Below are 71,691 nucleotides of genomic sequence, written 5' to 3'. Positions count from 1 at the left end.
ATGCAAGTGATTCCCCAATTGATAATGATCAAAGTGTATGAACACAGGCAGTTTTCCAATGAAGAAATAAAAAAATTTAGTCATATGAAAAAATGCTCTAAATCATTATTGATCAGAGAAATACAAATTAAAACAACCTTGAGATATCAGATTGGCTAAAATGATAGAAGGGGAAAGTGACAAATGTTGGAAGGAATGAGGAAAAACTGGGACCTTAATTCATTGTTGGTGGATGTGTTAATTGATTCAACCATTTTTAAAAGAAATTGGGAATTATGCCCAAAAACTAATTAAACTGCCTATACCTTTTGACCCAGCAATACAAATATTAGATCTGTTTCCCAAGATGATTAGGGGAAATGGAAAAGAACCTACATGTACTAAAATATTTATAGCAGCTCTCTTTGTGATGGCAAAGAACTGGAAATTGCAGGAATGCTCATCAATTGGGGAATGGCTAAACAAATTGTGGTATATGTTCATGATGGAATATTATTCTGCTATAAGAAATGATGAGCTCAATGATTTTAGAAAAGCATGGAGAGACCTCCATGAAACAATGAAGAATGAAATGAGCAGAACCAAGAGAATATTGTATACAGTAACAACACTATTGTCTTAAGACCAATTTTGATCAACCAAGTCATTCTATTAGAAATACCCAAATTAATTGCAAATCCTATGAAGATGCTGCTTGTATACAGAAAAAGAACAGACATATATATACATACACATGTATATGTGTATGCATGTACATATATGTATGTGTATATCACACACAAAAGATTTGTTTCTAATGGCAGCCATCTCAAAGTTTGGGGTAGAGGAGAAAGGGAAAAAGAAAATCACAGGATAACATATATTTGCGAAGAATAGCAAGTTGTACATAACAGATCTACAATTTCAGGTACAATCCTCAGTTTTTCTATCCCACTTTGTTATGCAAATGCTTACTTTATTTCTTAAGTCCAGAATAAAATAAATACATTAAAAAAAAAAGGAAAGTGGAATCATAATTTACTTCCTAGAGATTCAAATAGGACACCACTTTGTTCTAGGCATTCTGGAAAAAAATTTAGTATTCCCCAAAAGTCATTAAATGGTCTTTGCCATTAAAAGGTTTATACCCCCAAAATGATCAGAGAAAGAGGAAAGAGATCCATATGTACAAAAATATTTATAACAATTCTTTTTGTAGTGGTAAAAATCTAGAAACTAAGGGGAGTCCATCAACTAGGGAATGGATAAAGAAATACTGGTATATGAATGCCACAGTACTACTGTGCTGTAAAAAATGCTAAAGGGAAGATTGCAGAGAAACCTGTGAAGATTTGTATGAATTGATGCAGAATGAGATGAACAGAATCAGAATGATTTATATAATATCAACAATACTGCAAAGACAACTTTGAAAGACTTAAAAATTCTAATCAACTCAATGACAAACCATGATTTCAGGTGACTGATGAGGGAAAGTGCTACTTACCTCTTAATATGGAGGTGATGGACTCAACATGCAGATTGAGATATAAATTTTCTGGACGTGACCAATGTGGAATTTTGTTTTGCTTGGTCATGCATATTTATTACAAAGATTTGGCTTTTGTCCTTGTTTTCTTTTTAATGGGGCAGGAGATATCAGTGCAGCTAGGTGGAGAAGTGTATAGAGCACCAGGAGTCAGGAAGACCTGAAGTCAAATCTCGTCTCAGACATAGTAGCTGTATGACCCTGGGCAAGTCACTTAACCTGATTTGCCTCAGTTTCTTCTTCTGTAAAATGAATTGGAGGAGGAAATGGCAAACCACTCCAATATCTTTGCAAGACAACCCCCAATTAGGGTCACAAAGAGTCAGACATGACTGAAATAACTGAACAGTACTAACAGGAGAAGTTAAGAGAGAGAAAAAAAATGCTTGTTCATTGGGAAAAAAAAAGTAAGCTCCTTGAGGACAGGAACTGTTCGCACTTCATCTCCTCAGTGTTTAGCACAGTGCCTAGAACATCATAGATGCTTAATAAATGCTTATTGATTAAATAACTGGTTGTCATTTACAAATTTAGCATTAAGCTCCTCGATCAAATTGTTTATAAAATGCACAGACTTAGAGAATCCAGCCCAAATGTTCACATGGACTATTTGTGCCCTACCTGGGGTAAAACATTCCAAGTTCATACTGGTCTGATCAGCCACAGTCAGACACAATGAAACTTGACTCTAAGCTAGCATAGTGATGTCATTTTGGTCCTATTCTAAAATGAAGGACAATAGCCAACCAAAAAATATTACACAGACCTGGGATGAGGTCAGAGCCCTGTGACCACTACTAGAACTTAATATCAAATGAGGAAAATGGAAACCAATGATTGGGCCCCCAATTGGGTACGACACATTTCCTGACATCCTAACCCCAGGCCTACATCATCATCCCCAGGTATTTTGGAAAGCCGAGGGAGAGCCAGAACAATTTACACTACATTCACAATAATTTTCAAATCTTCAAAGACTTCAGATCTATGATCAAAAGGGGACCAGATGTGACTTCAGAGGACTGACATTAAAGGGTGTCACCTGCCTCTCAGCAGAGAGGTGACAGACTTCGGATACATAATGAGGCACATTTTCAGACAACAGTCAATGTGTTGATTGTTTTTTTTTTATTACTCTTTGTTACATGGGGGGACAATAGTGGTGTGAGAAGGGGAGGAGAGAGGAGTCATTGGAAAGTGACAGAAATATAAAATAAGCATCAATATGTTTTTTTTTTTAATTCAAGGGAACATTTCTGAAGGAGGCTGCCAATGTTCCCATTCCCTCTCCTTTCCGGGTGGATGGATAAGTGAGGGTAATCTCTGGAAAGGTCTCCTATAAGCAGAAGCATGTAGTACAATAAAGTTAACTTTGGAAAAAGAGGACATGGGTTCAAATTCTGCCTCTGCTACTAAATACCTGTGTGACCACCTTGGGCAAGTGATTTACCCTCTCTGGGTTTCAGTTTCCTTCTCTGTAAAATGTAGGGTTAGACTAGATGTTTTGGGGGTTTCTTCCAGGCTATAATTCTTCCTGTCTATAATCCCATAACTGGTCCTCCTAAAGGCACGAATGCCTAGATCTCACCAGAGCATGGTTCTCAGCAGAAATAACTCCCAGTGAGTGGTGAGATTCCCCAAGCTCTGCCCTGGCCAGCCCTCTCTCTTCCTACCTTGTTTCCAAGGACTGGGACATAGCTGTCAGCAATGGCCCACTTCTTCAGGTTGGGTGTCCGGTGGAAGCGGCCTCGAAGAGAACTGTAGGGGAAGACGTCATTGACGCTGTTGGAGCTGTAGAGGATGAGGAGGGTGATGAGTGCAAACAGGGCCCCTAGCACCACTGATCGCTGGCCCTACAGGAGAAGGGAAGAAGCCTGGATGAAAAGCAGTCAGAGGATAAGAAATCAAAGTTACACCCTCTCCAGCTCTTAAGCCACAGTAGACAAAAACAGCTAAGTCATACCTCTTAGCCATGGAGAGCATCAGAGCACATAAGGTGAATGAATGAATGAATGAATGAATGAATGAATGAAAAGGCACTTACTAGACAGTGCATTAAGCACTGGGGATATAAATACAAAAACAAAGACAATGGCTATCCTCAAGGCGCTTACATTCTAAGGGGGGGTAAGACAAAACATATAGGGAAATGGTAGCAGAGTGGTAGCCAGAGTAAGACAAATGATTGACATTGTCCTTTTTAGGAATGAAGGAATGAGAGTACCAATTTGATTACTTTTCCCATAGTACTAGCCTCACCATCCCCCCTTCCTCCCCACTCCCCACTGCAATCAAGGAGATGGCTGGAGCACCTCCCAGTGGGTCTTCAAGCTGACTGGTGACCTTCACTCCACCTCCCAAGTCTGTCTTCTCACTGACTGTCCTCCAGCCTCACCTCCCTCTCCTGGCTTCTTTCACGACTGCTCAGATCTCACCCTCTATAGGGGGCTCTTTCTAGTTCTCTGCCCCCTCCCCCGCTGCTATTGCTTTCCCTCTAAGATTCAGCTTTATTTACACCGTACATGGTGGTTTGCACGTAGCTTCTCCCTTTAGAGAGTGTACTTCTGGAGGCAGAGGTTGGTCTTACCTTTCTTGTAACCCTAGGGCTTAGCACAGAGCCTGGCACATAATAAGCATTTAATCTTTGTTGACTGATTGTGGAATGAAGGACCTCAGGGCAAGAGTTGGTGTGCCAGGTCCTGGGAAGACAACCTTCCTGCTACACCTGACGGCACCTCACAACAAGACACTTCTTAAATACCTAGAGATTACTCGACTATGGCAATCAGGTACCCCTCCGTCAAATGCCAACAATATCTGCTGAGCACCTGCTCTGTGCCAAGCCCTGTCTTGGACTGCATTGTGAATGATGGCCAAAGGAGGAAGGCCCATTGGGAGGCACACATGAGTATGATTTCCACTTATAGGAAGATTCCAAGGGCCTCAGATGAGGGGAAGGGCTAGGGGTAGCATGGACAAAGGGGTTTGCCTTTAGCTGTCTCTTGAAGGATAAAGAGGATTTGGATAGAGAAGAAAGAGGGAATTTCAGGTAGAGGTGATGGTGTGAATGAAGGCATGGAATGGTGTGTTCAGGGCAATAGTGAAGGACTAGTCTGGCTGGAGTAGAGGGTTCAAGAAGGAAATAAGGCTGGATTAGTAAATTGGAGCTAAACAGTGGAGAGACTTTAATATCAAACAGAAAAACATTAGCTTTAGTTTGTAGGTCCCTGTGAGTCACAGAAGGTATTTGAGCAAACGAATAACATAGAAGAAACATGATGTTTAAAACAGATAAACCTGGAGGAGAAAATGGTACTGGGGAGACCACTTAGGAATCTGTTAAATGAATCCAGGTAATGAGTCCTAGACTAGGGTGGTAGGCAGAAAATGAAAGGGAGAGGGGAATGATAGTTTTAAATCACAGTTTGATGGAGGACTGAGGAATAAGTCCAAGGTTTCAAGGCCTGGATTTGTCCTCAGACAAATGTAGCCCAAAGGAAGGAGTCAGGAGAGATCTGAGTTCCAATTCAGCTTTGAACTTCAGACTTTAGTTATAGGATGAGGCAAATCTCTTAACCTCTCTGGACCTCAGTTTCCACATCTGTAAAATGGAATCTCGTGTTACTTAACTCAATAGCAGAAGTGTCAAACTCTCCAGGCCAGCAATGTTCAAGTTTATAGACAAACTGATATAAATAGGATTGGGAAATGTTTAACAAAATCAATTAAAATTCAAGGCAATCTAGATAAGGCTAATTTGTGGTTTTCAGGAATCCCTTTCTATTTGAATTTGACACCACTGCTTTATAGGATTGTTGTAATGAAAGTGCTTTGTAAACATCAGGGCACAACAGAAATTGGGACCCCAAAGTCCTAACTCCTAGTCCAGTAAGGCTACATACTGGTCAGGGCTGGCTGTAGCGTAGTCAGAGCGTGGGAGTGAGCAGCAGGCTTTGTAATTCCCATGTTATTCTTGGTGCTGAGAGGCTTAGCTAACATGAGCACCACTTAGGTTACACTAGTAGTCACTATCTATCCGGATCCTGCTTTTAGTCCATTGTATCTTATTCATATACAGTGAGCTAGGTGTCCCAGTGGAAAGAGCACCAGGCCTGGAGTCAGGAAGACCTGAGTTCAAATCTGACCTCATCACTTACTGGCTGTGTGACCCTGGGCAAGTCACTTAACCCTGTTTGCCTCAGTTTCCTTATCCATAATATGAACTGGAGAAGGAAATGACAAATCACTCCAGTATCTTTGCCAAGAAAACCCCAAATGGCATCAGGAAGAGTCACACATGACTAAACAACAATAATCTTATTCATATAGTGGGGACTTTTCTGATGGCATGGGACAGATCTTTTCCTTCCTTGTTCTACCTAATGAGGGCCCCCAAAACCAGTGAGAGTTCAGTCTAAGCATCTCATCAACTTTTTAGAGCACTTTTACACCCATTTCCTAATTTGAACCTCCTCCAAATCCTGTAAGTTAAGTTAAGCAAGGCAGGAATCCTTATCTCCATTTTATAGAAATAAACTCAGAAAACTAAGCTCCAGGTGGATTAAGGCCCCCCAGCCCCAGCACCAGGCCCCTTGAACAACTGAACCTCGTACAAGAAGTACTGTTGTTGAACAGAAAGGATAGTTACAAAGGGCCACTGTGCCCCCAGGCTGCAGGGCCCCCCAGGGACAGGCTAGAATTCAGGAAGTGCTGGTATAGAGCAGGTCAAGAGCCCAGCAAGATACCCAGGCAGAGGAGAGAGAGGGATAAGGCACTTACCTTATTTTTATTCATGTCTCTTCAGCAGTCTTGGGATGGGAACAGTCTTCCGGTCACCCGGGGGAGGGGGAAAAAGGGTCACACCTGTAGGCCAACAGCAAAGGGTTCAGGGGTGGCTAGGTGGCACAGTGAATAGAGCACCAGCCTTGGAGTCAGAAGGACCCGAGTTCAAATCTAACCTCAGACACTTAACACTTACTGGCTATATGACTTTGGTCAAGTCACTTAACCCCAATTGCCCTGCCTCGCCCCCTCCAAAAAAAAAAAAAGCAAAGGGTTCAACTCCTCCTGATAGCCAGGGCTTGGTTCACCAGAGGTTGCCCCAGGCAGAGGATTCATGACTTTAAAATACAGTAAGTGACCACTGTGAGAGCTAGGATTTCCACTGACTGGCCCCATGATGAAAAATCAGTCAACCTTACACAATCCATTCAAGGGCAATTCACATCATGATATAGAGTTAACATTGGACATCACTTTCCCCTTCTCCAGCTTCCATCCTTTCTCCTTTTCCTTGACCAAGAATTATTCCCCTGACCCCCTAGCAAAGGGGATAGTCCCAAATTAGGACTGGTAAGCCCTGGGAACCCCTTAGAAGAGACAGAAGGCAGAGAGAACCAGTTATACTAGTCAGGACAAACACATGCTTTAGCCATATGCCCTTCTTTCTCCAAGGCTTGAAACGGCCCTCATCCCTGCATCTTCTTCCTCGGTCACTCCCTTCTCCCTTCCTTCCTTCTTTATTTCCATGCTTAATACCCACTAAGTCTAAATCAGAGCCTGAGGATATTCTTACAGGTACATTTTCCAGAAGAATTTCCCAACCACCATCCTATCCACCTCTCTTGATTGACCAGGTTCTTTCTGGCCAAACCCAAGTCCCCCCCACCCCCAGGGGATTCCACCCAACTTTCTAGGATTGGTCCTTAAGCTTTGACAATTAATCAATGTTGCCAATGTCTACATAGAATCAGAGAATGTCTAATCTGGAAAAGACCTTCAAAATCATCTAGCCCAACCTCCTGATTTAATAGATGAGGGAACTGAGGACCCAGAGATGGGAAGTGTCTTTTCTAAGTCATACAGTGAGTAAGAATAAGAGCCAGGGTCTTGTTCCCTGCCTTCCCACCCAGAGCAGATCACTGGGGATCCTCTCAAACATCAGCAGGGTATGCATTGCCTACATAAGGGTATCTTCTTATCCAAGCAAACCACCAGGGGGATTACACAGGGAAATTTAATTAGAAATTGAAGGAAGGAGAGGTAGGTATTAGGGGTTTAAGGGAGAGAAATACCAAGTCCATAGGAGAAAGAGCAAAGAACACTCAGCACAAGTAGAATTCAGTCGAATAGAATACCTGGAGAGAGGCTAAAGCAATTCAGGACTCCTAGAACATTAGAGCTGGTTAAGGGCCCTTAAAACAGAATGTCAGATCCAGAAGGGATCTGAGACAGCTTAATGATCCAACCAGATCATTTGACATAGAAACCCATAAAAACAAAGTGGTCTGTTTAGAATCTTTCAGGTAGTTGCTGAATGCCTAATAGTGTTTGCTGAATTGGACTGTATGTGGTCAAGCTATTATGATCCTATGCAATTAAGGTATTAATAACACCTAATTGTACTAGGTTAGTGTCAGAACTGGAAGTAAAACCTAGGTCAGGTGACAGCTATCTCAGTGCTGAGCTCCCCTGCCAACTGAAAGCAGATCACATGTACCATGCCTGGAAAGTAGGGCCCCCTGGCCCTCCCTTGTGGGGGTGGGAGAAAGGCCAGGATTCTCATGGTTCCCACGCATTTCTCAAATGGAGGGACTCCTCTCTCCTGCAAGCGTCTCTCTCCAGGGTTTACCGACCAAGGCAGCTCCCCAGTACAGCCCCTCAATCTTCCCACACACCCCGACTTATCCGGGGTTCCATTTGTACTAACAAGCAGGTAGGTCAAGGTTCCAAAGAAGGGAGAAGTAAAACAGAGGACAAGACAAGAAAACCAAATAAGAGATCCAAAAAGGAGAACTGATAAGTCCGCCTGTGTCAGACGGTAGGATTAGTTACGAGATCCCAGCCCCCACTCCACTAACAGAGCCCACCCTTCCCATCTTCTCTCCCCTCCTCCTCTCCCTCTGTGCCTTGGGTGTGTGGGAGGTTGGGAGTGTAGACTCAGAACATTCCGTCCCATTACAGACCCAAGCTCCAGCTCCCCCAACACCCTCCCCTTCCTGTTCTCTCCTCTCTTCCTCGCCCCCCAAAAGTGGAGGAGCACAAGGTCCTAGAGTGGGAGGACCCAGAAAAAAAATATATCAAAGAATGGCAGGAGACAGGAGGCAGTTGGGGAGGGGGATAGGATTTGAGAATAGCATCTGGGAGGAGAATGGGGGATGGCGAGCCACCAAAACCATCCCCTCCATTGAAAGTAGCATCTGGGTCAAGAGACTCTACTCTTTCCCAAGCATGGGCCGCTGGGAACCCCGACTCTGCGTCAGGAACTCTCCCTCTTTCTCAGTGGCCCCTGTAAGAGTGGGGGGGGACGGAGGCAGGGGCCGGGGGGGGGGGGGGGGCTAGAGCAATGCATTCTGGGTTGTCACTGCTCTCACACCCTTCCAATTCCCCCACCCCCCAGCACTCTGGCCCCAGGACACTGTCCCTCTACTCTCGTTAGAGCCCCCCCCCCCCCCGCCCCCCCCACCCTTCCCCCCCCCCCCGGAAGCGGCCCCCACCCCCCCCCCCCCCCGCCCCCCCCCCCGCAACTCCCCCCTAAAGCTCCTCCCAGGGATTACCCGCTTCCAGCAAGTTTTTGGACAGCCTGAGGGCCCATCCAGAATGGAGAAACGTCAGAACCCCAATGTGGGGGCAAAGATCACGGCCCAGGAACCCAGCGGAGCAAGCAGACTCGGAGGATCAGCCCCCACATCCCCGGGGCGGAGGATTAGATAAAGCAGCTTAGTCTGACCCAGGATGGGGAGACTAGGTGGAGAAGAGGAAAAGAAGGGGGAGGGAGACGAGCTCCCAACCACCCCTTCATCCCCTCTGAGCCCTAGAATCCCCCCACTCTGCCTGCCTTCTTCCTGCCATCAGGAGCCGTGCCCTCTCCCTTCACCCCCTTCTCCACTCGTATGGGGGCAGGGTCCACCACCCAGTCCTAGCAGCTGTCAAACTGGGATGGAGGCTGCCTACGGCGCCCAGTACCTGGGCGATTCCGAAGCGCAAATGAGGGCGAGGCACAGAGTTGGAAGGAGATCAAGGCAAAGGGGTCCCATTTCCCAAGCTCCTGGACCAGCTCCCCCACCTCCCCACCTCCACACTCAGAGCATCTTCTCTCCCAGGCCGTCCCCCTCCCCGTGCATCTTCTGCCCCAGGCCCCTAGCTCACCTCCCCCGGGAGCGCCCGAACCCGGTCCCGCTCACATGGCGCTGCAGCTGGGCCCCCAGCGCCTCCGCAGTCCCGGAGCCGCTACTGGCCCAGGCCCCGCTGCAGCCGGATCCGGAGCCCGAGCCGGAGCCGGAGCCGGAGCCCGAGCCCGGAGCCAGAGCCCGAGCCCGAACAGCGCGAGGTCCTAGCGCCGCCCAGGCTACCTCTAACTAGCCAGCTCAGGAAGGGAGGAGCGCAAAACCCGAGGGGGGTGGCTCCGCCCTCGCCCCAGAACTGCCTCCTCATTTAGACAGCATTCTTAAGAATCCTGCTAAGGGATTCCTGTGTGCCTTAGTCTCTCGCCTTCCCCGCCCTCAAACATCCTGGGCACACAGATAAGTGTCAAGTTAAACATTTATTAAGCTCTTACTGTGTGCCAGGTTCTGTGCTAACCAAGCACTAGGGGATACAAAATAAGGTGATGTGTCCCCTCCACTCCATCAATTCTGCCCGAGTACTAGTCCAGGTACTCATCCACTTTCCCCTGGGTTATTTTTCTGTCTCTTTTTCCTTCACTTTTCTCCCTGACTCTTATTTCTGTCCTTCCAGGCTCTCTTATCAGATTAATAATACTTACGATGCTCTGCTCTGATAGCCAATGTCTTCCCCATTCAAAAGCCTCTGGTGACTCCCTAATGCTTACAGGATAAACTGTCATAGTCATAGCAGGAGAGGCAGCTTGTTATGGTATCTATCATGCCTGACTTGGTGTCACATTCAAAGTCAAGGGTTCAAATCTCCTCTCTGACACTTCCTAGCTCCAGAAGTCCATGGATAAATTCTTAACCTCTTGGAGTCTCAGTTTCTTCATCTGCAAATTGGGGATAATCTGTAGCACTCATCTCACAGGGCTTCTGCTGAGGCTGAAAGGAGATAATACCCTTTGTAAACTCTAAATCCTTAGAATGAAATATTAGCAACAAACCATCTGTTATTATTATAGTCAGGTCAAGAAGTATTTATTAAGCCCTTCCTATGTACTACAGATACAAGCCAAAAAGAAAGACAATCCCTGCCCTTAAGAAGCTTACGTTCTAATGGGAAAGATAATACCTAAGAAATGAAATAGCTAGGAGGAGAGATAAAGACAAAGGGGAGGGGCTAGAGAATGTGGTGGGAAAAATCTCTTAGAACACACAGTAATCATAAGTGGAACAAAATTAAAATGAGACCTGGAAGGGGTTTTAGACTTATGTCAGAACTGGGAGATGCCTTATAACATAGAATGTTAGAACTTTAAGGAACCTGAGACACCAAGTCCATTCAGTGCCCGCTCCCCATTTTGCAGATAGGAAAACCAAGGCATGGGAATCCAACTCTCAACCAATCAACAAGCATTTAACTAAGAACCTACCATGTACCAGGTACCACACCGTACCAGGCCCTGATTTTTTTTTTTTTTGGGGGGGGGCAGATAGCATGTACTATAGGAATACAGAAAATAGATACAAGATAGTTGGTGAGGGAGGTACCAGCATCCTGGGAGAATCTGGAAAGGCTTCATTCATTGGGTGGTCTTCCTACCTTGGCTCAAGCTAAACCCTGAAAGAAACAAGAGATTGAAAGAAGAGGAAAGGAGTCTCTGTGTTCCAGGAAGAAGAGCATAGACAATGCAAAGAGAAAGACTGAGAAGACAGGATGCTTTCTCTGAGGAAGAGTAAGAACAGTTTAGCTAGGTCTCAGAGTGCATGAAAGGGAGGCCCATGTAAGGGACTTAAAAGGCAGGGCCAGCCCAGGCAGTGGAGGATTTTCGAAGTTAAATCAGAGAGTTTGTTTTTGATCCTACAGGTAGCTGGGAGCCACTGGAGTTTATATGGTAAGGGGGGTAGGGGTGACTTGTTGTGCTTTAGGAGTAAATCTGTAGGATAGGTGAAGGATGAATGAGATGGAGGAGAGAATGGAGAAAGAGACTGATTAAGAGGCTCCTTCAGCTGTTCAGATGAGAGATGATAAAGCGCTTGAATTAAATGTTGACTGTGGAAGGGAAGAGAAGGAAACAGATGCAGATGTTGTATAGGCAAGATGTGGCAGCCAATTGGATTTCTGACTCATCTTTTCCACAAATGAACTAATCAAAGACCTTTTGCTGAGAGCTGAGGAGGGAGGGGAGGATCTGGGGCAGGAGGAATATTGCCAGAGAGGAGGGATTTGCTACAAGCAGGGCTAAGGGAACAAAGCAGACCATCTCCCCCACACAGCCACTGGCATTGTTCTAGGTCTGCCCACAGACAAAAAGCCAAAATGAAAGCAGATGCAGGAAAATAAGGATGGTGAGAAGTGCCTCCTTGGGGCAGAGAAGTTTGAGTTTGCCCAGGTCACACTGGACCAAGTATGAGCCCCCCATTCTCCCAGGAAGCCTCTGCCACCCTCCTCTCCCCCATTAGAAGCCTTCTCTTTCCTGGCCCACCTCTCCTGTGATCCTTTTTTGCTGGGATATGATTCCTCTCTCCCTGCAAGGAATTTGAAGCTGAATGATGTATATGGTGAAAAGAAGTGCCAGCCCTGCCACTAACCCATTGGGTGACACTGGCCAAATCTGTTTCCTTCTCTGAGCCTCAGTTTCCCATCTGTACAACATAGAGAATGAACTAAATTATATCTAAGGTCCCTTCTGGCTCTGACAGTCTGGCCAGTCTATGATGCCTGCAAGAGCAGGGACACCTGGCTGTGTCCATTTTGTCAGGGAATTGGCAGGCTTTTATGTAATGGGATTTGAAGATAGCATTAAATAACATCCATATTTGTCATTGGAATCAGGAACTCTGGAGCTCAGGTGTTGGGCAAGCAGAGGGACTGCTGCTAAGGCAGCGAGTGAATGGAAATTTCAAAACGGATATTGGTTTGGGAAAAAGGTGCTCACCCTTCCAGCTGAATTCAGAATTCAGATTTTGTCCACAGGAGAATGAATGACTTCCAGTAGGTAGAGGGCAGGTAGGGAGGCAGGCCTGCTTCTCTGGCGATTTGGGGTAGGGAGATGCTTCATGGGAGAAAGACACTTAGCTAGATGGCCTTAGGCCTATTAGTTCAGTTATGGAACTTCCTGAAGGCAGGGACACCTATCATGAAAACACAGAATACCTCACCCTTCCTGTTCCTTTTCTGACTCTGCTATGACTTAAAATCATCTTCAGCATTTCTCTATCCCTACCTTATCCTCCCACCAATGACACAGTAAGCAACGAACACCTTATCAAGTGTCCCCTACTTTAACTTTATCACAAACTCACTTGCATTTTAGCTACTTTTGTCCAATCTCCCATCTCCAGCACTAGATCGTAGCCTACTTGAGGGCAGGTCTGTGCCATTTTTCATCTTTAATAAATGGCTCAGCTCACCATCCTTGAACTTTCTAAACCATAATACCTCTCTCTATCCACTACTCCCTTTCATGTGTTGACCCCTATAAGAATGTAAGTTCTTTGAAGGCAAGACCTTCTCTATTTCTATCCCCAGGTTTAGCAAAGTAATTGCTACATAATAATTACTTAAATGTTTTTTCACTCATCCAACTTTGATTCTCTGGTGCCTAGTACATTTTGGGGGAGGGGAACCACACCTGTGATTTTATTGGTCTAGATAATTCTCAGTGAGGAAATTCCCTCTAGTAATGCAGATTGGCACCTGCTTATAGTTTTAGGGGGTTCCCTGAGGGGGCAATAAGAAATTATGTGACTCACTCAGGGTTACATCTAGTAAGTATCAAAGATTGGACTTAAACCCAGATCAGCTCCATACATATCCCCAGTCCTCTCACATAGAAGATGCTAAATTAATGTTTGTCAGATTGAATAGACTTTCTATGCCCAGCAAATTGCATCTATGTTTTACATCTTTATATCTTGGTCTTTGGGAAGATGCTAGTGGTAATTCTTTTTAAAATTTATTTATTTATTTGTTGCTTTTTTGAGGGCAGTTGGGGTTAAGTGACTTGCCCAAGGTCATACAGCTAGCAAGTGTGTCAAGTGTCTGAGGCTGGATTTGAACTCAGGTCCTCCTGACTCCGGGGCCAGTGCTCTATTCACTGCACCACCTAGCCACCCCAGTGGTAATTCTTAATTTAAAACCATAGGTTCTTGCAACTAAAAGGTGCCTAAGAGACCCTCTAATCAAGACCCTTTGTTTTATAGTTAAAGAAGCTAGAAGAACAAGTCATACAAACTGACTTACCCAGGGTGACACAGGACTTGACCATGTAGTTATGGAAAAACAGGTTTATACAGGACAGGTCTTCTCTCTCTTTCCACAATGCCTATCAAGCATAGAGATGCCCTGCAAATCTTTCCTTGTTCAATCTCCAAATTTCAGGAAGAATCTTCAGAAATTTAAATGCTCCATTTAGTGAAGAAAAAGACCTCCAAAAGTTCCTGGCAGTGTCACTCATCCAAATGGGGAATCTTCCTCTCCTTCCCTTGGGATAATAGAGCTAGCTTTATATATGATTGGTTTGAGTCTCTAAACAAAACACTAGCCAATCAACCTAGTAATGCCATACCTTAATAAAGTCTTCCTGTTACAGAGGAGGAACTGTGAGGCTTCTAGGGGATGGGCCACCTAGGCTGTTGAGTCAACATTCTGGCCTCTGGGACCTCGGCCAGAATAGTGTTTCCTCCACACTCCTGCACCACCCCCCCCCCCCCCCCAGAGTTGTAAGTGGGGGAAGAGTATCATGCCAGTGCTCATATCCATGCTCTGGTCACAGAGAATCACATCCCTTTCCAGCAATAGTGTGTCAAGACTTGACCAAATTACCTCCTCCAGCCTGTGTCACTGCCAAAGGCCAAAGGGCTTCTGGCATTCACAGAGAAGTAAAGAGGCAGCCGTGAAATGTCGGCAAGAGCCCCAGATCTTGGGTCAGAAGCTGTTGTTGTATCCCAGGCCCTTTACACAGTGCCAGGTACATTTGTTCTTGTTAGTCATTTCAGTCATGTCCAACTCTTCATTAGCCCATTTGAGGTGTTCTTGACAAAAACAGTGGAGTGGTTTGCCATTTCATTCTCCAGCTCATTTTACAGATAAGGAAACTGAGGCAAAGAAGGTTAAGTGATTTGCCCAAGGTCATACAGCTATTAAGTATCTGAGGCCAAATTTGAACTCAGGTCTTCCTGACTCTAAGCCCAGGACTCTATCCACTGTGCCACCTAGCTTCTCTGAGTCACAAGACCTAGGTGCAAAGCCTAGCTCAGCTAGCTACTTGCTACATGTGTGACCTTGGCCAAGAAGAAAGAGAGAAATCGTGCAGTTCCAAAGTATTCAAGTGCTTGAAGAAGTCTGTCCCTGGAATCCTGTCAAAGCCTGAAACCAGAAGACCAGGACCTCTTCTCTCTAGCTCCAACTAATCCCCTCATATATCAGGCAAGGAGCATTGAGCAAACAATCCCCAGCAATCAAGAGAGTATGGAAAGTCTCTGAGCCACCTAATACACACATGTATGTGTGTATATATACATATATGCTCATATGTATGTATGCATGTGTATGTATATGTATCTATTTACACATACACACACATATATATGTATACTCATCTGTGTATATGCCATTTTTCTCAGATCTAGTAGAACATAAACCCTCTGAGGGCAGGAACTATTTTATGTTTTCCTCTTCAAATCTCCATCACCTATCACAGTGCCTCAAACATGGTAGTCACTTAATAAATGATTTTGAAATTAAACAAAAAGTGTAGCGTCAGAGGTTTCTATACAGAAGAGTCTACACAGAAGGAACCTCAGTGGCCATCTAGGCCAACCCATAGAGGAAAGGAATCCCTGCCATTACATATCCCAGAAGCTGGCATCCAGTCTCTATTTGAAAACATCCCTCTCTAAGTAGCCCATTTCACTTTGAGGCAGCTCTAATTGTTAAGATAATTTTTCCTGACATCAAACCTAAATCTGCCTCTTTGAAACGTGTGTCTTTTAAGTTCCTGACTCTGCCCTCATAGTTGCTCTTCCAAATCACAGCTTTTTTAAATACTGGAAGACAGCTACCTCGTCGTTCCAATCCCTCACCCTCCAGTCTTCCCTTCTTCTGCCTAAACATGCTCATTTTATTCAGCTAATCCTCTCCTCCTAGGTGGTCTCATGATCCTGGTGTATTTACTTTCCCTCCTCTGGACACATTCCAGTTTGTCAATGTCCATCTTAAACCACAGGGCCCGGAACTGAATTCACACCATCCTCCAGAACAGAGCTGATGAGGGTAGAACATTGTGGGGCTATCACCTCCCTGTTCCTAGAAGCTCAAGATCAGGGGTAGGGAACCTGCAACCTTGAGACCACATATGATATGGCCCTCTAAGTCCTCAAGTGTGACTTTGACTGAATCTAAACTCCACAGAACAAATCCCCTTAATGAAAGGATTTATTCTGTAAAACTTGGGTTCAGTCAAAAGGCTGCACCCAAGGACCTAGAAGGCCACATGCGACCTTGAGGTCATAGGTTCCTCACCCCTGCCCAAGATGGTATTAATATTTTGGTTTCAGTGTCAACAACTGCTGACTTGTATTGAGCTTATAGACTACTCAGAAACCCCAGCTCATTTCCAGAATTGTTGTCTGACCATGCCTCCCTTATGTTCTACTTGTGAAGGTGATTTTTGTATCCAAGTAGAAGACTTTACATTCATCCGTATTGAATTTCATCTTGCCTGTGAAGATTCTTTAGGTCTTGATCGCCATCCACTAAGTTACCTCTCCCTCCCAGCTTTGTATCATCTGCAAATTCACTGAGCATGGCATCTATATCTTTATCCAAGTTACTGATTTCAAAACATGTTAAATAGCACAGGGTCAAGCTCCTGGGAGCTGTTCCACTGGAGAGCTCCTGCACTTCCCATTTAACAACTGTTCTTTGAGTCCAGCCATACAACCAGTTTGAACCATCTGGTCATCTTGTTGACTAACCTCTGTCTCTCCATCTTCTCCACCAGAAGAGAATATGAGATTCTTGATCAGAAGTTTTGCTAGGGTAGCTAAGTGATGAAGTGGATAGAGCACTGGTCCTGGAGTTAGAAAGACTCATCTTCCTGAGTTCAAATCTAGCCTCAGACACTAGCTGTATGACCTTGGGCAAGTCACTTAACCCTCAGTTTCCTCATCTGTAAAATGATCTGGAAAAGAGAATGGCAAACCACTACAGTATCTTTGCCAAGAAAACTCTAAATGGGGTCACGGAGAGTCAGAAATGACTGAAACAACTAAACAAACAAACTATGTTCGTGGCACTTTGTTAAGGGGCTGGGTATATAAAAAAAAAAATGGTAAAAGACAGTCCCTCCTCTCTCACAGCAACTTCCTCCCACTATCTTCTGGGTGCTATATCTCAGTGACATGAGCATCCCCCTCAAAGGTCTTATTAGGAGATTACCTCCCCCCCAATAATTTTTGTCAAAGACAAAGGATGTAATTCATATACTCTCAGCTCCCTATCATTCATTTCCATATCCTGAGTCCCACCCCTATCCCTGCCAGATCAGTCTACTGCTTGCTGCTTTCTTAGGGTTACTGGAAGGCTCAAGGCCAGATACCACCCAGGTATCTTCTCTCAGGGAAAGAAGGAAGGGAAGATGTAGAGAAGAGAGGAACAGAAAGAAGGAGGGAGGTTGGGAGGGAAAGAGAGAGGAAGGAAAGAAGGAAGGAAGGAAGGAAAGAAGGAAGGAAGGAAGGAAGGAAGGAAGGAAGGAAGGAAGGAAGGAAGGAAGGAAGGAAGGAAGGAAGGAAGGAAGGAAGGAAGGAAGGAAGGAAGGAAAAATTTATGAAGTACTTACTATGTGCCATGCACTGACTAAGCACTTTACAAATATGATGTCATCGGAGCCTCACAGTGACACTGGGAAGGTGTTAATATTATCCTTATTTTATAGATGAGTAAGGCAGACAGGGTCAAATATCTGAGACTAGATTTGAACTCAAGTCTTCCTGACTCCAACTTCAGTGCTAACCTAGCTATCCTCTAAGGGAGGTCTCTAGAGTATCTACTGCATACCGCACTCCACCTACCCATACTCTGTGTGTGTGTGTGTGTGTGTGTGTGTGTGTTTTACAAATTGGTTTGTGGCAACCTTGTGTTGAGTAAGTCTATTGATACCATTTTTTTTGGAGGGCAATTGGGGTTAAGTGACTTGCCCAAGGTCACACGGCTAGTTTTTGTGTTAAATGTCTGAGGCTAGACTTGAACTCAGGTCCTCCTGATTCCAGGGACAGTGCTCTATTCACTGCACCACCTAGCCACACCTTGGTACCATTTTTCCAACAGCATGTGTTTACGTTGTGTCTCTGTGTCACATTTTGACAATTCTCACAGTATTTTCAAACTTTTTCATTGTTATTATATCTGTTATGGTGGTCTGTGATCAGTGATCTTTGATGCTGCTATCATGATTGTTTTGGGGTGCCACAAACTACACCCCGTATAAGATGTAGTATGTGTTCTGACAACTCCACCAACCAGCCTTTCCCCCTCTCTCTCCCTTTTCTTGGGCCTATTCCCTGAGACACAACAATTCTGAAATTAGACCAATTAACCCTACAATGGCCCCTAAGTGCTCAAATGAAGGGAAGAGTCAATCGATGTGGTAAACTTCGCTATTGTCTTATTTTAAGATATTGCCACGACCATCCCAACTTTCAGCAGCCATCACCCTGATCAGCTAGCAGCCATCAACATCAAGGCAAGACCCTCCACCAGCAAAAAGATTAGGACTCACTGAAGGCTCAGATGATGGCTAACATTTTTTTAGCAATAAAGTATTTTAATTACATTGTTTTTTAAACAAAATACTATTGCATGTCTAATAGACTACAGTATAAATATAACTTCTATATGCACTGGGAAACAAAAAAATCCATGTGAATAGCTTTATTGAGATATTTGATTTATTGCGATGGTGTAGAATCTAGACCATTTAAATACAAACTTCACAGTGCAAATCCCCTTAATAAAAGAATTTGTTCTATAAAACTTAGACTCAGTCAAAAGGCCTCACCCAAGGACCTAGAAGGCCACATGTGGCCTCAAGGGCCCAGGTTCCCCACCCCCAACTAGACCCCTTTCACTGACCCCTTTTATGCTTTCTGTCTCTTGCCATTGGCAAAGCATGGTAACTCTCTGTCTCAGTGTCCCAATGACAGCTTAGTATTAGAAAGACCCCAGGTAGCTCTGTTTTCCTTACATGCCCAGAAGCCAGAAAAAGAGAAGGGGCATGGGAGTGGAAAATAAACCACTGTTCTGTAGGGTTATGCTGAAAAGGTGTTTAGGGCCAACAAAATTTTGACTACCGCAATGCATTCTATAAAGTCTAGCTCTTTGGTTCTATATGAACTAACCTGTTCACAATGTATATAAGTATATGTCTCTTATTAAGGACTTCTAAAACTTCTAAATGCTTCCTTAGTGAATAAATTAACATCACTTGCTAGGAATACACCAAAGAAAGTCTAACTCCTTAAAGAAAAGACTCAATTGTTCTCTCCCAGTTGCTGGCTTCAGAGTTCTTTCTTTTAACAATGGAAAAGGTTGTTGTGGGGTGCCAGGGAGAACTCTTGAAAGTACTTCAATTTCATTTTTTGCTCACCTATGCAGTGCAATTTCACTATTTTGCCTTATACTCTTAAACTTATAGATTTCTCTGTATCTCCATATTTGAGATAATGCTTGCCTCCGTCCCAGTGAAGTAGTATTTTTCTTTTTTTTTGGAGGGCAATTGGGGTCAAGTGACTTGCCCAAGGTCACACAGCTAGTTTTTGTGTTAAGTGTCTGAGGCCACATTTGAACTCTGGTCCTCCTGACTCCAGGGCCGGTGCTCTCTTCACTGTGCCACCTAGCTGCCCCAGAAGTAGTATTTTTGGGTAGCACTCCAGTTCCTATAGATAATAAATCTGCCTCCCTTTCCCTCTCCAGCTATTGCTTTAGGACTTATCTCAATTTAATAAGCATTGAGTACCTTACTTAGTGCCAATGAGCTACCACCAGGAGTGGGGAATCTGCAGCTTCTAGGCCATATGTGGCACTCTAGCTACTCAAGTGCGGCCCTTTGACCGAATCCAAACTTCACAGAACAAATTCCCTTAATAAAAGGATTTGTTCTGTAAAACTTGGAGTCAGTCAAAAGGCCACAACCTAAAAGGTCACATGTGGCCTGGAGGCCTCAGGTTCCTCACCCCTGTCTAGAGGGTGAGACTACAAGGATGAAAGAAAGAAAGAAAGAAAGAAAGAAAGAAAGAAAGAAAGAAAGAAAGAAAGAAAGAAAGAAAGAAAGAAAGAAAGAAAGAAAGAAAGAAAGAAAGAAAGAAAGAAAGAAAGAAAGAAAGAAAGAAGGAAAGAAAGAAAGAAGGAAGGAAGGAAGGAAGGAAGGAAGGAAGGAAGGAAGGAAGGAAGGAAGGAAGGAAGGAAGGAAGGAAGGAAGGAAGGAAGGAAGGAAGGAAGGAAAGATAAAAGCCTTTACCCTTTGGAAACTTGAAATCTACTGAGAGGAGAACCAAGAGAGAAAATGTGAGGAACTTCTTAAGACTATTTTCACTCTTGTCTTTGCAAACAAGTACAGTGCTTGGTACATAGTAGACCCTTGTAAATACTTGACTGGTTGATTGATTGGTGCTGGAAACAGTTTCTGGGAAGCAGTTTTTAAACTGGGCCTGAAGAAAGTTCCAAAAGAGAATCCCATGAGTAACCAGAACGAGAGCAGCCTCTTTGGCCTCAGCCCCTCTTCCCAAGGAGGCAGCCCTGGGCTCTGGAATAGCTGACCCAATTACAACTTGGGTTTCATCACCTTGGGTGCAACACCCACAATCCCCAGAGAGGATTCTAAGGATTTAGGGAATAGATTGTGGCACACAGTTAGGCAACACTCTAAACCTTAAAACAATATAGAAATGTGAGTCAATTTTTAAAAGCCTAAGGGCAGGGACTATATAATTTTCATCTTTATAACCCCGACACTCAACCTAAGAATATGCACACAGCTAACAGCTTGTTAAATTGAATTGGACCATACAGTTGTTTTCAGCATGATGCCACCTTATGGCCATAATCAGAATTACAAAAGTCTGAGAGCAGTTTCCTCTGGCTGCCCTAGCCAATATAGGCTTAGTCTGAGAGAGCAGACTCGGGACTGCTGCCTTGCCACATTCGCTGGTGCATAAATAGACTGAAGTCAGAGGTATTGCACTTCCTTAAGGAAAGCGAGTGAGTTTTACTAAGCCTTGAAATGTCCCCCTGTGGCCACCATTAATTTCAACCATCACTGAAATCTTTGGAAGAGTCCTTCAGATCTAGGAAAAATCTGCCTCGTTTCTCCAGAAATCTTTGGAAACCCCACTAGGTTTCAAGCTTGAGGCTTGAAAGTGACATTTTGGGGGTGACCCAAGGTGCACCTCCTTTGGGGGACTACCCCAATGTATACTCACACATTTGCAGAGTAGGTCCCCAGTGGGGTAACTACCTTCTCAGGTTTGGAAGGTATAGTCTGTGAGTCCATACTCCTACAAGTATAGCTCTAGAGCTCCCATCAGTGAATTTCCCTTTCACAGTCATACAGGAGATATAATTTTCTCAGAGCAGTAACACATACTTAAATGATATAGGAAGAGCAGTAGCTATAAAATATATCCCATAAATCTATATTATGTATAAATAAATACATAAGTAAAATAAATATTAAATATTTCCTCCACAAATCTGAGGCATGCCACAAACACACACAGCTTCCTTGGGAAGAGTAAACATAAACTTAGAATACCGTGGCAGTGAGATGCACATGTGGGAAAGCACACGGGACTCATCTCTCCCAAACTTCAGGTCTTCCTTGCCTTTTTCTCCTCGAGTCCTCCAATGGCTGCCCACTAGGTGTATTGCCTCTGGTGGGCGGAGGGACTCAGCTGGGCTTTCAGGCTCTGCTCTTTACAGAAACTGAAGGTCATCTCCTGATTAAGAAGGCTAGATCTAGCGAGTAAGAGCACCAGCTCCAGTGTCAGGATGACCTGGGGATCGAATCCAGGCTCCAACACTTAGCAGCCACCCAGAAACACCTGGCCGTGTAACCTTGAGCAAGTTACTTAACCCCAATTGCTTTAAAAAAAAAAAAGAAGGCTAGATCTCCTTTGAATTTATATCAGCTCTCTTCTCTTCTGCCAGGAGCAACTCTTCCTGAAGCTGCTTCCTCCTTCAAGTTGCTGACTGCCTTTTTGTGTCTGTGTCTGTATCTCTGTTCCTTCAGCTGTGCCTTGCACTGTCTCAAACTGTCTACCCTAGAATTATTTAGCTGTCATTTAAAGCCCGCCAGGGGAAACTTTGTTTATGCTTCAAAGAAATATAGGGTTTAGATACATCTTTACTGTTAAGATACCTCATTAGTTGCTTCATACTTTCATATTTATATCCAGGCCTGGGAAAGGTTGTTCAGAGGCCGATATCACTAGCAAGCACCTTGTTTCTTTTCCCCAAGCCCTCTTCCATTCCCCTTCTGCACCAAGGGTGGGACCAGTTAGAAATAGGACATCATGAGGAAGGACTTCCCAGAAGGATGTATCATCCTAAGAGAGTAATTACATGGAACTGGAGTGGAAGGGTTTGGAAATCCCCTGGTTTCATATAAAAACCTCTTTTTCTGTGGAAAGAGTGCTGTTAATGATGTCAGGAGGGACTTGGATTTTCATCCTACATTCCCATTCTTGGTCATTTTGACCACAGGCAAATCACTTTATCTTTCCAAGCCTTGATTTCACTCTTTCTGTTAAATAAAGAATAATACTGATAATCCATCCCACACAGGGTGTTTGTGAGGGTCAAATGAAATTCAAAAGGGCCATTTAAGTATTAGCTATTCATTTTATGGTTATATAAAATCAGCTATGACTCCTATGTTGCAGAACAGGCAGTGCTATTTAAGGTAAGATTTAATGTTCCCAGGGTCACTTCCCTACTCTGCTACCTATTACCTGTGTGATCTTGGGGAAGTGGTCTTCACTCTCTGGGCCTCAATTTCCTCTTCTGTAAAATGAAGCAATTGGGCCAGATGACCACCAAAGTCCCTTCCAGTTCTAATGTTTTATATTCTAAAATTCCTTCATGCTCAAAATGAATCCACCTAGTTCTGCTCCCTACTTGGTTTGTCTTGCATAGATGGGCCCTGATTTTTCTGTAATGCCACTCCAGGGGAGCCAGACTCCACCATAGAAACAGTTTTAACCTTTTCAGAGCTTAAAAAAGTGTTGGATTTGGCCTCAGAGTAAGGCCATCTGCCAGATCCTCTCAAGTCTGTAGTTTCAGGCAAGTGGAAAGGCTCAGAAACTCCTCTGATGGAAAGGTAGGTTGAGGTCATTGCTCACTAGGCACATTCCCCTGTCTCAATGCAATATGATCTCTTGCCCACGGATTTTTTTTCCATTATGATCCTTTGCTCCAAAGGATGAACCTAGAAATAGTGTGACTGACAAGGCTGTGTATCCCAGTAAAATCATTTAACCTCTCTGTGCTTCTCAGCAGAAGCTTGCTTACACTTCTTTCTTGGACCTAAAATAGGGTTATCCAAAGCCCTATCCTCCTAGGAAGTTGAGAGTCTATTCTGTCTTTCACTCCCTGCCTTTTACTCAGTCCATACAAGAGTTTAAATAAAATCTGTATTAGCCAACTTAAATTATTTTATAATGTGACACATGCTCTGAAGTGACTATCCCAACTCATAATAGCAAACAAGTGAGATTCCCAAAGATAACTACTATGTCCTCTCAGAGCTCCCCTGAGGAGTTGGAAGCTGGTGGAGGACTGGCTTCAGTTAGATGGCATGTTGGATAGAGAGCTGGACTTGGATCCTAGAGGATCCAAAGTTGAATTCTCAGTCATTTATTAGCTGTATGATCCTGGGCAAGTAACTAATTCTCTCTCAGCCTCAGTTTCCTCATCTATAAAATGATCCAGGGATACCACCAGGGCACTGATAGGAATAGGGGAAGCCCCCAAACCAATAAACCCTTCAAAGCTTCCAAGATCCTCCCTCTGGCCAAAAGGAGAAGTAGGAAACAGACCTAGGCCTAGGTCAAAGTTGGGTTTTTACTGGAAAGGCCACATTCACTCTAGTCTCTTTAATAATTCTGATTCTAAACTAGCTTGTTATTTTATAGAGGACCCATAGGGTATGGCCAAGTTTCTTCCATCAATCTGAACACAATTCATATACAAAGTCACTCTAATTTTAAGGACTTTTTTTGAACTTAGTCTAAAACTTATAATTCACTGATTGATTGAAACTAAGATTTATGATTGAGATTGATTGAGACTTGTTTTCACTTCCTTAAGGTATTGAGGCATCTTACTATTTAAAATGGGGTTGGCTGACTTGCTGAATCAACTCAATCCTTACATTAATAAAATTTATAAAATGTATAAAAAGTAAGAGTTCTCTCCTCTCCTCTTGAGTTCTCTATACCAATGAATTTACAGGTTTAGAACATAAAAATAAAATTTATATTTAAAAATTATTATTTTTTTGTCTTTTTGGAGGGGTGAAGGCAGGGCAATTGAGGTTAAGTGACTTGCCCAAGGTCACACAGCTAGTAAGTGTTAAGTGTCTGAAGCCACATTTGAACTCAGGTCCTCCTGACTCCAAAGCCAGTCCAGACTTTATTCACTGTGCCACCTTGCTGCCCCATATATTGAAAAATTATTGAGGCTGCTAAACATTGACATGTTTTAAATAAATGAAGGCAAACAGCAAATATTTGTTGAGTTGAATTGAATGCACCTAGAGAACACTGGAGAGACAGCATCCTATGTATGTCTTGCCTCTGACAGTTACCAGCAATGTGATCATGGAAAAAAATCACCTAACTTCTAAGCTTCAGTTTCCCCATCTGTAAAATGGGGGTAATAACACCTGTGGTGTCATTGGCAAACTCTCAGAGTTGTTTGCAAGCTTAAAGGGAGACAATATATACAAGATGCTTTGTAAACCTTAAAGAACAACAAAAATATTAGCTATTGACCCCGAGTTGCACCTTGTGGCCAAAGCCAATATTGAAATAGACCTAAGCCAGAGATTTCTGTACCTATGCTTCCATCCTGTGGCCATTACTAATATCACAAGCCTCTGGGGTAATTGCTGTGATAGGGAGACCTGAACAAGGTTTTCAAATCATGCCCAGAGTCCTCTTTGGAAACTTCCCTCAAACTCATTCCCAGAACCTCAAGAGATAACCTACCTCAATCCTTTTCAGAACATGCCTCCTAAACTTTGTGCTTCTTAAAACTTGGGGTGGCTAGGTGGTGCAGTGAATAGAGCACCTGCCCTGGAGTCAGGAGGGCCTGAGTTCAAATCCAGCCTCAGACACTTAACACTTACTAGCCATGAGATCTTGGGCAAGTCACTTAACCCCAATTGCCCCTCCAAAAAGCAAAAATAAATAAATGAAATCACAAAACTTAATAGACAGGGTCATTTGGCCTCACCCAGTAGAGGAATAATCCCCACCCCCACACACATCCCTGAGAGGTAAGACAGTCAGGACAGGAAGGGTGCAGAGTAAATCCCAGAAGATCTATCCATTGAGGATCATTAAGAAAATCTGGACAGAAGAAGGTGGTCTGTTAGGAACAAGGAAATCTTGTCCTAACTCCCTATGTGACCTTGGACAAGTCACTTCACCTTGGTTTTGCACTGTCCAAACAACTTCTGGTACTTATCTGCAGGTAAAAATGGCCAGACTTGGGCCAATCCTCTTATTGGTGACTGGCTTCTCTTATGTAGAAGCTTATGCTGTCACACAGCCAATGGCACCTACACTCATGTAGTCATCTCCAAGCTGGAATAGATCCTTCATGAGACAGGAACATTCACCTGATATCATTAAAAAAAAATACACACAAGGCAGCTAGGTGGCGCAGTGAATAGAGCACTGGCCCTGGAGTCAGGAGGACCTGAGTTCAAATGTGACCTCAGACACTTGACACACAATTACTAGCCGTGTGACTTTGGGCAAATCACTTAACCTCACTTGCCCTTCAAAAAGCAAAAAAAAAAAAAAATACACACAAAAGAGCCAGCTCAAACCCCAGCTCAGGCTTGCTTAAGCAAGGAATAGGTTTTACATACTATATGATTACAGCCACATGGAGTCTGGGAGGGGCAGCTAGGTGGTACAGTGGATAGAGGGTTCAAGGAGACCTGAGTTGGACACTTACTAGCTGAGGAAACTGAGGCAAACAGGGTTAAATCACTTGCCCAGAGTCACATAGCTATTAAGTGTCTGACATCAAATTTGAACTCAGGTCCTCTTGACTCCAGGTTTGGCACTCTATCCACAGCACCACCTGGCTGCCCCAGGATCAAATATATACTTCTCTGCTTAGCATTAAAATCTCCACAATCTAGCTAAAGTACATACCGTGTTTCCCCGATAATAAGACCTATCCCGAAAATAAGCCCTCCCCTTACTGTGTAAGATTCCTCTAAAATAAGCCCTCCCCCGAAAATAAGCCCTATTGAGATTGCTATTGTAGTGAAGGTGATCCCCTGCGCTACACACTACATTACGGTACCCTCTGTATGCACCGTCCCCCCCCGTGAAACACACGCCACGCTCCGAGCTGCATCCAATCAGAGCTGCAGCAGTGAGCGCGTCATCCTGTTCTTCCCCAGTGATTTGCTTGCTGGCGCCATTGAGAGCAGTGCTGTGGAGGAGAGCTGAGGCAGGACAACATAAGCCCTCCCCTGAAAATAAGCCCTCTGGTGTTTTTCTTTCCAAAAAAATTAATAATACAGTGTCTTATTATCGGGGAAACACGGTAGCAAGATTGTGAACCAGCTGCTGAATTTCTTAAGAAAGGTGAGAGAATGATGGTGGAAAGGATCTGGATAGAGTAACAAGAGATGTAACTCGGGCAAGGCCATCTGTACTTTGACCCTCGGAAGAAATTTTTTTTTTGGTTAAAATTCTTCATATAATTTTATTTACACTGTTGTGGGTTTTTTTTCATTTAATAGTGTTTTATTTTTCCTAATTACATGCAAAGATAGTTTTCAACATTCATTTTGTTAGATTTTGAGTTTCAAATTTTTCTCCCTCCCTTCCTTCTTTACCCCCTCCCTAAGACAGCAAGCAATCTGATATAGTCTATATATGCACATATATATGTTACACATATTTAACATAAATATGTTAAACATATTTCCACATTAGTCATGTTATGAAAGTAGAATCAGAACAAGAGGGAAAATCCATGAGAAAGAAAAAAAGTGAAAATAGTCAGCTTCCATCTGCATTTAGACTCAATAGTTCTTTTTCTGGATGTGAATAGCATTTTCCATCATGAGTCTTTAGGAATTGTCTTGGATCACTGTACTGCTGAGAAGAGCTAAGTCTATTAGAGTTAATCATTGCACAATGTTGCTGTTACTGTGTATAGTGTTCTCCTGGTTCTGCTCATTTCACTCAGCATCAGTTCATGTAAGTCTTTCCAGGTATTTCTGAAATCTGCCTGCTCATCATTCTTATTGCACAATAATATTCAATTATATCCATATATCGCATCTTGCTCAGTCACTCCTCAATTAGTGGGCATCCCCTCAATTTCCAATTCTTCACCACAAAAAGAGCGGCTATAAATATTTTTGTTCATGTGGGTCCTTTTCCCCTTTTTTATGATCTCTTTGGAACACAGACCTAATAGTGGTATTGTCCTCAGCAGAAAATTTAGAGAGTCAACTATAAATCACATCAGCTCTTCCTCTTTCTGATCCTGCCCCCTATTCCAATTGGGTGCTAGCATCATTCTAGGGATCATTTCCTAGTTTCAGAAACTACATGCCTGTCCCATCTCTTCCCAGAAGTGGCTAGTCCATCAGCTGTGTAGACATCTTTCCAATGTATAAGAACAAAAGTCATTCTGAGTAACAAATGACTAAAGGATTTTTAACAGTTTTTGTTTTGTTTTGTTTTTGTTTTTTGAGAGAGGAAGGCAAAGCAATTGGGGTTAAGTGACTTGACCAAGGTCACACAGCTAGAGAAGTGTCAAGTGTCTAAGGCCTGATTTGAACTCAGGTCTTCCTGATTTCAGGGTCGGTGCTATTTTTTACTATGCCACTTAGCTGCCCCTTTTAACAGCTTTTTAAACATTAAATAGTATTTTATTTTTTTCCCCACAGTTACATATCAAGGAAATTTTCAGCATTCATTTTTACAAAATTTTGAGTTCTAAATTTTTCTCCCTCCATCCCCTTTTCTGCAAAGGGTAGGCAGTTTGATATAGTTCATACATATGCCATCATGTCCAAATTTATCACAGTTGTGGAAGAAGAAATAGATCAAAAGGGAAAAAAAAACATGAGAAAGAATAAAGTAAATGAAAAAAATACATTTTGATCTACATTTGGAGTATACCAGTTCTTTATCTGAACATGGGCAGCATTTTCCTTCATGAATCCTTTGTACTTGATCATTGTGTTGCTGAGAAAAGCTGAGTCATTCATAGTTAATCATCATATCATGTTGCTAACAAAGAGTTTTTTAAGGAAGAAAGCCAAGTTACCAACAGTCAAACAAAAAAACTCCAGGTCAATTAATTATTGTTGTTTTTCAGTCATGTCCTACTCTTTATGACCCCATTTGGGGTTTTCTTGGCAAAGATACTGGAGTGGTTTGCCATTCCCTTTTCCAGTTCATCTTACAGATAAGAAAACTGAAGCAAACAGGGTTAAGTGACTTGCCCAGGGTCACACAGCTAGCAAGTGTATGAGGCCAAATTTGAGCTCAGGAAGATGAGACTTCTTGAATCCAGGCCCTGCACCCTATTCACTGTGCCACTGAGTTGCCCTTACTAATAATTACATTAGTAAAGATGACAAAAGAAGGAAAATGGCTAGCTGCTGGCCATACACAGGTAAATCTCCTCAAGCCCTGCTTGTATCAGGTGAAAAAATTGACAAGTATGATTCTAAGGATAATGTAGATAATTGAAGGAAACCTGGAAAGGGAGATTTCTAAGAGGAAGTGAGGCAACAGAGGAGGAAGGGTCTGAAAGTAGTCATAGGGAACAAGGAATACACTGACTCCTCCTCTTAGCCTGACAGCATGAGAGAAAGAGCAGCTAGTTCTGGAGAGGATGGCAAGAAATAAAGCTGTCTTCTAAAGAAATCTAGATGTCTCTGTGTTCTAGAAGCTGGAAAGAACATGAGAGAAAAAGATAGGATATTGAGTTCGTTAATGATAGAACAAGAATTTTAGAGGGCACTATGGAAGGGGAAGGGCTAAAGAGAATAAGGACAGTCATAGGGTAGGTTTGAGTTAAATAAAGACCAGACCATGGGGATGGGTCGAAGGAAAGGGGTTTCCACCTAAGCAGACATCAGTTCTGAATCACAAGTGTTACAGGATCAAGAATCAGGAGTTTGCTAGCTATAGGAAAGAAGTCCATTGAATTGGAGTACTTGCTCAGTTGATAGGAGTTAGAGTGAGGCATAATGTTTAGAGCAATGGACTTGGATTGGAGTCAATAAGACCTGAATTTAAATCCTAATCCTACATTAGACACTAACTAGTTGTGTGACTCTGGGCGATTCACTTAAAACTATGTCTGCCTCAATTTCCTCAACTGTAAAAATGGGGATCATAATTGTACCCACTAAATAATTGTGAGGATCAAATTGTGAGATAACATACGTAAAGTACTTTGCAAATCTTAAAGTGTTATACAAATACTAGGTATTGTTACAATAACAATATATAATATTGTTATAATAATCATTAATCACATTAATAATAGTGGTGTATAGGAGGGTCTCATTGGGGCCAGTTGTCTCAGCAGCTCAGGGATTATGGTAGGGCATGAGGGATAATGGAATAGCTAGGTGGTTGCAGTGCATACAGTGCTGGTCCTAGAGTCAGGAAGACTCATCTTCCTGAGTTCAAATCTGGCCTCAGACACTTACTACCGTGTTTCCCCGATAATAAGACCTATCCCGAAAATAAGCCCTCCCCTTACTGTGTAAGATTCCTCTAAAATAAGCCCTCCCCCGAAAATAAGCCCTATTGAGATTGCTACTGTAGTGAAGGTGGTCCCCTGCGCTACACGCTACATTACGGTACCCTCTGTATGCACCGTCCCCCTCCCCCCTTCCGGTGAAACGCACGCCGTGCTCCGAGCTGCATCCAATCAGAGCTGCAGCAGTGAGCGCGTCATCCTGTTCTTCCCCAGTGATTTGCTTGCTGGCACCATTGAGAGCAGTGCTGCGGAGGAGAGCTGAGGCAGGACAACATAAAAACCCGGTATGTAAGCGGGAGTGAGGGGGCATGATGGAGGATAAAAAGGGCATGATGGAGGAAAAAAGAAGAACTCAGGGGGCATGATGGAGTGAAAAGAAGGACTGATGGTCATAATTTTATTATTCTGTCTGTTTTGACCCCCAGACATGAGTACAAAAAGGAAGAGCTATACTGTTGAGTATAAGAAAGCAATTATAGAGGAGTCACATGGCAAGAATCTTGCAGTTTTCTGTAAAGAAAAACTTTTGGATCTTCAAATGGTCAGAAAATGGAGAGCAGATTATAATAACCTCAATCAACAGGTGGATGAGGGAAAAGGGAAAAAGCGCAGGTCTGGATCAGGTCGGCAGCCCTTATATCCTGACTTGGAGATCCTCATTGGTGAATGAATTGCTGACAGGAGAGCAAAGGCCTTGGTTGTGCGCAGGGCTGATATTTAAGCATTTGCCCTTTCAATGGCACCAGAGTTTGAAATGGTCTCAGAAGGATTCAAAGCATCACAACACAGGTTGGACGGTTTCCTTCAACGGTATGAACTGTCCCTAAGAAGATCAACAACACTGTTTAAGCTGGAAGATGCTGAAGTTATTAAACATGCACTTGCATTCAAGTCCTTTATTGATAGGATCGACATTTCCAAGTACCAAACCTGCAATATGATTTCTATGGATGAAACTGCAGTGTTTATGGGACAAGGATCTCAAACAATTCATCACAGGGGTGCAACGTCAATCTACATTCCCACCACTGGCTATGAAAGTGCACGGGTCACCTGTGTTTTGGCAATTCGTTTGGATGGAAAGAAAGCCACACCTCTAATCATCAGTAAGGGCAAGAAAGATAAGATTGAACATGTATCTGGCATTTACATTCTTGAAACCGAAAAAGCCTGGTGTACACAAGCTGTTATAAGAAAGTGGGTTGATTTAATGCTGCCACTTGTTATGCAAGGTAACCAAAGAGGTCTGATAGTCTGGGATTCAGCCAGCACTCACTGCGCTAAAGAAATGAAGAACTTCCTTGCAGAGAGAAGAATAGATCAAGTAATGATTCCTGCAGGAATGACTGCCTATCTCCAGACCCTTGATATTGCAATAAAGAAGCCATTCAAGGACCATTTGCGCATGGAAGTCAATGACTACATTGAAAATAGAATGGAAAGAAATCAGCGTGGAAACTTTGTGAAGCCCTGTCTGCAAGAAGTCATGACTTGGGTGAAGAAGTCATGGGATAAAATTACTGACAGCTGTGTCACCAAGGCACTACGAGCAGGTTACCTGGACAAGACATATTCATTTAAAGAGAGCTATATTGCTGGACATGACAGATTGGGTCCACTTCTTCTGAAGGAAATGGAGGCGCAAGACATCCAGGACGGAATTCAGGGTATGGACACTTATGACAATGTTGTTGAAGAAGATGACATGATCATTATTGAATAAAGGTATATTTTTTTGTTCACATTTACCTGTTTATTAAAATTGCTGTCCATGTTCATTAAAATAATCCCTCCCCTGAAAATAAGCCCTCTGGTGTTTTTCTGTCCAAAAAAATTAATAAGAGAGTGTCTTATTATCGGGGAAACACGGTAGCTGTGTGACCCTAGGCAAGTCACTTAACCTGTTACCCTTAGTTTCCTCATCCGTAATGAGGTGGAGAAGGAAATGGCAAGCCATTCCAGCATCTTTGCCAAAAAAAACCCAAATGGAGTTCTTAAGAGTTAGACAGGACTGAAATGACTCAATAACATTAGGAACAATGGCCTCTGGAAATAGTTCCTTTTTGTTCAGCAGCATACATTCATGTAGGTGGTGTGATGATGGAAAGTGGGATAGACTTTGTGCCTCAGGGCAGCTGGTGACTCAATGGATAAAATGTAAAGACTTGAGTTCAACTTGGGCCTCAGACACTAGCTATGTGACCCGGCCAAATCACTTAACCTTAGTTTCCTCATCATGTGGGTAACTATAGCAACTACCTCTCAGGGTCATTGTGAGGGTCAAATGAAATAATTGTAAAACACCTTAACTCAATGCCTGGCACATAGTAAACATGATATAAATGTTAGCTATTATTACAATTCTTCTTTTTTTGCTTTTTTTTTGGAGGGGGGAAAGCGGGCAATTGGGGTTAAGTGACTTGCCCAAGGTCATATGGCTAGTAAGTGTTAAGTGTCTGAGGTCGGATTTGAACTCAGGTCCTCCTGACTCCAGAACCCACTAGTCCTCTATTCACTGAACCACCTAGCTACCCAATTCTTCTTCTTCTTTTTTTGCCTAATAATGGTATATCTGAGCCAAAAAATATGCACAATTTAGCAATTTTTTGGTTCTAGTTCCAGATTGTTTCCCAGAATGGCTGGAACAAGTCCCAGCTTCACCAAAAGTGTATTAATGTGCCTATTTCCCAACATCCCCCCTAATAATTGTCAATCGGATGGGTAGGAGGTCAAACTTCAGAGCTGCTTTAATTTGCATTTCTCTAATTATTAGTGTTTGGGAGCAATTTTTCACATAACTGTTAATAATTTGAATTTCTTCCTTTGAAAACTACTTGTTTAAAACCTTTGACCATTTATCAGTTGGGTAATGGTACTTGTTCTTATACATTTGAATCAGTTCTTCATATATCCTGGGAAAAAGACCTTGATCAAAAAAACTACCTAAGTTAATTTATTTCCTCTGCATCATACCAAACTACTAAAGAATTACTTTATAGAATAATTTCTCATTAAACTTTTAAGATATTTGTCATCATAATTTTCCATTTTAATCTTCTGTGATAGTAGCTCTTACCCTTATTTTGTGATCACTCTTCTGCTATCCATAAGTCTGAAAGGTAATTTCTTGTTCCTCTAATTTGTTTATAATGTGCCCTTTTATAAAGAAGTCATATATTCATTTAGAGCTTGTCTTGACATGTTACGAAATTTTCCTGCATACCAAATTTCTACCAGACATCTTTCCAGTTTTCCCAGCAGTTTTTCCTCAAATAGTGAGTCTTTATCCCCATAGCTATAGGGTCTTTGGGTTTATCAAACTCAAGGCTACTACTAGGTTATTTGGGCTCTTTATGTTATATATATAAGCTGTCCCACTTATCAAACTCTCTATTGTTTTACCAGTACCAATTTTTTTATGAATAGTGTAATTTGAGATCTGATACTGCTAGGCCCCCTTCCTTCCCAACTTTTTAAAAAATTATTATTTCCTTTGAGATTCTTGACCTTTTGTTCCTCCAGATGAATTTCATTATTGGTTTTTTTTTTCTAGCTCTATAAAGTAATACTTTGGTAAGGTGCTGAATAAATAAATCAACTTAAATAATATTGTTATTTTTATTAAATTGGCTCAGCCTGCCCGTGGGCAATCAACATTTCTCCAATTATTTTGGTCTATCTGTATTTTGTAAAGAGTATTTTATAATTGTATTCATATAGTTCCTATGTGAGTCTTTGTAGGTAGACTTCCAAGTATATTATACGTTCTATATAAATGCAATAGAATTTAATGGAATTCTATGAAATGTTAACTTCCCTATGTCTTCCTTTTGGGTTTTATTGGCAATACACAGAAATGCTGATGACTTAAATGGATTTATTTTATATTTTTCAACATTGCTAAAGTTATTTCAATTAATTTTTTTTTTTTTTAGCAATTGGGGTTAAGTAACTTGCTCAAGGTTACACGGCCAGGTGTTTCTGGGTGGGTGCTAAGTGTCTGAGCCCGGGATTCGATCACCAGGTCATTCTGACACTGGAGCCGGTGCTCTTACTCGCTGTGCTACCTGGCCGCCCCATTTCAATTAATTTTTTAGTTGACTCTCTATGGATTCTATAAGTAAACCATTATATCATCTGCAAAAAGGGATAATTTTGTTTCCTCTTTACCTATGCTTATTCTCTCAATTTCTTTGTATTCTCTTATTGCTATAACTAGCATTTCTAACATTTTATCAAAAAATAGTGGTGATTGTTTGACTGTCAACCTCATTGGAAAGGCCTCTAGTTTATCCCTATTACATAGCAAGTATGTGGCAAATATGCCTTACTCTCCCAGAGTAGGGTCTGCTACATCTTCTCTTCAAGGTTCTAAGTGGAACCTTGAAAGGACTGTGGTTGCTTCTTCTCCATTGAAACCCTCAAACCCATCAGTGACCTCAGTTCTACTTAACCACTTAAAATCAATTAGCTTTTATAAAAGGCACACTCTCACCTACACTATCTTGGCATCAGAAAATTAGATTTGGTCTCATTTCAGTTCCTATATAACATTGATCCCATCAAGCTCATGACCAGATCTGGTATGAATATTAAACAAGTTCTCATTTCAGCTTTAAATGAGTGGGGTCTAAAAAGTTACTCTCAAAGTTCATTTCTTGCTCCTCAGAGCATCAGATAGACACAGTAAGACAAAATACCAAAATTTGGGGGATGTAGTCATGGCAATCCTTATAAGAAAATCTATATTTCTTAATACATTTCATCAATAAGGGAAAGAAAGGAGTGAGGCATAAAATTGACATGTTATTGGGCACAAAACTGAAAACAAAAACAACCTAGAAAATCAAAAAATTACAAACCCCAATTAAACATCAAAATAGAAATCCTGAAAATCAAAGGAGATATTAATAAAATTGAAATTTAAAATTGAATTAAAAGAATTTTAAAAAAAACAATGAGACTAATAGTTGGATTAACATTTACAAAAAATATAAAATACCCATATTGACAGAACAAAAAAAAGGAGAATTTAAATATTTTAAATTCAGAAACATTGAACAAGCCATAAATCAACCCCCAAAGGAAAAAAAAATACCAGTTCCAGATGATTTTACAAATTCTTATGTAGATTCAATAAAAAGTAATTCCAACATTACATGGAATTTCTTTCTCTCTCTTCCTGCAGCATTTTGTTTAAAATATATAGAAATGTTGATGATTTATATGGGTTTATATGCTGTAATTTTGCTGAAGTTGCTAATTGTTTCAATTAGTTTTTAGTTGACTCCCTAAAGTGCTCTAAGTATACCATCATATCATCTGAAAAAAAAAAAGGTAATCATTTTGTTTTCCCTTTGCCTATCTTTCCTTTCATTTAGTCCTTTCATTTCTTTTTTTTTTTTTTATCTTATTACAATAGCTAGTATTTCCAGCACTATATCAAACAGTAATGGTGATAATGCACATCCTTGCTTTACTCCTGACCTTATTGGAAAGGCCTATAGCTTATCTCTAGTACAGGCAATGCTGACTCTTGGTTTTATATTGATACTGCTTATCATATCAAGGAAAACTCCTTTTATTCCTATGCTTTCTAATGTTTTTTAAATGTAATAAGTATTGCATCTTGTCAAAAGCTTTTTCTGTATCTATGGATATAATTATATATTTTTTGTTTTTATTATTATTTTAAAGCAATTGGGGTTAAGTAACTTGCTCAAGGTTACACAGCCAGGTGTTTCTGGGTGGGTGCTAAGTGTCTGAGCCTGCGATTCGATCCCAGGTCATCCCAACACTGGAGCCGGTGTTCTTACTCGCTGTGCTACCTGGCCACCCCTGTTTTTATTATTAATACGGTCAGTTATGTTTGTGGTTTTCCTAATATTGAACTAGCCCTGCATCCAGCCTGATCTTGGTGTATAATCTTTGTAATCTCTTACTGCAGTCTCCTTGTTAGTATTTTATTTAAAATTTTTGCAGCAATATCCATTAGGAATGTTGTCTTTTATATTTTCTTTTTCTGTTTTGATTATCAATGGTTTAGGTATCAAGAGCATATTTGTGTCATAGAAAGAATTTTATGGGACCCCTTATTTTCCTAATTCTCCCAAATAGTTTATGTAGTATTAGAATTAATTATTCTTTAAACATTTGATAGAAATTGTCTGTAAAGACAATTCCAAAGGACTCGATGAAAAAATGCTATCCATCTCCAGAGAGAGAACTGAGTAACTGGGCATACAGATTGAAGAATACTTTTTAAAATTTCTTTTTCTTTTTTTTGGTATGTGTTTTCTTTTGCAACTTGGCTAATATGGAAATATGTTTTGCATGACTTTACATGTATAATCTATATCATACTGCTTGCCTCCTCAAGGGATAGAGAAGTGGGGAGGAGGGAGAGAATTTGAAATTCAGAATATTCAAAAATTAATGTTAAATTTTTTTATGTAATTGGGAAATATTTAATGAAATGAATAAAACATATTTTAAAACTTTTTTTAAAAGGACTTGTTTATAAACCCATATGATCCTAGGCCTTTTTCCTTTTAGGGGTTCATTTATGTCTTGTTTAATTTCTTTTTCTAAGATAAGATTATTTAAGTACTCTCCTGTTCTTTTAATCTGGACAATTTATATTTTTGTAAATATTCATCCATTCCATTTAGACTCAGTTTTAGTGGCATATTTAATTGGGCAAAATTGATCCTAATAATTTCTTTTCTTTTTTCTTTATTGGTTATGAAATTCACCTTTTTAATTTTTGACACCAGCAATTTGGTTTTACTTTCTTTTTAAAAATTAAGTTAGTTATTGGTTTATCTCTTTGGTTTGGTTTTTTTTTTTAAGTTCTTTAATTTACTTGGTAATTTGATGAGTTTTTTCTTTTAATTTTATTAATCTCTCCTTTGGTTTTCAAGATTTCTATTTTGATATTTAATTGGAAGTTTTAGTTTGATTTTCTAAATTGTTTGTTTCAGTTTTATGATGTAATGTAATGCCAAAAGAAAGGCAACTTCCCAAGGTTCAGAATACCAGCATAGGTGCTCTCTATTTTATTCAGTGACAAACCAAGAACAGAGAAGATCAAAACATGACATCATTCAAAATACAGCATTTACTAAGTGTGATTAAATAATCTCCAAGTACTACCCCACCCCAGGACCTTCCAATCATTCAATCAATTACAAAGTCCCTGTTCTAAATACCTCTCCACCCCTAGGCTATACCTTAATTAAGTCCACCACAAAGCCCCTCTTCTCAAATGGAGATTAGTTTCCAAACATAGGTAAAGTACTTTCATTTGTCAATCACAGAGCACAATAAGGTCAAAAGTTCCCCACCCCCTGAATCACAATTGAATCTACCCCAGAGTTACATCAAATTTAAACACAGCACTTAATACCCAAATGGAGGTCTTTTCTTCATCTTGACACGAGGCAAGTTCTCAGCAATCTTAGTTCCTGGGGAGACAAGGCTTAGCAAGGCCATAAGATACATTGCTAGTCCCTTCATGAATTTATCCTCTGTCTGTAGAACAGTCCTAGAACCCCTGAACACATTAGCAAAGCCCTCTCCCAGGATTTCTGTAAACATACAACAAGAAAATCCTTCTTCAGGGCTTCTGAACCAACAGAAAGGCTCCCAGACCCCTGCAACAACAGCACTGTCCTTCACCAGTGGACAGTATTCACTCTCTGTCTGCAGGACAGTCTCAGGGCTTCTTAGCGAATAGCCAGGTTCCAGGACTTCTTCAACAAAAGGACTGTCTTTCACCAGTGGACAAATCTGGCAAAATAACATCAAAACAGACAGACAAAGTACCAGTAAAACAGCCATGTCTCCTCAGTCCTTGGCAGCTCAGGGGGCAGGTCTCAAAAGTCCAGGGCAATTCAAAGCGGACACCAGCAATTCTCTTAGTCTCTCTCTCTCCACGAGGTGCTGCTTCCAAAAAGATCTTCCACCTCTCTCTAGTGTCTCTCCAAATCTACATCACCAGCTCCTCCCAGTTCAGGTCTTTCTTTTCACATCAACAAGCCCATCCCACAGGTGGGATTAACAAACTCTGGGTTTTAACACAATCAATTTGAAAACCAAGCCAATACAGGGGAACTTTAAATGCCATTACTATCACATATGATCAATTCATTGATCTGCTCTTTCTCTTATTGATGGAAAATGTTAAGAAACATAAAAATTCTCACAAGGACTGCCGTGGCTACATACCAAAAAATGATGGTATGTTGTCTCACAGTTTTCATTATCTTTAATGAAATTATTGATTGCTTCTATGATATGTTCTTTGACCCACCCATTATTTAGGATTAAGTTATTTAGTTTCGGGGCATTTAGGCGGCACAGTGAATAGAGCACTGGCCCTGGAGTCAGGAGGATCTGGGTTCCGATCCAGCCTCAGACACTTAATACAAAAACTAGCCATGTGACCTTGGGTAAGTCAATTAACCCCAATTGCCCTCCAAAAAGCCAAAAAAAAAAGTTATTTAGTTTCCAATTTTTTTTTCTTAAAGACCCTTTATTGAATAGAATTTCATTGCATTATGATTAGTAAAAGATGAATTTGATATTTCTGCTTTTCTAGATTTGTCTGTGAGGTTTTATGTCCTAATAAATGGTCAATGTCTATGAAGTTGTTATGCAAAACTGAGCTCTATGTATAAACATTTCTATTCCCATTCAATATTCTTTGGATGTTTAGCATATCTAACTTTTATAAAATTCTATTCAGATCTCCCACTTTTTTTTGTTGTTGTTAGATTTATCCTCTTCTGTTTTATGGATGAGTTCATCGAATTTACATTCATAATTATGATTGTTAATTATGTACTCATCTCCATCCTATTCTCTCACATTTTTCCTTCTCTGTTTCCCTCTCCCTCTTTTTTTTTCTTTTTGGAGGAGGGGAAGGCAGGGCAATTGGGGGGTAAGTGACTTGCCCAAGGTCACATGGGTAGTGTGTCAAGTGTCTGAGGTCACATTGGAACTCAGATCCTTCTGACCCCAAGGCCGGTGCTCTATTCACTTTGCCACCTAGCTGCTGCTCCCTCTCCCTCTTTTAAGAGTTTGCCCGGCCCTGGGGGTTCAGGCCTCAGATACTTAAAACCCACACAAAATAAACTGCTGTGTAACCTTGGGCAAGTTACTTAACCCCAATTGCTTAAAAAAAAAAAAAAAAAGAGTTTGCCCTGCTTCTGACTAATCCCATCCTTAATCTATCCTTCCCCTTATTTCTCCCCTTTCCTTTAACTTCTTTCACTCTTATTTTCCTTTGGGTGAAATGCATTTCTGTACCCAGCTATGTGTTTGTGAGTATTCTTCCCTTTGACCTGTTCAGATGAGAGTAGGTTCCCATGTCACTCCCTCCTTTCACACACACTTTCTCCTTGTTATATAGACTTCTACTTGTGCATCTTAATGTAAGATAAGTTTTCCCATTCTTCTCCTTCCCCCTCTCAGTGTATTCCTCTTCCCCTCCCTTTGCAATTATTTTAATATCATCAAAACATCAAGTGTGTTCCTTGTAAACAACATATTGTGAGATTCTGCCTCTAATCCTCTTCCATTTTAAGCTAAGTTCATCCATTTATATTCTTAGTTATGAGTGTTTAATTGTATATTTCCCTCCATTCTATTCTCTTATGCCTTTTCTTCTGTCTCCTCTACTCTTTCTAAAAAGGGGGCAGAGAGGAACATGTTCAGTACCAGTACTCTATGCTTGATGTAATCGGCTTCCGCTCTTAAACCCTTCTCTTCCTCACTCAAACTGCATGGGTTCATACCCTTTCTTTTCTTTTAAACATTTCTTCATGATCCACCCTCCAAGGTTAGAATTTGTTTTGCTTATAACTGATCTCTCTCTGAATTTTATTCTCCTCCTTTCCTCCCCCCACCATTCCTTCTTATTTCTTCATTGAGTTGAATGTATTTCTACACCAAATTGTGTGTATGTGGGAGTGTGGGAGGTGATTAAATGAGCCTTTGTTTCAGATAAAAGTGAGGTTCAAAGTGACATCTGCTCCCCTCCACTTCTTCCTCTATGTAGTCTTGGTTGAATACCCAAGTTATTTGAGATAGTAAGTTCCTCTACCCTTCTCCTCTGTATTCCTTTTTCACCTCCTCCTTTCTTTTGTAAAGATGTTTAAAACATAATAAAGACAAATCTAGGCCTTTGTCTTCTATAATTCCCTCTATGACCCCTTCTGACAATTATTTTAACTCTCTACCTAGAATATAAATTCTTTATCCTTGTACAGTACCTCCTAATTGCTCAAATGTATTTTACTTTTTTATCTTTTACTTGACCCCAATGTTTGTATTTCAAATTTTCTACTCAGCTCTGGAGTCCTTTCATCAGGAATTCTTGGAAGTTCTCTATTTCATTCAAGACTTACTTTTCCTCTGCAGAATAATGCTCAGTTTTGCTAGGAAAGTTATTTTTGGTTGTAAGCCTATATCTTTAGCCTTTTGCAACATTGTGTTCCAATCTCTCTACTTCTTTATAGTAGTACCTGCAAGGATGTGCTGAAGCCAGTTCATACTAGCTTGTAAGAGCCAATTGTTAAACATTCCATATGAGTATTACATCTCAGAAATCATTGAATGCTACAAATCAGGGCTTGATTTATTGTTTTGTTTATTGTCTAGACTTAGGAAAGTAACAGAGAAAATGTTAATGTAGAATAAACTTAGGAATGAATCACGTATACATTTTCTCCTCCAGAGAACTGGTTGTTAAAACATTTAACCCTGGGTAGTTGCCAAATCTTGTATCATCCTCACTGCAGTTCTTGGTACTTGAACTCTTTCTGGGTTCTCTTAGTATTTTATCTTTGACCTGGAATTTCTAAATTGTGTTTATGACATCCCTGGGAGTTTTCATTTTAGAATTCCTTGGCTCAGGCAGGGAGCTGACAACTTTCTGTGGACCTTAAGCATGTGAGCTAGGTCACTGTCTGATTGCTGCCTTCCTGGTCTGAATTGTATAGACTTCCAACTCTGGTTTGAGTATGGTCAATAGGTCTGTATGATGGGGTACCTGGGGTCTAGGTCAAACCAACTTGTAAAACCAGTCTGTGAAGTTGTAACTGCAACTTGTCCTTTCCCACCCTTGAGCTCTGCCCCTTCTCCCTATCCCACACTCCACCTAGACAACACCCTGTGACCTCTTTGTCCTTACTTAATCTCTTCATTTCTTCTGGGCCTGGCCCACACCCTTCTTTATCCTTGCCTTTTGTCTCCTGACCTGGCCCAAATCTTATCTAAACTATCTATTCACATGCTCCACTTGGTCAGCTCTGACCTTTGTCTATGCACTGAGGCCCCTCCCGTCAGGTCAGCCCTGACAATGGCAGCCCTACCCTTTAAAGGTAAAAGCATGTACCCCTCTCATTTGCAGGTCCCCTAAAGGACTCTTGCCTTGGGAAGCGTAACAATAAACTTCTACAACTCTCACTCCAATTAAGCCTGAGATCTTGAATTCTTTCCAGACGATATTGTAGGTTCTCTGGTCTTAGATAAGATCAGAATTCCTGCTGAACCTATTGGGATCCCGTCCCCCATCATGTAGGTTTGCCTTTAACTAACAATCCAGTTGACAGTTGCTGGCCCCAGCCTCTATCAGCTAGCTGGAATACTCTGCAGGTTCAGAGTGATATAGATTCTATGGGCTCACCCTTGGTTGTTAAAAGTCCAAGATCCTGCTCCAGTGTCAGAGGGATGAAGCAATAAGCCCAAGGTTAGTCTACAATCCCTGCCTTGGTTACTCAGCTTCAGGGCCCAGCCTCAGGCAAAATGTGCTGGCCCTGTGGTGCCAGTCCAGGTTCAGGACATGTAGCTGCCAGCTCTCTCCTCTTCCTGTTTCTTGCCCACACACAGCCCAGTTTCTATGCTGAAAGGCTCCGTGTGGGCTTTCTTGGCTGGACTACCCTACCCAGGGCCCACAGGCCTCTGGCTATCTCCTTGTGCTAGACTGGTCTGGAAAAAATGACCCACTGTGGTTTCTCCTTGGATTTTTCAGTCAATTCTTTAGTCTGGTGTTCTTCCTTGATCCTCATTGCAATAGTTATGGGAGAGAGAGCAAGACTGATTTGCTCTTCCTCTGCCATTTTGGCTGGTCTCATATATCTTGTTTCTCAGATGGTATGAGGGAATTAGGGTAGAGTAGGTGATCAATAGGCCTAGTGCAGTTACTCAGACGACTCAGGTTATTGGGTCAAGGAAGAGGAAGGTTCATGGGGTGGGAAACGACAGGAGGAATTTTGTTCCCACATAATTAAAAATGCTCCTATTTTGGATAGCAGAAGGGGTCAGAAGTGACTGGTTGTAACCAGAGCTGTGATCTAGCGGGGCCAGGCTTTGGATGAGGTAGCGGGCTAGAGGCTTGTGCGAAGGCTGGCCGAGCTGTTTGAGTGGAGCATGACGAGGGCAATACAGGAGGATGCACCCAGCCAATGGAGACCAGGCAGGAAATTCTAACGGAAGCCGGACAAAAGGGCTCCAGTTTGTCTGAGTCAGCGTACTCCTTTAAGGGAGCGACCTTTTGTATTCAGAAGGAATAAATGTAATGAAAACCCTCCTGGCTTTCCAACAAATACTATTTATTCCTAGACTAAGCATATTTCTCACAATGGTAACAGCAGTAAGGAGAGCCCTGTAGGAAGGAAGCCTCTTGACCTAATTCTATGAAAGGGCAGGACTGGAGCTGAGCTAGGGCAGAGGCAATAAGCAGTTTTGCTCCCCAGAAGAGAAAGTGAGGCTGGTGACTTTGCACAGCCCTCTCGCACTTAAATCCAATTCACTTGCAAGTCATGGCATTGTTGAGGTTTAGGTTTAGGGGTGCTCAAGACCCAAAATACCGACATGCCAGGTCCTGCCGAATGATTTGACTCAAGACTTCTCTGAGTCAGAACAAAGTTTATAAAAGATTTGCCATATTGGGTAGGCGCTTAAGGAATCTGAACATCACTAACATTAACAAGCAGGCCAGAAAGAATCAGGGCACCTTTGAGGAGGCAAGATGGATCTTACATACAGAAACACTGTAGGAGGGATCTAAGGGGGGCCAAGTAGTCTGGGGTGACTAGACTAGAGGAGGGGTTCAGGGAGGGTCCTGAAGAGGAGTTTAAGGATGATCTTGATGGGACTGGGGTGACTAGGGGTCAGATACCCAGGAAGCCAGAGAATGGGATCTGGATGGGAAGTAGCTAGAAGCAATCTGGAGGTAATAGACAATGGAGGGCTAAACTAGGTTAAGGGTAACAGATTTGGGTATGAAAAAGCCAGATTAAGTGATAAAATTAAGGAGTTCAAGGTGAGGCTTTCCCAGGGCCTATGGACAAATAAGACTCAGATTCTTTAAGGGTAAAGGGAAAAGGTCCCGCTTTGGGCCTGTACCTGTCGGCATCATCTCCCTGATGTCATGGTCCCGATGGGCTACCTGGGGTCTAGGTCCGACCAACTTGTGGAGCCAGTCTGTGAAGTTGGGATTTGTCCTTTCCCGCCCTTGAGATCTGCCCCTTCCCCCTATCCCACATTCCACCTAGGCAACACCCTTCGACCCCTTTTGTTCTTACTTAATCTCTTGATTAAGTAATCAAGGCCAGGGCTGGCCCACACCCTCCTTTATCTTTGCCTTTTGTCTCCTTAACGACCTGGCCCAAATCTTATCTAAACTATCTATTCACATGCTCCTCTTGGTCAGCTCTGACCTTTGTCTATGCCTTGAGGCCCCTCCTGTCAGGCCAGCCCTGACAATGGCAGCCCTACCCTTTAAAAGTAAAGCATGTAAAAGTAAAAGCTCTCACTTGCAGGTCCCCTAAAGGACTCTTGCCCGCTTCTCGTGGAAGTGTAACAATAAACTTCTACAACTCTCACTCCAATTAAGCCTGAGACCTTGAATTCTTTCCAGATGATATTGCAGGTTTTCTGGTCTTGGATAAGATCAGAATATCTGCTGAACCTATCGGGATCCCGTTTTTCCCCATCAGTCCTCTTCCAGAATGAAGGAGAAACAACAGCCTGTGTGTAGCAGAAGCTGCCCCACCGAGGATCCAACTGGTCGGTTCCAGTTGGACAACAAAGTCCTCCTATCCCCTTCCCCTCTGACCGCATAGGCTGGCCACCCTTACCTGAGGGTGCTGTGCCCTAAGGAATATAAATTTAATCCCTAAAATCTTCAGATATCTTGGGGTTTAAGGACTAAATTACCTTCTTAAGGACCATGCCTTAAACCCAAACCCTCTGGCTCTCATTGATTGGCCAACAATAGGTCCCAGCCCAAGCCCCACCTGGTCATTGTTTGGGCCGGATGGCTCTGAATGAATTAAATAACAACTGTTTCAGTTTTGGTCAGAAACCTTGTGGGTCTTCCCCTCCCAGACGGATTTTTCTTTTAACTAAGTAAAAGAGGTCATTCTTTATCTCATTTCTTACCTTAGCCTTAATCACTGAATGGGCATTACCTCCGTCAGACTGAGACCTGTTAAAGACCTTAGCATAAAAAGGCCAAGGTCTCCCATTGCATCCAGGGCTATCTCCAGTTGTCCTGATGTATATCTCACCACTGGACCCAGGTGGCTCTGGAGGAGAAATCAAGGATGGTGACATTGTACAGCCTTCCTCACTTAAATCCAATTCACTTGCAAGTCATGGAATCACCTTCCTGATGCCATGGTCCTCTTAGAGAACAAAGGACAAACAACAAAATTAATAGAGGGAAGGGCCTGGAATCGGAAATGACATCCTGTAGCAAGGCAGGATTTTAGCTGGGACTTAAGGAGCCAGGAGGTAGAGATGAGGAGGTAGAGCATTCCAGGCATGGGGGGGGGGGGGGGAGGCAGCCAGAGAAAATGCCCAGGCCAGGGCTGAACGATGAAGTCTTTTTTGGGGGTCAGCAAGGAGGCTATATGTCACTGCTTTACAGAATAGGTGGGGACCGGAAGCAGAGAAGTAGGAATATTGCTCATTTGTGAGAAATGATCAGGGGCAAACCTACCTCACGATAGAGGAACAGGACTAAATTGAGGAAATGTCTGTTAGAGCTGAAAGGGACCTCAGAGCAGAGAGGGAGCTGGTTTTGTAGTCAAGGGACCCGAGTTCAAATCCAGACTCTTAATATCTGTGTGACTTTAGGTAAATCACTTAACCCCTAGCACAGAATGTTGGAACACAGAATTGGGAGTCAGAAAGGCCTTTAGTTTAGGAGTCAATGAATCCTAACTGCTTAGATTCAGCCACTCTCCCCACCACCACCACTCTTGCCCATTCTACAACCCTGTGCCCTCCCCTTTCTCTCCCCAGCCCTAGTGATCATTCCTGCTAGACGCAGCTACCTCCACTGCATCCCCAACATCTCCCCCCATCCTAATCCAAACTCCAGATCAGGTTTTGGTTGTGACTAGTAGACTGGGTGGTAGGTCTTCCTATGATGTGGCAGCCTTTGAGTGGCTTAGCCTAACACAAAGCATAACAGCCTCCAAAGACGAAATTTTGTGGGTGTGCTGGCAGGGAGGACTGGGAGAGAAATTGCCAACTTTTCATTATCATTGTCATCAGCAAACTTTTCACTAAGCTACCGGGTTCACTGAGATTGAGTCAGAGCAAAGGCAAAGCTAACCCCTCAGGGTAAGCCAATATTCCAGGGCACCTGGTGGAGCAGAGGCAGTGAGCAGAGCTGTAACCAGGAAACTCTGTGCCCAGGGGCTAGTACCATAAACTTCACCTAGGAAAGAGTGTCAGAGTGCAACTTTAGGGACAGAGAATGGGGGGCCAGGAGGGTGAGACAGAGCCCTTGGACACATTGTCATGAGCCTCTTTCAGGGGCCAGTGCCCCCATATGGGTGGGAAGCAAGGTGGGACTGGGTAGAGGGAGGAAGTGACACTCCAGTCTGCCATCTGATAACTTCCAATTTTAACTAATGGCTCCTAAGGAGGTGCTAAACTCTATTGCTTCCAGAAGACTGCAACTGCTGCTGGCATTTCCTAAATTCACGGCCCTCTGAATTTCTAGTCACAACTCAGATGGAGCTAATTTGATGTAGTGGAAATAATAATAAACTAACATTTTTATCATGCTTCCTATGTGCCAGGCACTGTGCTAAGTGCTTTACAGTTATTTCATTTGACCCTTACAACAATGCTAGGAAGTAGATGCGATTATTATCCCCATTTTACATATGAGCTGAGGCAAAGAGGTTAAATAATATTTACATGGTGCCTATGTGCCAGGCAGCGTGCAGAAATGCTTTACAATTACCATCTCATTTGATCTTCACAACTCTGGGGAAGTGGGTGCTATTATCGTCCCCATGTTACCGTGGAGATGAGAAAACCCAAGGCTGAGAATTTGCTACTTCCTTAAGATTGCACAGCTGTCTGGGGTAGCTAACATGAACAGAGGCCTTCCTGACTCCAAGTCCATCACTCCTCCCAAGGCAGGAAGACAGAGTTTCAAATACCAACTCTGACGTGTCACCTTATCTCGGTCTGTTTCCTTGTCTGTAAAGTATCATTGGGGGGAGGGGAAGTAAAATAACTAGCATACTCACAGGATCTAATGAGATAATGTATGTAAAGCACCTTTCAGACCTGAAAGCCTATATTCCCATACTAATATTATCATTGCCACCATTATGTTAAGTCCAATGCAAGTCTGAATGGTCTGTGCCTCAGAAAAGGTGCAAACAAAAGACATTTTGCAAACCTTTAAGCACCAAATGGGAACTATCAGAGCTATTAGAAGAGGCCACAGGACAGGGGATAGAACTAGTCTGAGTCATGAAAGGATCTGATCCTACCTCTTGACATGTACTCCTTTGTGACCCTGGGCAGATGACTTTTTTTTTTTAAAGCAATGGGGTTTAAGTAACTTGCTCAAGGTTACACGGCCAGTTATTTCTGGGTGTGGTGCTAAGTATCTGAGCCCGGATTTGATCCCCAGGTCATCCCGACACTGGAACCGGTGCTCTTACTTGCCGAGCCACCTGGCCGCCCCAGGCAGATGACTTTTCAATGCTCAAGGCACCTCCCTAGGCCTCTTAAGTTGCAGAGAAGATGCCAACCCACATAGGTCAGTTCCCAGCACCAGTAAAATTGAAGGTTCATTCCTCTCCTCTAATTAGGGTAATGGGAGAAAACAACATACAAGCCCGTCTCATCTTCCTGACCTTCCAGTTGGCCCCTCTGCTCAGAGATGCCAGGACATCTGGATGGATGCAGGTTGAGGCTTCCACTCCAACAATGACTCTTTCCTCTACAGACAGAACCCTACACCCTCCTCCTTCACATACCTCACTTCCCATCCCTGCACAGTATCTGTACAGGAACTCTGACCAAGTAACACCCTCTGATCCCTCTTACTTTCTTTCCCCTTTCCCCCCCAAAAAACTTACCTTGCATTTATTTTGTCTGATTATTTACATAACTGTTTTCTCCCCAGATAGGAGAGCAGGGATTATTTCCTGTTAATCTTCATGCCTTCAGCTCCTTCCTGGCACATTGCCTGCTTATTCACCAATTGTCTGAGCCACCAGGGCCTGCCTCCCTCACCAGTCCATGAATCCTCTCCCTCTGTCTTATTCCCCAGGGGCTGGCACTCAGCTCCCTTCCCCACCCTTCTTCCACCAAAGCCAAGGCCACACAGCATTCAAAGTGACTTTATTGACAAATCGCTTTGGTATTTGATCCAAGGACACTTTGTAACTCAAGGAAGGGGACACTGGTGAGTTAAAGGGATCCTTTCAGCTCTTTGATTGAGGCTGATTGACCAATAAGTCAGTTCCTGGGAAGTTTCCAGAGTTCTCCCATCCTGGGAGGTAACTGGAGCTCAGCCCCTATCTGGTATGTACACATTTTTGAAAGAGCTTCTGAATTTGAATGCCACTTCCTGGGTCAAAAAGGGGACAGGATGAAAAGGTGGAGGCAGCTGTTGTATGCACTGGAAAGAACACTAGCTTTGGAGTCTGAGAATCTGGGTTTGAATTCTGGCTCTGCTGAATGCTGCCCATGTGGCCCTGGGCAAATCATTTTGGGCCTCAGTTTCCTCATCTGTCAAATGTGGGAGGGTTGAACTAGATGATCTCTAAGGTCTTTTAGTTCCAAATCCCACAATCCAAAGTCAGGAACTGAAGTCTTTACCATGTGACTCTGAGGTCTCACTTTCATCCCAGAGAACAGGGCTCTTCATACAAGGAATCTGCACCCCCAAAACTACGTGGTACACATTGGCCCATACAACCCAGGGTGTGGGTACAGGCCTGAAGCAAGGGAAATATCAAGTCTAAAAAGCAGCAGCAGCCGGATGTGACCAGGTAGCCCTGGCGGCACTCTTGATCCCAGGGGACAACACCAGGGAAAGCTACCACAATGAGTTGTGGTAGCAGGAGCACTGAATTTGGGGACCTTGGTAAAGTCATTTTCCCTATATGACACTAGCTTTCTTCATGGACTGGAGTAGACCATCTCTAATAGCCCTGCTAGCTTCAATGCTATGATGCTATGAGCTACACTTCCAGAGAGAGGTCTGCTGGCCCTAGCAGTGAAGAGTTTTAGAACGAGTCTGACTTGGAGTCAGGCAGACCTTGGTTCAAATACCCATCCCTGAAACTTACTGACTGTGGGAGTTTGCCGATGTGGGGCTGGCTGGTGTGTGACGCCTTTATCTGTATTCCTTGAAATCTCAGTTCTCAAGAGCGCCCTTGGGCAAGTGGCTTCATTTCTCTAAGACTCTGTTCCCTCATCTGTAAAATGGGGATGATGACATCCATAGCACCTACCTCACAGAGCTGTTGTGAGGCTACAACAAGAATTGTTATTACTATTATTATAGGAATTATTAACCAGGAAGGTTACTGAAGAATTTGGTTTTCAGTTGAGATCATTCCCAGAGAATAAGGGATGGAACTCTGTTGTAAAACCCTCGGACCTGATTAGGGAAGGTGAAGAAATAGCCCAGTGAGGGAATAATAATAACTAGCATTCTTATAGAGTTCTACTATGTATTTGCTAAGCACTTTACAAATATCTCATTTTATCCTCACAACAACCCTGGGAGGTAGATGCTATTACTGGCCCTTTTTTAAAGATGAAGAAAGTGACCGGCAAAGGTTAAGTGCCTTTGCCAAGGTCACAGCTAAGGCAGAGTGTGGAATACACTGGTCCAGACAGCAGCACATTTATCCCCTGTGCTTCATTGATCCCTGGGAAGTCTGAGAGGAATGCTGGATTCCTTGAAGTCCCATGATAAAGTCAGAGGCCCCAGATTTGAATCTTGCCTCTTCCCACTTATTGGCTATGTGACCTTAGAAAAGACATACTAAGTTTTTAGTTTTTAGTTCTTTACCTATAAAAGGACAGGGCTGCCCTAGAAAACCTAAGTTCCTTACAGCTCTAAATTCTATGATCTTATGACTCTGGGGAAGGGAAGGAGAGAAGTTTTAAAAGCTACCTGTCTTGCCTCCTACAGAGCTTTGCTCCCCAGTGGCCAATGAGGGTCAACAAGCAATGCCAACAGCCTGCCCTTGCTCTTTTGGACCTTCCAGCCACCTACCTGACCTGACTGCTATTGGGGCTAATGCTAATTCTCTGCTTTCCAGTACAAAGGAGGGACATGAAATAGGAGTTGAGGAGATGGGGGAGGGGAGACACCAGAGCAGGCTTCCCAGAGGAGGTAACCTTGAGTTCTCTCCTGGTTGGAGTCAAATCCCATTATGCTGGTGAAGGGACACAAAAAAGATGTGCCTATTTTGATCTCTGTCTGACCCAGATTCAAGGTCACACTAAGGTTTCCTGTTGCACCTCTTGATGAAGGGGAATGGAGATGGGAAACCAGAGAGGAGAGGGTACTCCGACACTCTGGCCTCACCCCTGCCAGCTCCTCCTGCTACAAAATGCTAGCTCACTCAAGTCAATAGCTCCTGCCCCATCTCAGAAGCTCAATTCCCTGCCCCCAGGACCTCTGGGAGATAGCAGGGAGGGTTCAGACCAGGCCCTGGCACACCAAAGCACCGGCCTCCTCTGAACCCCAGTAGTGTCCACAAGTCCCCTTGGAATCCCTGTGGATTCCAAATTCAAGTAAATGTCCAACTTCCAAAAGTTCAAGGTAGGTTTCCTTAAAAACAGGAAAAAAAATTACTATGGAAGTGGGAGTGGGGGAAAGCATTCCTTCTTCCTCCCAGTTTGGTTCAGAGTTCAAAGGCTAGAGGGATGTCATATCAGAAACACACCAGTCCATCTTTCCCATGGAGTATGAGAACTTTATACTCCCTTGGGCAGTAGGGAAGCTCAGGACACCAGGCTCTGCCATGCTCTGAGATGGGCAGCAAGATGTCCCAGGCCTGGGTCTGTTGTCTGAATGGATGACTTCGTTCTTCAGGGGACCTACTCACTCTGCCAAGAGGGGTGTGTAAAGATGATAGACTTCTTTTTGGCCCAACGGGAGAAAATAGCCTTCTCAGTGATGAATCGATGGGCACCCCTTGGTGCCTTCTCATGAACCAGGTAAGTGTGGCACTCATCCAACTTGCCCTTCTCAAAGTAGTGGTAAGGCACAGAGGGGGGGCTCTGCTCTCTGTAAGGGAAGTGAACATCAGAACTTGATCAGGCAGAATCCAACCCCCAGCTAAGATGGACACTTGCCTCTACCCCTTGGCTGCCGCCACCATCATCACTACCAACATCATTATAAACAAACATTTGCTAAGCTGCTAATTATGATCAGGGGCCTTGCCTTGGTGTTCTTAGAAATACTCAGAAATGTAAGATCTAATTCCTTGCCTCAAGGGGCTTACAAAGGCACACTGAGACAGCTAAATGCCATACAATGTCAGACATGGTTTTTGGTTTTGTTTTGTTTTTTGATATGTTGGTCAGTTTTGCTGGAAATTTTTTTATTTTTCCTCTTTAAACTTTATTATAAAGGATGACTAAATGCTGGGGATGAAAATACAAACCAAAAAAATGGCCATGTAGTGACAAGCCTATGTCCTCCCATGCATCCAGAGAAAAGATGGAAGGAAATACGGGGTGTCCCTGTGCAGACTGACCCTCACTGCAATGAGTGATTAGAACTAGATAATGCCACCTGTGTGGACAAGGTTTTTAATGTGGGGTCCACAGAAGGAGGTCTGTGGATGGATTTTAGTGGGGAGTCAGTGAATTTGGATGAATAAAAAAAAATCACATCTTTATTTCAAAGGAATTAGGTTCCCTTCATAATCCTAAGTATTTTATTTTATGCATTTAAAAATATGATTCTGAGGGGTGGCTAAGTGGTGTAGTGAATAGAGCACCAGCCCAGGAGTCAGGAGGACCTGAGTTCAAAATCAGCCTCAGACACTTGACACAATTACTAGCCATGTGACTTTGGGCAAGTCACTTAACCCCAATTGCCCTCCAAAAAGCAAAAAAAAAAAAAGATTCTGAGTAGGGCGTCCAGTCTTCCATAGACTGCCAAAAGGATTCATGACACTGAGCAGATTAAGGACACTTGCATTAGGGAGAGTATGCTCACAGGGGGACAACAAAGTAGGGGTAGGTTACTCAGTCCTGAATTCCCCCCAAAGGTATTGAGACTAGACAAGCCTGCTTCTTACCCTAGGAAAAATATCCTGGGGCCCAAGAAATAGCAAAATAGGGGCTCAAATATCTAGGTAATAGATTAAAAATAATAATAATAATAATAAAAATAATAATAGAAAAATAGGGGCTCAAATATCTAGGTAAATGGGGCTCAAATATCTAGGTAAATCTGCTCTATTCTCTCCATGATTGATTCTACCCTTGTGAAGAGTGTAATGAATAAATAGTTCCTTTCCCTGAACTGATGGGGGAGGGGGAGGGGTTTTGGGTGGTGCCATGGTTGCTTTGAATGAATATGGGGTGATCTCCATATAAGGCCATGGGGGTGATCACCATATAAGGCCATAAATGTAAAACTGCGATGTGATTGGCTCGGATTCGCTATATATTTTCTTGTGTGAGAGGGCGCTCGCTCTCTCTCTCCGCCATGTAACTGTTGAAGAATAAACTACCCCGCTTCACTCCTCCGCCTTCTGTCTGGTGTTTTTCCCCGTGAGGGGCCGGTGACGACCGAAGACCCGGGATGGGTAAGTGAGAGGGCCGTGGGGCTAGTCGTCTAGATCTGTTGTGAGGGCAAACGCCCGCAACACTGAACCTTGAAAGAACTTAGACAGATAAAGCACGGGGGTCCTGCCTTCTATTTTGCTATCGCCCCCAAAGGCTGCACTCAATAAATGCTTGTGAATGAGATAAACAGCATATTACAAAGGTTCTAGGCAATTACACGGTTCAGATGCCCTTTCCCTGGCAACCATCTGTATCTCCCTTCCCCCCCAACCCTCCATAAGGGTACCCCCATATCCCTGGGAGAGGCACAATTTCTCTGCTGAGGGGAAATCACAGCCCCAATCAGCCTCCACCCAAAACTTCAGGTCCTAGGCAAGAGGCTTAGAGCATCCCAATGGGATTTCTGGGTTAAGGTGCCCCCACTGACACTGTCTTCTCCCCTAACTCCACCCCCCCATCCCACACTGATACCTGCAGTAGCTGTCGCTGACCATGCCATAGACTACAATCTGTTCACACAACTCCATGGCCAGGATCATGGTGAACCACCCTGTGCTCAGGAAGGAGCCCGACTTCATCCTGAAGAAGGCAAAAACCATGCCACTTATCAGCACTGTCCTTCCTCCAAGACCTCCATTCTCCCAAACCCAAAGCTGCAAGCCCTGCCAACCTATTACACTAGCACTGGCCCCACCACTTCCTTTTTCACAGCCCACCTCTCCAGGGTTAATTACCTACCCTCTTTCTTTTCAGACCTTGTTCTCTGCTGATTTTTATGGTTTCTACAGACCACTGAGAAGCCAAGTCAGCCAAACAATCCCTCAGCAGCAGGCTGGTAAAGGGGCCTGCAGCCTTTCTTGACACTGATTTATGGTGCTATGGCAACAGTATTGGGCCTGAAGCCAAGAAACCTGCATTCAAATCCCAGCTCTGATACTGGTGCAACCCTAGGCAAATCTCTGCCATCCTCCTGGCCTCAGGCTCATGATCTAGTATGCCACTTGTTCATACCTCCCTTCCTCACTGAGTGCTTTGTAATGCTTAAGGTACTAGGAAAATATGAATTCTTATTATTATGACTGAGACAGCCCACTCCACTATAGGTCAAAACCTCTGGTCAAAAATCTGCCTCCTTGTAGTAACCTGACATAGATAAAACACTGTGATATCTACAAAGTTTTTTCTTAACAATCCTGTGATGTTAGGAGTAGCAATATTATATGCCCCCTTTTCACAGATGAGGAAAACTAAGAAAATTAGTGACTTGACCATGGTTACACAACTAGTCAGAGTCAAGGTCTGAACCTAGGTCCTCTGACTTTCCACTCAACCACACCGTCTCTGGTTAAATTCCTAGCATGTCAGTCCTAGCTCTCCCCTCCGGTGCTTTGTAGACTAAGTCTGATCCATGCTCTTCCAACATGAGAAGATGCTCTTATAAGCCCACTGGAGCTCACTGGTAGCAGAGAGAGGGAAAACTTGGAGAAAAGGGCCATTGTGCTCACCTGTTCTTGCCAGTCTCGTTCTGAAAGACCTCGTCACAATAGGCCATCATGTGGTCAGTGAGGGTATAGAGCTGCACTCCAGGGTACATCTCCTTGACCTTCAGCAGGGTTCGGTAGGTGGAGCCTCCCTGGTCCCGGTTCATGCGCTTCCCAGGACCCCAGACCACGTATACAGTGTCCCTCGCTTGCTGGAAGAAGTATGACTGGTTGCGTAGCAGCAGGGGGACACTGGTGTGGGACACCATGCGTAAGGTGCTTCGGTGGCCCACGTCTGCCTCATAGCCCGCCGTGGGTGCCTGGTTCATGCGCAGTACACACTCTGTTCCATCGATCTCTGGTCCCCAGCGGGAGCCAAGCATCTGACCAGAGCTAGACACCAAGGCACAGCGGCGACAAAGCCTGTGGACCAGAGGCTACAGAAGAAAGATTCAATGGGCTGGAGGAATCCTTCCAGGCTCTGGTCTGGTGTCTGTCCAAGGCCAAGGCACCTCTGGACACTTGGAGGAAGGTGGCAATAAGGAAGGAGAACTCGAAACTGGGACTGGAGGACAGTAAACCCTGACCTGCCCTCAATCTGACCAGTGACTGGCCTCGTGGCCGACACTTTCTCAAGTCTTCTCTTACTTCCTCCTCAGACAACAACTTCTCCCCCACATCATCATTGTAAAATACCCAAAGGGACCTTATTTTCTTCAATTCTTTTGGAATTACATCATGGGTGATATGGAAAGCCAGAAGCCAAGTCTTCTCTCCTTCTCAGTACCCCACATTCATAAAATACCTGAAGAACTGGGCTGAGCAGCTGATCTCTCCAGAGGTCAAGAAAAGAGTAACTGACCTCAGATAATTATTTCGGTTGAGCACTAAGAAGATTTCTACTATTTGTCAACCTCCATTCCTAAGGGGGAGAAGCACTGTGTTTAGCTATATCTAGCAATAGAGATACTGTATTTTACTATGTCTAAGAAGAGAGAGCTTTTATTTAAATAATCCCATAACAGAAATAATTGTATTTCTTTTTTTTTTTTTAAAGCAATAGGGGTTAAGTAACTTGCTCAAGGTTACATGGCCATTTATTTCTGGGTGTGGTGCTGAGTATCTGAGCCCGGATTTGATCCAGGTCATCCCGACACTGGAGCCGGTGCCCTTACTCGCTGAGCCACCTGGCCGCCCCTAAGCAATTGGGGTTAAGTAACTTGCTCAAGGTTACAAGGCCAGGTGTTTCTGGGTGGGTGCTAAGTGTCTGAGCCCGGGATTCGATCTCCAGGTCTTCTCAACACTGGAGCCGGTGCTCTTACTTGCTGTGCTACCTGGCAGCCCCAATAATTGTATTTCTTTATAGTCAATAGCCAAAAACATTTTAACACTTCTCTTTTTCTCTGATCCCCTTTCTCAGAGTGTCTGGCAGAGAAATGGGCAAACAGGAGGTATAAAGAAGTTCTACTTTCTGGATTGAACTAAATTGTTCATCTGTCTTATTTTCATTGGCGCATAAGCTTCTAGAAGGGTGAGAGATGGGGGTTCTGAGACAGCATGGCTAAGAATCTCATACTCCACCCCTAGATTTTCCTAAAGAAGCATGGAAGCAAACCCAAGGAGTCAACCCACCTTGCCATCGGGCACGCTGCTGTAACCCTGAAAGTGCAGGGGGCCAGGTACGGTGGGCCAAAGGCTCTCGAGATGTTGACCTGAGGGTAGGCATGCCTTCCAACACAGTTGGGTACACAACTGATTGCAGAAAAGGACATAGAGGACAATGAGGACCAAGAAGCACAGTGGGATAGAAAAGAGTCGGCCCTGGAGGGAAAGAAAGGAAGCAACAGTCATCCGGAGCCAGGGACAGAGGGAATCCCCTACTCCATGATCTCCTAAGACTTTCCAAGCTTGAGATCACAGAGAGTACAAGCATCACAAGATCAGGGAACCATTGTCTCATGAGATTTTAATATTGCTGAATTTGAGCACCACAGAATCTCAGAGCTGTGCAATGTTTTCTCTGGACAGGACCTCAGAGGTCATCTAATCTAAAGCTCTAGCCCACTATAAGAATATCCTCTGGGTGATAAAGCAGCCTCTTTTGGAACACTTCCACAGACACAGAGACCCAGACCTTAAAAATGAACCTATTCCTCTATTAGATAGCCTCAATCTGTTGGGATTAACATCTTCTATCTAGTCAAAATCTACCTCTTTCTAATATCCCATCTCTAGTCCTAGTTCTATCCTGGGAGGAAAGGAAGGGAGGGAAGGAAGAAGGAAAGGAAGGAAGAAAACAAGTACTGACTACGTACCCAGTAGTAAGTCCTAAGTACTTTACAAATATTTCATTTGATCTTCACAACACTGACAGGTAAATGCTGTCTGTTGTTCAGGTGTTTTTCAGTCTTGTCTGATTCTTTGTGATCCCATTTGGGGTTTTCTTGGCAAAGACACTGAAGTGGTTTGTTTTCCTTCTCCAGCTCATTTTACAGATGAAGAAACTGAGGCAGACAGGGTTAAGTGACTTGCCCAGGGTCATAGAGCCACTAAGTGTCTGAGGCTGAATTTGAACTCAGGAGAAGGAATCTTCCTGACTTCCAGACCTGGTACTCTAACTACTGTGCTAGTATTCTTCCCACTTTACAGTTGAGGAAATTGAAGCAGACACAGTAAATGACTTCCCCAAAGGCCCAGCTATTAAGGGTCTGAGCCCAGATCTGAACTCAGGAGTTCCTGACTCCAGATCCAGTGTTGTATCCACTGCATGGATCTAGCTATATCTGGTACTATAAAGTGCATGCTTTCCCCTCCACAACAGCCTTCTCCTCTTCTTTAGGCAGCTAAAGTGCTGATTTCAAAGTTCCTCTCATGGGAGCTTTTCTGGGGAAAACTGATAAGGCCAGGAATAGTTATGCAATTGTCCTTGATTACTTACTTAGCACTTGTACTTTTAAGTGCACACTCAGATCTTCCAGACTCCAAATCCAGCAGTCTATCTACTATGCCATGTTGCAATTCCTTAACAAGCTAGGCCAGTGAGGAACATGCAGCCTGGAGGCCACAGGTTCCCCACCCCTGAGCTAGGCTCTGGCCTACTTTCCCAGGTTCCTTGCATATCATTTTCCTTTCTAGCACTGCCCACTAAAATCAAACCGGCCCCCAGCTGTTCCCCAAACATTCCATCCCCACTTTCTATTGCTGTGATCACTGTTCCTTTGCACAGGTCGTTCCCTTTACCTGAAATACAACCTCTCCTCCTAGAATTCCTAGCTACCTTCAAGGCTCACTCAAGTGGTCCTCCACATGTGGAATGTACTCCTTCCTCCAAAACACAACTCAGGAGCCACTTACTATGAGGACACAAGCAGCACGTATTCAGGATGTGGAATGAGTCATGTATATTTTGGAGCATGGACTATGTGGGATTTGTTTTGCTTGATTGTGCATATTTGTTAGAAGGGTTTTCTTTTTCTTTTAGTCTTTAAAATTGGGGGGAGGTAGGAGAGAGAGGAAATAAATGCTGGTTGATAGAAAAATAAATTAGAATTTTTAAAAAGGAAGTCTTCTTTTTACACAAGGCCTAATGTTTTCTCCCTCTTTAATTACTTTATATATATGGACTTGCTATATCTGTCCTCAGGAAAAAGCATACCTACTACAGAAGCTGTTTTCTCTATCTTTGAAATCTCAAAGTGTAGCAGCAAGCCTTGTACATACAAAAAGGGCTCAATAAATGCTTTTTGAAATGCTAAGGTTTCACTTCACACCCTGCAAACAGGCAAAGATGACCCCAAAATCCCCTAATGTTGGAGAAAGGTACTCAAATACCTTCATGGAGTTCTGAAATAGTCCAATCATGAATCCATCAAGTATTAAGTACCCAGCCACTGGGAATGAAAATACAATGAAATGAAATAATTTTCCACTCAAATAATTTAATGGAAGAGACAAAGAATGCATAAAATATGGAAGAAACATAAAGAGAATAAATGCAAAGTTTAACTAAGAGGTCATTTGGAAGAGAAGACAGCTAAAGGAGAGAGCAAAGGGAAGATAAGGAAAGGCTTCAATAGCTAGGTGGCACGGTGCTGAGAGTGCTGCGCCTGAAATCAGAAAGACCTGAGTTCATATTGAGCCTCAGACACTTGCTAGCTGTGTGACCCTGGCAAGTCACTTAACCCTATTTGCCTCAGTTTTCTCATCTGTAAAATGATCTGGAGAAGGAAATGGTAAACTATGCCAATATCTCTGCCAAAAAAAACCCGAACTGGGGTCAAGAAGAGTCAATGAATGAACAACAATAATGACAACAAAGAAGGTGGAGCCTGAGCTGCATCTTGAAGGAAGAGAACCTATAAAGCAGTGATGAAAAAGGCATTCCTAGCACTAGAAATGGGAAGTGCTATGTATCAAGAACATAAAAAAATTTGGAACTGTGCTAGAAAACTGATGAAATTATTCCCACCCTCTGATTAAATGATCCCACTCTCCAGCACTTATCCAAAGGAGATAATAAATAGAAAACAAGGTCTAATACATACCAAAATATTCATCACACTTAACATGCTAGCAAGGAACTGGGAAAAAGGTATGCATTCATCCCATTAGGGAATGGCTCATCCACAGTATATGAATGGAATGGATTATAATTGTGGAAAAAAGGAATTCAGAGAACTATAAAAATATTTGTAGGGGAGGCTAGGTGTTGCAGGGAATAGAGCACAGACCTTGGAATTAGGAGAACCTAAATTCAAATCCAGCCTCAGACACTTAACACTTACTAGCCATGTGACCTTGGGCAAGTCACTTAACCCCAATTGTCCTACATTCCCCCCACCAAAAGGCAAAATAAAATAAAAGCAAATAAACAATAAAAAAAAAGATTTGTATGAACCAATAAGGAATGAAATATACACATAGTGACTATCACCGAGTAATAGAAAAAAATCGGTAAAGGTCCTGGAGACTAGGATGATAAATCCCTCTTCAAAGAGAGGTAGGGAAGTTGAGGGTAGAATTGTTATTAGGAGGGTACAATTTGGGGGAGGGGAGCCTAAACCCAAAAATCACTATGATTTAAAAAACAAGAGGTATCAATAAAACTTATAAATTTACAAAAGAATCAATGTTTGTTGAATTGAATGGGAATAATCAGTTCTTTTGTCTTATGCAGCTAGCTTCCCCAGCTCTTTGGACCTCCTAGACTCCCCTGCCAACCCCTTAGTTCTACACTTGCCCCAAGGATGAGATCTGGGTCAGTGATAGCAAAAGACAGAAGGGTGGAAAGAGAGGCACAGCAAACATCAAGAAATGGCTTGAATAATTGAAACCAGCAGGTCCTGTCCAAGACTAAATGTAGAAAGACATTAGGAAATGATTTTTAAATTATCTGCAGAGCCACAATAAGCAATAAATATTTCCTGAATACATAGATTAATTAAATTGGTGTAGTGGAAAGACCCAGGATTTGGAGTCAGGAAGCCTGGTTTCAAATGCAAGCTTTGCAATGGTCAAAGGATATGAACAGACAGTTCTCAGAGGAAGAAATTAAAGATATCTATAAGCATATGAAAAAATGCTCTAAATCACTATTGATTAAAGAAATGCAAATCAAAACAACTCTGAGGTACCACATTTCACTGGTCAGATTGGCTAAGATGACAAAACAGGAAAATGATAAATGCTGGAGAGGATGTGGAAAAATTGGAACACTAATACATTGCTGGTGGAGTTGTGAACTGATCCAACCATTCTGGAGAGCAATCTGGAACTACACCCAAAGGACTATAAGTAATTTCATATCCTTTGACCCAGCAATTCTACTTCTAGGGTTGTATTCCAAAGAGATCACAGAAGTGGGAGGAAGACCATATGTACAAAAATATTTATAGCAGCTTTTTTTTGTGGTGGCAAAGAATTGGAAATTAAGGGGATGCCTATCAATTGGGGAATGGCTAAACAAGTTATGGTATATGAATGTATTGTGCCATAAGAAACAAAGCAGATGGACTTCATATCTACCTGGAGAGGCTTATACAAACTGAGGCTGAGTGAGAAAAGAAGAATCAGGAAAAATTTGTACACAATTACAGATACAACATATGTCTGACAACCAATTTTGATAGACCAGACTCTTCGCAGAAATGCAGGGCTATAAGTAAACTCCAAAAGACTCATGATGGAGAGAGATGTCTGCATTCAGAGAAAGAACCAGAAAGAACAGAGTTTGAATGCAGATTGAAGCAAATTACCTGCTCTCTTTCTTTTTCTTGTTTGGTTTGGTTTCCTCTTTCCCATTGTTCATTCCATCTGATACAATCCTTCTTTATAACCTGTGAAAGTATCTGCAGATCCTATACCTGATTGTATGCCGCCATGGCAGTGGGGGGGAGGGGGTGAAGGGAGCGAGGGGGAGAAAATTTGAAACTCAAAAGAACTGGGGAACTGAATCTTGTAAACTCAAAGTAAATGAACAAATTAATAAAGACCAAAAAAAAGTAAAAAACAAAAACAAAAACAAATGCAAGCTTTGCTTCTTACTCCCTGTGTGACCTTATGCAAATCAAATCACTATGCCACTGGCAGGAGAAGGGGACTTCAATTTAGGCTCATAGGGCAGCTAACAAATGGAGCATCGGGCCTGCAGTCAGAAAGACCTGAGTTCAAATCTAGCCTAAGAGTAGCTATGACCCTGGGCAAGTCACTTAACCTCTGTTTTCCTTTATCCACCAGAGAAGGTAATAGCAAACCAATCCAGCCAAGAAACTGCCAAGAAAAGCCCAAATGGGGTCACAAAGAGCCAGACACGACTGAACAACATCAAAAAGGATTATAAGCTGGAAAGAACCTTGGAGGTCACTCTAGTCTAGTTGTTTCATTTTATGAATGAGGAAACTGCATCTCAGAGAGGTTAAAGGACTTGACTAAGGCCACACAGATACGCTGGGACTTGAACGCAGGTCCTCTGATATCAGATCTGGTTTTCTGTTTCCACTTCTGTAAAATTAGGGCATTAGACTAGATGATTTCTAGAGTCCCTTCCAGCTCTAAAGCCTAATGCCCCTAGATTCCTGTTATTATCTTCAAAGACCCCAAACTGAAGCTTCCCTCTACCCCCTCCTCAACTCCCACTAAGAATGGAGGGGGCTAATAAACACTCCCCTTTCTACCCATGGGTGTGTCCCTTTAGCTAAACTATTGGTTGTACCTACTAGCCAGCTGCAGGAGACAAAATAAGATCAGTGACCTCTCTCTCCTCTCAAACAGCACCTAAAAATAACTTTCCCCAACCTCCCCCTCCTCCCACTGAGGGAGAGACCATTCAGAGCTAGAAGAGGCCTGAAGGATCATCTCCAATCCAAACCCCTTGTTTTACAGAGGAGGAAACTGAGGTTCAGAGAGGGGGTAGTGCTGGAAACAAAATCAGAATTTGAACTCAGGTCTTCTAAATTCAAATCTAATGCTATATCCCCTATACCACATTTCTTCCTAGGATCCCTTAACTCTATAGAGATAGCCTGCTTTGGCCCAGCAGAGAATCACAGAACCTAGAATGTCAGACATAGAAGAGACTACACCAGGGGTCAGGAAGACTTCAGTTATGGGTAAACCCTGGTCAAGTCACTTAGCTTCTGTTTGCCTCAGTTTTCTCATCTGTAAAATAGGGATAACCATTGTGAGAATCAAATGAGATGATAATTTAAAAGGTTTTAGCAGTGCCTGCCACATAGTAAGTGCTATATAGATCTTAGCTATTATTATTATTACCTATAAAGAAATCAGTTTTTTGGGGGGTCATGTGCATTATGGTGAAGCCTATGGACATCTCAGAATAATGTTATTAAATACATAAAATTAAATACCTAGGATTACAAAGACAACCAATTTTGTTTGAAATACAGTCATTGGGGTAGTTAATTAAAAAACAACTCCAAAAGTCAAGTAAAGAACCCCTGATCCAGTCAAACCCCCTTGGTTTCCAGAGGCAAGAACAGATCCTGGAAAGAAATTGACCTGCCCAAGGTCAGAAAAGTATTAAGGATTTGAATCTAAGTCTTCCAACTCCAGATCTGGCCATGTTCCTATGACATGGAAAATTACTTCTATGACCACTAAGGATAATTTCAAGCTCTGAAGATCTAAGAGTCTAAATAATGCATTTATTTAAGTTTAGGAGCAGAACAAAGCCCTATTGTGAGTGTGTCCGCTCTACCATGACATTTTAGTTTAACCTTGAAGGTGTTAAGAATAATTAAGGCCATGACTCCACAAGAGAGAAAAGGGACTTCCTTCTGACCACTGAAGTCACCCTTCAGAACCCTTTTGATGACTCCTCAGTGACCAAGCCACATTTATAGTCTTAAGGAACTGCCTGGAGAGGTGGGCACTGAGAGATTGACTTGCCCAAGGTCCCGTAACCAACCCAAGTCTTCTGGACTCTGAGGGAGGCTGTCTATTCACTGCTGCAGGTGCTACTTGACCCAATCTACGTGAATCTCTGCCTCTATCCAGACAGGTCCCTTCACTGTCCCTCTGAATATAACTGGTACATCCTGGGACTTTTACTCAATCTGTCCCTTCTTTATCTACCAGAGTCCTTCATTCCTTCTTTCTGACTCTTCACCCTTCAGAAATCATCATCCTCTCTATGAACTGGAAAGTCTCACCTCTTCTAGGAAACCTTCCCAGACAGTATTTCTCACATCTTCTGAGTTCCTATAGCATTGATTGGGTGGATTAATCAGTGGGTACTAAATGAGTTGAAAGGCACCTGTTATACACAGTCCTAACTTCCCCAATGCACTGTCATGTCCTAGACAGCAGGGCCTTTCTTATACATATATTGATATGGAGAGCAGGGCCTGCCAGATAGATAATAGATAAATAGATAAAAAGAAAGATAGACAGGCAGATAGATATACAGATAGATCTAGATGCAGATAGGTAAAACCTTCAGTAAATGTTCATTAAATTGCTAGTTACCATCATAAACTAATCTCTAGGCCTTTTTAAAATAAAGGAATTCAAAAGAATAAATTCTAGTCCTTACTGCATGATCCTGGGCAATTGACAAACTCTGAGCCTTAGGGGAAGTCAGGAAAGCTGGATTGAAAGAAAGTTTAGTTCTGATTCTGAAAGGCCTATTCCTTCCAGTCAGTTTCACTATACTGTGACTTAGCAAATGGCTAATTTAGAGTCAACATGTCAGGTTGTCATGGTAGTCTTGAGTTTGTGGGACTCCAGGCCATATCCCCTAGCTATCTCATTCATGCACAAGCTACCACATGTAGTCACTTGGGACCAGTTTTTCCCAACCTCTGGCTGCTGCTAATTTGGATTGAATGATCTCTAAGATCTCTTTCCAACTCTAAATCCTATAGGATACAGGTTCCTTTAACTATTCCTGCTGTTAACTTTCTAAAGGGCAATAAAGAGTCCTGGTCAGTCACTTCTGTCTTGTCTAATGTCTTACAATCACTGAGAACATGGATTAGTCATCCTGTTTTGAAGCCATTGACTGGAAGGTGGGTTAAGATAAGTTAATGAGTAGGGACAAGGTGCTAGCTATTGTTCCCCTTCCCAGGACAAATCCCCAAAGCCACAGTAGGGAAATAGCCTGATAATTACAACTAGGTAGAAAGGAAAGAAAAAAGGAAGGGAGGGAGAGAACAAAGGAAACAAGGAGACAAGCATGTATTAAGTGACTACTATATACCAGGAACTATGCTAAGTGCTTTTACAAATATTATCTTACTTGATACAATAATGCTACAAGTGTTCCTATTATACTCATTTAACAGTTAAGGAAATGGAGACTGACAAAGATTAAGAGACCTGCCCAGGGTCACAGAACTAGTAAGTGTCTTGAGGCCAATTCTGAATTCATATCTTCCTGACTCCAAGCCTAGCACTCTATCCACCTTGCCACTTAGTTGTCTTTAAGGCAGTCTAAGGAAAAACTTGGAGTTTGATCAGCAGATATAGGTCAGTCATTTAGGGACCCCTGCTTCATGCTGAAGAGCTCTGTCCTTGCAGGATTTCTAATACCAGTCTAGCACTTATTGGCTGTGAGAATTGGAGGAAAATCCTTTACCCTCTATGAGTCTCACTGAGCTCAGGCATCCATAAAATCCTTGCCCTGCTTCTTTCACAGGGTCATTGTGAGGATCAAATGACAACATATGTCAAAGTAACCTAAAGCACAAAAGAAATGTGAGCTACTGTTATTAATAACAACAGCAATGATAGTAGCTATGTACCCTTGCCTCTCCTCCTAACCAGGTCCTTTTCCTACTACCAACACCCTCCCTCCCTCTACAGACAAAGGCTGGGTAGTTTATGGAAAGAGTGCCATTTGGAAGTCAGAGAACCCGGGTTCTGGCTCTGCAAATACTTACTTTCCTTGTGACAGTCCCCTTCTCTGGGCCTCAGTTTCCATTTGTAAAATAAGGGGGTTTGGACTAAACGGTCCCTAAGCTCCAAATCTATGTCATTCTACACATTCCCTGGACCAAGGGTCTTTCCACCAATCCCCTTTGGGCAGTATGGTGAAGTATATGGACTCTTTTTCAGAATTAAAAAAAAATTCATAGTGGAAGGAAATGCTAACTCTCAGTTGGAGGCTAGTGAAAATGAAAATAAAATTTTTTTCCCCATCCAAGTTCACAGATGGTAGGTTAAGAACTGCTCTAAGATCCTGACCCCCACCCATCTCTTTCTTCTGCTCGTTCCCATTTTCCAAGGGGCAACACTTGATGCCCCACCGTCGGAGGCCACTAGGCCTCTGTACCCCTCTACGGCCCCTACGCTTCCTTCACTCACCGCCGTCTTCATTCTTTAACCTCTTAGCCGCTGCAGCTCTTCCTTCTCCTCGGAGACAATTCGCCTGAAAGGGATCCCGAGGGAAAGTCGGTGCGCGGCGGCCACGCCCCCGCCTCCTGGGGGGCCGGAGTGGGTCTGGACTTGGGGGTGGGAAGAGGGAGGGGAGGGTCTGCGGGGTGGGGGGGGGGTCCTCCCCCGTCCGCTCTGAGGATGGGGTTATCCAGGATGGATAAAGGGCGCGGGATGAAGGGCGGCTCCCGGAGCCTGGGTCCAGGAGGAGCAGGAGGGGGGGGCACGCGGAAAAGAGGGGGGAGCCTAGCTCTCGCCCCCTTCCCCCGCCCTGGCTCATCCGTGCCCCTTCGCTCCCTGCAGCGCTCCCCCTCCCGGAGCTGGAGTTCTTTCCCAGTCGGAAGAGAGGTCACCCTCCCCCCAGGAGGGGGGACCCCGTCTCCATCTCCATCCCCATCCTCCAGGCGCGTACCCGGCAGGGAGGCGGGAGCAGGGGGCAGGACGGCGCGCCGGCCGCTGGGCATGGGCTCCTGGGCGCAGCTCCATCTCCGGGGCCGCTCCGCAGCCGGGGGAGGCGTCCTCGGGGGCCCGGTGGGCCGGGGGAGCCGGGGAGCCACAGAGCCGGGGCCTGCAGCTGCGCCGAGAGGGGGAGGGGCGGAGGGAGGCCGGGTCCCGCGCGGGCCCCGCCCCGCCCCCTGCTCCCGCCCCCGGGGTCCCTCCTCCCCGCCCCCCACCTCCCAGCACGGCTCTGCTGTGTGACCTTGGGCAAGTCGCTTTACCTCTCCGGGTCTCTCTTTCTTCCTCCGGGCCGTAAACATCCCTGGGCTCACTGAATAATTGTGAGGTCACCCGCCCTGCCGGCCCTGGCTCTCCCCGGCCCGCCGCCATCCGGTCCGGTTTCCTGAGGCTCTGCCCCGCCTATCTCCAACTCCCCTCCCCTCCTCTCCCCCCACCCCCTCCACTCCTGAGCGAGCGAGGCAGGAAGCTGATGATGCTCTGTGGCTGCAGCCAGCCCCCTCCCCTCCCCCCGGCATTTCTGACCACCCCACCCCCTCCAGTCTGGAGAGAGCGGACCTGGAAGCCGAAGATGCTCGGCGTCGGCAGTCAGCCCCTTCCCCCATCGTCCCCTCCCCCATCTCGGAGAGCCCGGCTCTCCTCGGCATTTCCCGTTGCCGCCACCGGGCTGGGCATTCCTTCTGGCTTTCTTACCGCCCCCCTCTCCGCGCCCCGGCCGCGCTGTGACCCCGCTTTGCTCTCGGCCCTGCATTAGTGGCCAGCTAGCGGAGGGGGCCAGGGGCGCCACCCCCCGGCCTCCGAAAGCCTTCTCCCAGCCCGAACCCTCCACGAGGCTGCCTCGGGCTGTCAGCGCTGCCGGGGAACTCGGACTCACTGGGTGAGGGGCTTACGGCTGACCCCTGCACCACACATGCCTTCCTTTGTTGTCCTTGTTCAGTCGGGTTTTTTTTCCAGTCGTGTCCGACTCTCCGTGACCTCATTTGGGGTTTTTTTGGCAAAGACACTGGAGTGGTTTGCCATTTCCTTCTCCAACTCATTTTACAGATAAGGAAACTGAGGCACATAAGGTTACATGACTTGTCCAGGGTCACACAGATAGTAAGGCTGGATTTGAACTACAGGCCCTGCACTCTGCCCCACCTAGCTGTCCATATTCCCTTTCTATCCTCTGCCTATTGGAGTTAAGCAGAGCAGGAACTATTATCATCATTTTACAGATGAGGAAAGTGAGGCCAAGATGTCCTGCTCCTTCTCCTAAGCAGATTCCATCTGACAGGCCCCAGAGCCAGGGGGTTGCCAAATGTATCCCTCACCTTTTTAGCCTGAATTCCCCTGGACAGAGCTGGTCTTCTCCCTAAACTCGAACAGGGATTGGTGAAAGCTGTCCAGGCCACCTGTGAATTTCAGGAAACACTCCAGCACTTCCTTTGAAAGCACAGAATCCAGGGACAACGGTGCCTATTTAGTCCTACTCCTTCATTGTACAAATCAGCTGAGGCCTAGAGAGGAATAATGATTTGCTTAGGATCACACAGAGTTAATGGCAGTTTGTGGACTAATACTAATAACATCTCACATTTCTATAGCACTTTAAGGTTCACAAAGTGATTTCCTCAATGATTTTTTTAGGTCCATAATAGTATTATTATTCTCATCCTAACAGCTGAGACTTAGACATTGCTATTGTGACTTCCCTTAAGGCAGGCAGGCAAGGACTGAAAGAGACTCAAACACAGGTCTTCCAATACCAAGGCCACTGTTCTTTCTATCCAGCACAGTCTTTCTAATATTATCTTAAGCTAGGCTTGAAACCATGCCACAGGACAACTGGTTGAAGGCACTGGGGGTGTTTAGACTGGAGAAGGGCCAAATTTGGCTACATGTTGTTTCAGGAGCAAGGCATTGACTTGTCTTTGAATGCCTCTCCTGGCAGGCCTGGGTGACCTTGGCCACATTCTACCCTTCTAGGCCTCAGTTTCACAGGATCATAGATTTAGAACTGGAAGAGCCCTTAGAGAACATCAAATCTAACTCTCCTCCCTCCTCTTATCATTTGACAGATTGAGGAAATTGAGATTGAAGTTAAGTGAGCTTGCCCATGTTGACATAGTCAATATATGTTGGAAGTAGGATTTGAATTAAAATCGTCCTGACTCCAAGCCCACCACACTATGGGCTATTTTTAACAAATTTGTAAAATGAAGAGGATTGGACAAGATAATGTCCAAGGTCCCTTCTGGTCTCTACCTCAGACCTTTCTCTTTCCAAACAGACCTTCCTTGCTCCATTGTTCAGTTCCCACCAGGCCCACTGTCAGCTGGATGCTGACCCCCATCTCTGCTGGAGGTAGCCCAGAAGCCAACCCCATTGAACCCACTATCTCCTTGATAACAGAACGTCTGTCCTACTCCCCAAGGACCCCAGAGCCTTGCCATCAGCTCTGATGCTTTCTCTGCCTAATACTATTTGACCTTTCCATCTGTTATGACCATGAACCTTCATTTGTATCACCTCATCCAATTAGAATGTAAACTGCTTGAGAGCAGGGACTGTGTCTACGTTCTGTCTGAATCCTAAACTCTTAGCACAGTCCTTAATAAGTGCTTTTCTGTCCTTTTCCACTTTTGACTCCATACTGGGTAACAGCTGGGAATCTAGGGGACAGAACCTCTGGCCACACCCAAAAGGAAAGAGCAGGCCCATATCAATACAGACTGTAAAAAGTTGTTGGGGGTGAGGGAGGATGGGATGGAGAAGAGCATGGGAGCATAAGATAGTTTCTTTGTTTCTTAAGAGGTGTTCATAGCTATGTATGTCTTGGTACAAAGCTATGCCTTCTCATCAGTGCTCAGCCTCTCCCAACCTAATCCATAGTTACTGGGGCATAAAGAGGAAGCTGAATGCATTTTAAAATGACTCTTTGAGGGCTAAAACTCCCACACCTTTTGGCAAAAGAAAATCCTCCCCTCCCCTCTTCCCAAACTGCCTGTGTGTGACCATACCAGCCACACCCTTAATGTGGCCTTGTCAGTAAAGACTAATGGTTACTCACAATTCTAGTCAAATCTCTTCCTCTTTCGAGGTGGGGTAAAAAAGACTGAGTCCTTTGCAGAAGTTTCTCATTTTCCTCTGCCCAGATCATTTTTCAGCAAGTCACAAGCTCTCAGAGTCAGGAAGGCCTTCAGGCACCATCTCAGTCTAACCCATATGGGAATGAGAAGCCTTTCTACAACATAGCTGACAAGTGGTACCCCCAGTTTCCATTGAAGACCTCCCTCCCTCCCTCCAGTGAGGGAGAATCCCCTGTCTTTTGAAGCAGCCCATGCATTTCAACTAATACTCGTTGATGCTTTTTTCATGACACCAAGCCTAAATCTTCCTCTCTGCAACCTTCACCCAGTACGACTCCTACTTTTTACTGTCAAACAGAACCATCCTAATCCTCCCAGTAGCAATTCTTCAAATACCTGAAGATAGCTCTCCTGCTCCTTTGAGTTTTTCCATTCTAAGCTTAACATCCCCAGTTCCTTCAGCTGATCCTCCTTAATTGGCAGGAGCTGTAGAATCTTTAGCATTCTGATTGCCCTTTAGGCTGGCAATATCCTTCCAAAAACATGACACCTACAACTGAATACAGTGCTCCAGATGTGCTCTGTCCAGAAGAAGGACAGAGGACTATCGCCCTGGACACGATGCCTATCTTAATGTAGCTCAAGATCCCATTAACCTTGAAGGCTACCATATCCTGTCCTGGCCAGTCCAGATATCTTATTCTTGGGATCATTTCCAGGAGCATATTCCTCACAATAAAGATAGAGTCAGGGGTGTGTTAGAGCCAGCAGAGGGCTCAACAGAGAGGATTGTTAAATTTTCATTTACACCTTGAAAATCAGCCAATGTTACAAATCAGGACTCAATCTATTGTTGCTTATCTAGACTTAAGAAAGTAATTGAGATGGGCAGCAAGGTGGCACAGTGGACAGAGCACCAGCCCTGGAGTTGAAAGGTCCTGAGTTATTTTTTGGCTTCAGACACCTACTAACTGGGTCACTCTCGGCTAGTGACTTAAACCCAATTAGCTGCCTAGAAAAAAGCAAAGAAAGTGATAGAGAAAATGTTAATGATACAGATGAAACTGTCCTGTGTCCCTTTTTTTTTTCTGAGAGTTGATTGTTAAACATTTACCAGCATACCCTTGACACAGATCTTTGAATATAGTTATCATATTCTTTCTATGTTAAACATACCCATTTTCTTCAGATGATCCTTATAAAGCTGAATCCTAAGATTTTACCATCCTGGTTGTCCTCCAATCACTAGCCAAGTAGCTCAGTGGAGTCAGGAAGACTCCGGAAGTTCAAATTTGGCTTCAGACATTTATTAGCTGTGTGGCCCTGGGCAAGTCACTTAACCTCTATCTGCTTCAGTTTCCCCATCTGTAAAATGGGGATAATAACTGCACCTGCCTCCTGCAGTCATTGAGAGGATGAAATGAGCTAATATATGTAAAGTTCTTTGCAAACCTTAAAGTGCTGTATAAATGCTAGCTATTATTGTCTTTTTTTAATTTACTTTTAGTTTACAACATTCAGTTCCACAATCCCTTGAGTTCCAAATATCCTCCCCCTCCCCTATTATCTTTAATACAAATTCCCCCCCCCCAAAAAAAACAAGGCAAGAGGTTTTAGATCCATAGATTGAGAAATCTCAAAAATTATTTTCCAAATCCGGAGAAATAAATATCCAAGTACTCATAGTGAAGAGGCAGCAGAGAGTAATTAATGAGAAGTGGGCTGGCTGCAGAATCAGGATGCCTGGATTCATATCCAGGGCAAGTCTTAGTAGGATTGAAGGTCTGTTTCTTCACCTATAAAACAGAGCTAATAATACTTGCTTTACTTAGCTCACGAGGCTATCCAGCCAATAACACAACCAACATTTATTTAAAAGCTACTATGCATTGGGGTCACAAAGACAAAAGTGAAACAGTCTTCTTCAAGCACGTTATATTTGACTGGAGAAAATTTATATGCATACATATAAATAAATGCTAAGTATACACATAGTAAATAAATAGTCATTTCAGAGGGGCACTGAGAGCAGGACTTCAAATAAGAAGTGGGCCCTTGAGCTGAGCTTTGGAGGGAGCCATGGATTCTAGGAAGCAGAGATGTGGACAGAATGCATCCCAAGCATGGGGAGACAGCATGGGCAAAGGCAGGGAGATAAGATCTAGAATGTAACTTGGGGAATGAGCCAGTAGGCTCACCTGGGAAGAGCTAGTAGGCGAGGCTGCCTGACCCAATGATGGAGTGAGCAAAGTGCTTTTTCCTCTGCTGTCTCCAAAGTTAGCAATGGTCTCTTCGTGGCTAAATCCAATGGACTTTTCTCAATCCTCATTCTCATTACATTGAGTAATGTGCATTGAACCTGGAAAGGGAAACTGGGGTCAAATTGTGAAGGGCTTTGTATGACCAGTAAGTGCCTCCAGCTGCTCAGTGTCCTGCACTAAGTTTGGTTGGAGATGTGAATGAGAATGAGCCAGGCCATGTGGGTAGTTCAAGGAGGAGATCCATTTATTGATTCTTTGAACAAGATTTTTATAGATCAATGAGACAAAGGAATATGTAGCTCTAGTGTTCTTATTACTCTTAGAATAGTCTGTCATATCCTGGATGTAACAAATTGTCTCTAATCAAATAAGGATTTAGCATCTAGGTGACTAAAATCTTAGGGCAGAGCCTTTGATCTTATTGTTAGATAACTCCTTTTGCAGCCGCATCTCAGAAGAATACTTTCAGGAGCAAACTTCAAAGCAGAAGGCAATTGTCACCAAAGGTCTCTTATTTTGGAGCAGACTACCCAAGAGTTATGTGAGTGCTGAAGCAAGTATTTTGGCTCTCCACAAGTAAGGGTTTATATTTTATCTCTAAGGGGCAGCATGGAGTCATTGGAGTTTTTTAGACAGGAGAGGGAAATGGTCAGAGCTGTGAATTAGGAATCTCTATTTGACAGCTGTGTGGAGTTGGACAGGAGAGAGAGTGAAGCAAGGAGACCAATTAGGAAGCAACTACAATAGACCAGGAGAGATTGTGAGGCCCTGACCTAGAGTGGTGGTGGTGTGGTATAGAGCAGGGGACAGATCCAAGAGATAGTACAGAGGTGCAGCTGATTGTGGGAGAGACACAGAGTAAAGTATTGAGTATGACTCAGAGGTCGTGAACCTGAGTAACTGGAAGGATGGCAGTACCTTTGACAGAAATGGGCAAGTCTGGGGCGGCTAGGTGGCACAGTGAGTAAAGCGCCGGCCCAGGGTCGGAAGGACCCGACTTCGCTTCTGCTTCCGGCCTAAGACACTTAACACTCACACATGATCATGTCTTCTCATGAAGAGAGAGGGTGGAGAGAGAGAAAGGGAAAGAGAGACAGAGGGAGAGAGAGGGAGGGAGGGAGGAAGGAGAGGGATGGAGGGGGGAGAGAGAGAGGAAGAAGGAGAGATGGAAAGAGAGTGGGAAAGGTAGGGGGAGAGGGAGGGAGGGGGAGAGAGAGGAAGAGATGGAGAGAGAGAAATGGAGAGAGAAGGAGAGAGAGAAGAGAGAAAGGGGAGAGAGAGAGAGAAAGGGGGGGGGAGAGAGAGAGAGAGAGAGAGAGAGAGAGAGAGAGAGGAGAGAGAGAGAGAGAAGAGCCCTGCACAGAATCTTGAGATACATTCTCACTATGGGGTAGAGACATGAAATACGGTCCTTATGTCTTAGAATCTCTAGTTTCTTTCAAGAATCATCAGGTGCTCGAGGCGGCTAGGTGGCCCTGGAGTCAGGAGGACCCGAGTTCAAATCCAGCCTCAGACACTTGACACACTTACTACCCGTGTTTCCCTGATAATAAGACCTACCCCGAAAATAAGCCCTCCCCTTACTGTGTAAGATTCCTCTAAAATAAGCCCTCCCCTGAAAATAAGCCCTATTGAGATTGCTACTGTAGTGAAGGTGATCCCCTGCACTACATGCTACATTACAGTACCCTCTGCTACATGCTACATGCACCGTCCCCACCGCTTTCCCCCCCCCATGAAACACA

General features: G+C 43.4%; 2 protein-coding genes across 5 annotated transcripts in view; both read right to left on the bottom strand.

Annotated features, from left to right (window-relative positions):
- ST6GALNAC6 (ST6 N-acetylgalactosaminide alpha-2,6-sialyltransferase 6) overlaps positions 1-9,898 on the bottom strand; it is a 16,927-nt gene extending 7,029 nt beyond the window's left edge. The window contains exons 1-3 of the mRNA XM_069069540.1: positions 9,677-9,898; positions 6,308-6,391; positions 3,202-3,381 (exon numbers count right to left, since the gene is read on the bottom strand). Of these exons, the coding sequence (XP_068925641.1) occupies positions 3,202-3,381; positions 6,308-6,322 (195 nt within the window). The 5' untranslated portion in view covers positions 6,323-6,391; positions 9,677-9,898. The remainder of the gene's footprint in view (positions 1-3,201; positions 3,382-6,307; positions 6,392-9,676) is intronic.
- A 24,685-nt stretch (positions 9,899-34,583) lies between these two features.
- Positions 34,584-65,018, bottom strand: ST6GALNAC4 (ST6 N-acetylgalactosaminide alpha-2,6-sialyltransferase 4). 4 transcript variants are annotated; one of them, XM_069069535.1, is made up of 8 exons: positions 64,878-65,018; positions 64,090-64,153; positions 54,898-55,086; positions 53,290-53,702; positions 52,256-52,363; positions 50,086-50,267; positions 44,135-44,280; positions 34,610-37,474 (listed from the first exon to the last, which is right to left on the bottom strand). In XM_069069535.1, exons 2-8 carry the CDS (start codon positions 64,099-64,101, stop codon positions 37,085-37,087), a joined length of 1,440 nt encoding a protein of 479 aa, XP_068925636.1. In that variant the 5' UTR covers positions 64,102-64,153; positions 64,878-65,018; the 3' UTR covers positions 34,610-37,084. The 4 variants fall into 4 exon arrangements, with proteins under 4 accessions (XP_068925638.1, XP_068925636.1, XP_068925637.1 ...); XM_069069536.1 differs by lacking the exon at positions 64,878-65,018 and adding an exon at positions 64,571-64,687; XM_069069537.1 differs by lacking the exon at positions 52,256-52,363 and having other exon boundaries at positions 34,584-37,474.
- Positions 65,019-71,691: the final 6,673 nt, after the last annotated feature.

Source organism: Petaurus breviceps, unplaced genomic scaffold (genome assembly GCF_028583685.1).
Source record: "Petaurus breviceps papuanus isolate PSGF00001 unplaced genomic scaffold, PetGlider_PUasm1.0 90779, whole genome shotgun sequence".
Classification (NCBI taxonomy): Eukaryota; Metazoa; Chordata; class Mammalia; order Diprotodontia; family Petauridae; genus Petaurus; species Petaurus breviceps.
The sequence above is the reverse complement of the archived record's forward strand: the minus strand, read 5'-3'. Positions and strand labels throughout refer to the sequence as shown.

Coding starts and splice junctions, on each gene's coding strand:
- ST6GALNAC4 (XM_069069535.1), bottom strand. Junction 50,268..52,255: donor GTCAGCGACAGCTACTGCAG/GTATCAGTGTGG, acceptor CTTCCCTTACAG/AGAGCAGAGCCCCCCCTCTG. Junction 44,281..50,085: donor TACACACCCCTCTTGGCAGA/GTGAGTAGGTCC, acceptor TTTCTCCTCCAG/AGCCACCTGGGTCCAGTGGT.